Genomic DNA, 72089 nt, shown 5'->3' on the forward strand with positions numbered 1-72089 from the left:
AATGTACCTTGACCCTGCTTTGACATGGTGAAGAAGGTAATGATGTCATATAAACAAAATGGGTGCCTGAGATTACTTGGATGAGACATGCCCTTGGGTCTGCGTATGACTCATTTCAGAGCAGAACAGACCAGACCAGACCAAGGCCAAACCAGGTTTAAAAATATCTTCCTCACGTACAACAAGATAAATCACCTCTTCTCTGTTCAGATGTTTGTCAGTGGATGGACCACAGATGATGCGTCACACAACTCGACAAATTAACATCGATATTAATTTGGTTCATTTGAAATTCTATTTTTAGATGTGGCAAATAAGCAAACAACTGAAAATCAATTCATCAAATAAATACATAGTATATATGCCAGAAATGTCCTTTAACTAAAAAAAAGGTTTGTCATGTGAACAACCTGCACCATGTTTAACTGTCATGCGCACCCAAAAGAAATGCGCAACCAGAGTCTTTTTACGCACAGTTCCCCTGAGCATAGGACACACCTTGCAGCGTATTTACCCCCTCTGATGGGAGATAAGGACATTCATCACATTCCTATAATAACAATGCTGTTTTTTCTGTACCTGAACGAAATGAATCAGCTGGTCCTTCTCGCTTGATGAGCCCCAACAGCTGCAAACAAGTTTCTTTTATTCCCTGCAAGTTTGAGGATTTTCCCACGGTTCTCTAGTGTGGAGCTGAGGAGGGGTCCAAAAGTAGGATCCAGAGAGGAAGAAGAAATGCGCACTCAATATCTGCAAAGGAGAGAGGGAGAGAGATAGAGGGAGGAAGAGAGAGAGAGAGTGAGACACAGACAGACAGACACAGACAGACAAACTGCTAGAGGTGACATATGTGGTCGGTTCATTTTCTTCTCGGTCTTCGTGGCACCATGAAAGGACGATTCAGTCTCTTCTCAAATAAACTGAGCTGAATTAAATTATCTGTTTAGCTGTTTATCATTTTCAACGTATCTTCGACGGATTTTTGATCTGAGAGGTTTCTTGCGCTCTTGGTGCAAATGTCTCTTCATCACCATCATGCGGTTCAGCCGTTGTTGAATGTGAAAGGATCCAAACTTGAGGTAAGACGATTGAGAAACGAATTTGTTTTGTCTTGTTAGTGTTTAAGTATAGCTACGATGAATGTATATCATTTTTTACATTTTACCCACAACCTCATCTTAAATCATAAATGGATGTGCACACGAAGGTGTGAAGTACATACACGCGTAACGTTTGGATTTGTAATAAGATTCAGAATGTGTTAAATGATAAAGATATAAATGTTCAGGGAGCGAATTAGTCAACCACACAGCGTTTATTTATAACTACATGCGCCACCTCTCTCTACTCAGAATTGTCACAAATGGATCTGGTTAAAACACGCTTCTACCATCAAAATGATCACTGAATTACGTTTATTTTTTCATCACTCAGAGGACTTTATAGTGACATTAAACCTCACATCCCCTTCATCTGCGCGCACACGACGCGCCCTGTGCGTCCAACTGAACCTCCCTCACAAAAATCAACATCATTACGCAAATCGTTTCTCCTCCAAACCACGAAGAGCTTCACCTCATATATGAAGACATCCTCTTCGTTTCATGATAAATACTTTTATCTGAATTTCTGAAGTAGTACACATTTATATTTTTCAGGTGGAAATGGATTCTCCGAAACGAGTTCCTGTCATGGAGAGAAACATGAGCTCCATCACATGATGGACGACGTGCGTCTGTGGCTGAAAGACACTCATCGTTCCGTCTGGGAGTATAGGTGAGAACCTCAATTCTTTGTTTCTCAGTAATCTGCATTTCAAACGACTGCAATGCACATTTTCCTGTTTCGGTTCCCTTAACTCTGAGCTGTGAGTCAAACCTGTTCAGCTGGAAAACGATGCATGAGGGCCATACCAGAGGTATTAACCAGGGCCATGTGCCCATTCTACTTCACCTGCGGTAAATCATTTCCCTCTCTTTTGAAACTATAAATAATTTAGATTGCGTTCGCACAGGTCATGTAGCATATCTTAGAAGGAAGTATAGGCTTTATTATCTCGTCAGTTTGGAGGCGCAGATGTGATGCTTCATTCCCGTTGGCCCTCAGGGAGTTCAGTGAAAACAGGTGTAACGATGAAGCAAGTGAAGTACTCATGCCCTCTTGCGTACAAATCAGTAAATTGCACCTTTTACATTCCCTCTTAGCTCACAGGCCTCCTATGCACCATCTATGGACATGTTGTAAAATTCACATTTGATACCCATAAAAAGCTCTCATTTTACAAAGATGCCAAATAGGCACAATTCTGGGCAAATAAGACGATTCAAGTCTCTTAAACTATTACAATTAGTTGGAATGATGCGGTCATACAAAACAATAAGTCTTTTTTAATCTGTTACTCTGTAATCAATTAAAAATACGTGTTGGAACAAGTAGGAACTAAATACATTTGAAGCTGTCAAACTGTGGGGAAAAAGCTACTTGCTTTATTGCTCATTCTAGATTAAGATGCTTCCAAAAATATCCAAATAATTCAACAACAATCATTGATAGTGAATGAAAATAGTTTAAAACCCAAAAATTACATAAAAAAACAAAACCTGCCATAAAAGTGAACAAATATTTTCTCTATTTACATTTAACTATTTTAGTTTTGTCTTGTTTTTCCTCAGTGCATGAGTGCGATTCAACATTAGCGGCTGTTTGGCAGTAGAGTGGTCGATTGTTTGACTGTGTGTACATGTCAGTTAGAAAGCAAATATCAAATCTTTCATTCTTCGTTCTTATTTTGTACACAGCAGTAAAAATATATTCATAACATGGTATATATATATATATATGTTCTACTCGTACTGTTTTGTGCTTTAATGGTGTTTTCAAGATTATTCACTCGAAATGTTGTATAGCTAAATACACTATATGGCTAAAAGTACTGTATTTAGACACCCAAACAAATTACTTTTAGGAATATTATCCTCTTGATGTTGGAGCTTGGTTGCAGGGGTTTGCTCCCCTTCAGCCACCAGAGGTCAGACACTGAAGACTGGCTCCCAGGTGGTGTTCCAGATGTGATGGGTGTTTACTTCAGGTCTCTGTGCAGGCCGGTCAAACTCTTAAATAATTGACGACTCCAAATCAGTTTTATTCACTCAACGTTTATTTAACAAAAGAGGCAACATATTCACATATATGGCATTTCACATAAAGCCTTTAAGAGGTTCATCTAACGTTCCTCTATACATCGACAGCATCTTGACAGCATGTTTATGTCGCGTATACCGAATCTGTTGTAACAATAAGAGATATGATACAATGCCTCAGAACCACAAAGCAGCTTAGAACAGAGTTGTGTTGAAAGGATGACAGTAAAACGGGCTAGACATATATGTGAAATATGAAAAAAATACATAGAAACTGATAGATTTGAAAGCCATTAATGACAATCAGATAGTGTTTAGTGGTCACATGTTTGGTTGACTGTTCTAATAGTCTAATAGACTGGTCTAACAACTCTGCTGACTGAGCGGTCCTGGTGCAGCGATCTAAACCCACCTGGTACTATCGACGCCCCCGGTTTACTAAAACAAGCAAAGAAGACGCATTTACAAAGAATATTTCAACCACGAGTTTGAAATCTGTAGTTTAAAGACCATTCAAAACACAATCCATTCAACAATCATAGTTAAATGATTAAGACAAAAACCCTTAAAATAATAATACAAAAATAATACAAAACTATTGGCACATTTAGGCACTGTTGGTCAGACGAGTGAGCGTATGAGAAGAGCCAAAACTTTAACCTCAATGCTCCGGCTTAACTGTAATAAAACAAAACTGTAATAATGGATATTAAATGTTTTCAAGGCTCTTAATAGCCTTACCCCAAAGAAACCCATTGATAGTTGTATCTATATCTATCTATATCTATATATATATAACAAACATAGTTGGTGCACCTCCTGCACATGTAATAGAAAATAAAGTGAAGAGTGGAAGAATTCAACCAGTGACATTATAACTTCCTCTAATGCATTTAGAAAGTCAAATACCTCTGTTTTGAACAAACATCAAACAATTGTGGGAAGTGAAAATATCTCAATTAGTTCAAATATCCTTCTGTGGTGATGTAGTTTTTAAACAAATCAGATTGTATGCGTGCTGTCAGTGTTTAGAATTCACCACAAATGTTCACTAAAAGTAAAGAACAATAAAGAACTCTGTACAGCAGCATCAGAAATTTGTGTAAAATGACATAATGTTTCGTGCTCGACAGCAACAAGTATGCATAGTGTTTCATGAACGCCAAGCACAACAAACATACAATAGATGTGACACATATTTTGGTAATTTGCACCTGGCGGTGTGATAATTATATGATTTTACGTCTTATAGTTACATTCATAGCTAAATCTGGGATGTCTGTTCCTTCTTTTGGTTTGCTTATTTATATTATATATTAGTTATAACTTAACTCCCTCTGTTGGCAAACAAAGTGTCTTATAGTAGTTATTATGTCGAGCCTTTTCCAATTCTACGGACTGAATATGAGGCCCTCTAGTGGAGACATAGTGCGACAGCATCGGCTTGTTTCTTGTTCCTCGTTAAAGTCCGGTTGCTTCTCAAACTGTAGCATTCAGAGAGGACTTGTGATTAATTGTAATGATTCCACGGCTGATTTATCTCTAAATGTTCGGTGTCAATTGAAACCACTGCGACTTCTCCAGGTTCATCACATTACTCGAAGAATGTATCTGTATATTTGAGCCAATTGTGGTGCAAATCAAATATTGTGACTTATTATTTAGTTTTCTTTACCTCAAAGGAAAATAATGACACACGTTGCTCATTATTATTATCACTGAGCATTCAAGCAGTGACTGTAGATGTTTACAAGGAGAGAAAAAGCCAAGAGGGAGCAGTTGCAGAGGGAATGTGGACATGTGAGTCCTGACTATGAAGGAAAAGCAGCAGAGGAGAAAGAACGCTCTTCTTCTTTTTCCTCTTCTTCATTTGCACCTGGAAAGGGCCTCCTGCATCTTCTCTTGCACGTGCTCCATCTTCTCGGACCACTCCTCGCTCAGACCCTCCTCGTCGTCTCCGATGACGGCGGCGTATCCCATGAGGGCGATGAGGCCGATGCAGAATAGGTAGGTGAGGCGCGTGCAGAGGAGCTCCATGGTGCGGCGGTCGCCTTGCGAGTGTTTCAGGTACACCTCCAGGATCGGTCTGCTGAAGAGCTTGGGCTTGCCCACCACGCCGTCGTAGAGCGTGTGCAGGTTCTGGTCTCCCAAGTCATTGGCAAAGCTCTCCTCGAAGTCGTCCTTCTTGCGTTCGCGGTGCTCCGGCCGCGCCTCCACCATCTCCATGAACTTTCTGAACTGGTTCTTCAGGTTCTCCTCCACGCGGCAGTACTGCCCGTCCAGCGTTTCCTTCTTGATCTGCACCAGCGTGTTGCGATTCATCTGAGAGAGCTTGTCCAGCGCCCGGTGGACCGAGCCGAACTCGCGCTTCAGTTTGCGGATGTCCTCGTCGTCAACGTGGTGCAACACCACCCGGATCAGGGAGCCGGCCACGCCAAAAATGGGGTTAACCACGGCTGCTGCCGAGGAGATGGTGGCCACACACTGGAGGACTTTCACCAGGCCCTGCTTCAGCTTGGCATGGTCCTCAAGGATCTCCTCTTCCATCATATTGTTCATGCTGGTGCAGATGTTGAGGTCACTGAGTGCAGATGTTGACGTCTGTGAAAGACAAGGATCATAGTTTATTGTAGTTGATGGTCTTTAGGATGCTGCAGCCACATTCATCACAATGAGGCACTCCGTTTGTTCATGGGACAGTTTCCAGTGTAGTATTAAAGCGGCATTGCACCAGTTGTACACTGAGTTCAGCTGACTCATCTAAAGGAGCACTACTCAAGCCTGGGGAGGTTTTACAATGGGTTCTGTGGCTGTGCTTTAATTACGATTTGTTACACTTATAATGAATGAATTCAGATTATTTGCCGGGGTAACTTAGAAAGTGTTTGCCATCAAGGATGAACTACATGATATCAAAGCCATGTTAGACTGCATGCAAAACTGATCCCACAGAAACAATAACATTTGGACGGACACTCTTTACACAGAGCAACTTGTATCCAGTTGCGCTCCACAGAAGCGTATCACTGATTAGTTCCTCTCAGCCTGATGTGTCTTCTGACAGACACATTTTCATGGCGGCTTCACAGAAGAATCTGAACATGGCAGACAACAGACGGTGAAATAAGTCTGCCGTTAAACCGTTGAAGAAGACTTGTGGCTTCTTACATCGAATCTCTTCTGTTCTTCAGGAACCTCGTCCTGGAGTTGTCGTAGTGAGAAAGGAACTCTGGTCCTGATCAGGATGATTCCTGAAACACAAGACGAACGGGGATTCAAACACAATTCAAAAATATCCAACACAGGATGCATAGTATAGTACAGATTTTGATTCATTCTCTCTTTGAACCAGGAAGTGAACAGACTCTTGTCCCTTGCTGGTTGCAGTTTTTAGCAGTGAAGGAGTTAACAGCCTCTCTGCTTCTGTCTGACGGTGCATCATTCAGCACTCGAGCCTTTCAGCACCAGGCTGCTCTGTGTGTGTTTCTATGGACAGAGCTGATAGCTCCTCACAGCTAAATAGGGACGGCATGCTAAGACGCTAGCAGCAGCTAATGGGAGGGACGGGGGAAAGACAAATACGCCACGGCTGACTGAGCCGCAAGACTTGTTTATTACATAACAGAGGCTGCTTTTCAATACATGACATGATTTCACGATACTTTAGAGGCAGAATTAAGAGGTTTAAAGTAAAATGTGTGTCAGCTGCAAGGCTACAAGAGGGCGCAGTAAAAGCTCTGTTCACACCTGATACTTGTGTTTGTTAAAACAGGATTAAACAGGAGTCTTCCCTTAAATACACACATAATAAAGGACAGTTTGACATCAGGGCTGTTTCAAGGACTCATGTTCCCAACAGTATCCTGTTATCTTCTTCTTCTACACCTCAGTAAGTCAGTTATGGCTCGGCATGCGTGCTATGGTACTACAGACGCATACCAGTCTGAGATTACAACATAGCCACAAAGATAATCACAAATGTGTTGTGCTGACACTGGGGACCCACACAGCTGATGACCACAAGGCTGTTCACGTTCAAACAGGCCGTGAGACACACTGTGAGGAACAGTCCGGTGTGTCTTTCTGTTTTGTTTTCGTCCCTTTTGTTTTTAAATACCCGTGTCCACCAGAGGAGGGCAGTAACTTAACCTGTAAAGACACCCATAATATCCACCATCTGATTTCAGCACCATCACTGTGGACTAAAAGCAGTGACGCTCTGGAGCAGGATTTAACCCTTTAGCTTCAGATTGTAGACTGCCTGTAGATGATGTGCTTAAATGCATAAATTCAACACAAAAAAAGAGTAAATGTTGAACTTTATTTAAATACTAGTGAAACCTACACATATAAAATCCTGTAAAATGAGATGAAATCTATATAAGATGCTTCTGAAATGTCACTTTTGCTAAATGCTGTCTTTTTTTGTTGTTGCATGACATCACCTTTGCATTTGTGCTGAAAGCCATAAATGCCTTTTGTTTAATTTCCCTATTGTGAAGAATAATGACTGCTGATAAAAATAGTTATTTGCTTCACAGTTGGTACTTTGCAGCTGCAAAATAATCCTCAAATGAAATGCATGTGTGTTATATTTTAATTATTGTGTCCCTGTTTTCACAGAGGATGTTCTACAACAGAAATGCTCCGTGACTCAACACAGTACATCAAACTGCAAGAGGAGAGGAAGGTAATGAAAGGGTTAATTACAGTTTATTTTACACAAGTTACCTCTCTGGCACAGTAACACCAGACAATTGAAGATATGTTATTAATACTAGATGATCTGCGCTATATTTAATAACAAATTGGATGGTTTTGGTGAATCATACATCTTACTGCAGCTGCATTTTAATCTGCAACAGACAATTCAACCTTTGTGCAAATTAAACTATATAATTAAATTGATTCTTTACCTACAAATGTCTTAATACATGTTATAATCAATCTGAAGACAATTAAGGATTGATGTGTAATCATATTGGTTTTACATGTAAATAAAAAGATTGATTAAAAGATGATAAATACCACCAAATACAGCTGTTTGTGGGTTAACCAATCACTGCTCTCTAGCAGCATGGCCTTTTAAAGAAAGCACAGAACCTCCACATCTCAGTGAGAAAGTCTCGGCCTAAAGTTGCGGCCTGGGTGACTCAGCTTCCGCAATATTGTGCTTCTATACAGACAGAAGCTACAAGAACATCTGAAGTTTGAGTCTCTCCAAGAAACGTTTGACTCTTGTGTTGGTTGTAAACACAGCAGCTCGGTGTGTCTAATCAGGAAGTGTAATGCTGCTCTTACCTGTGTCCCTGCAGTGGAGCGGCCATCTTTAATGTTTTCTATGACAGCAACAATGCTAGGCTAACCCACATTTACACGTTATATTCTATTAAAAGTATCCGTACAGGACATAGTTCACATTTTCATGACTTATTTGACTGATTTCCTGTCACTTCCTTGTGTTTAATGACCGTTTGCTCTCTCTCTACAGATCACAGCCTGTGTGGCAGTTGGGACACTTTTCTACGGAAGTGTACAGCCTGGAGGCTGCTGCAGTTCAAACAATACGTTCATTAATGAAAGCTAACATACAACAATGAAGTATCTTCCGGAGTTCTTCTGATTAGGAGTACTAAAACAAGCAAAACACCCCCTCTGCCAACAGCTCAGGGCCAGACAGCCGCCTCCCGGCCCAGCTATGGCTCCCCCTAGCCGTGCCTCCATATTTCCTTGTTAATGCACCAAAGTGCCCTGGCCCTCCCTGCTCTATCACACTGCAAAGACACCATAAATATACCTGATAACTTCACTTTCTCTTTATAAATGTGGAGTATATAGTCTCCATCTGCGTCTCAGACAACTTTGGGCACCATTGGCCACAGCAAAAGAGAGGATTTCTTACCTTTTTGAGAGTGGCTGTTGGCTATACCTCCCTCTCTAAAGTCTCAACCTCGGTAGCCTCCGTCTTCTTCCCAGCAATCCCTGCAAAAAAGGACACTTCCATGTTTGATGAATGTGTAGGGGTGAACAAATTGGACTAAATTAATTCTAAAGAGCCCATAGAGCCCCCAAAACCCAGAAATTGCCTTTATAGCTCCAAAAACCAATAAGCTTCAAATTGCCATTTTAAAATGACGTGCTAATAACATTAAACAGTAAAACCCACTCCTCAAATACACCATGTCCCACCCCTATTGTTTCAACTTATTCTGGCCCATCTAGTACTCATACGGTTGATAGTACAGAGCAATAGTCAGTCAATGCGCAGCTGCGTATTCCTGCGCGTTCTGCTACCCTTTGTGCGTTTGTCAAGCCTTGGAGCATCTTTGGGAGGCTACAAATAGCCCATTGGTGGTATTTATGAGTCAAAGAGACCCTTATCATGTGGACTGGACCAAAAAAACGGGAAGGAAAATACTTTAATGAGCGAAGAATCCAACCAGGAAAAGAGAGAGCTATGGAACCAAATGGACCTCTCCAAAAGTGCACAGGTGCACCCAAAGGCGCAGAGAACTATCTTAAGGCTCCTGGAGGCTAAAAAGGGAAGTTTATCCGACTTAAAAAGTAATGATGATAATAATTCCGTTTACATTTTGCCAATTGCGCTCAAAAATTAAAGGCTACACTCAATAATTGTCGAATTTAAAGTGTATTCATAAGCAAATCGGAGTCTGAAAAATACACCAAGTGGCAAAGATAGTGCTTTGGACCATTACGTAAATTGCTTCACGTATTTAAATATATATTAATTATTTAGATATAGTTTTGTTAATATTGACAGCACTGTAGCGAAGCTCACAAATTGAAATCGTCTATTCTTACCAACCAAGCAGGCAAACACCTGAACTGTAAACGCACCAATTCAGTGCGCCAAAGTAGCCATTTGTCTGGTCCTGTATCCAGACATGAATGACCAATAATTTAGACCTGTAGCACAAAATATAAATATATATGCTTTATATACGAAAATCCATCCAGGTAAATCTACTGGATTAATAAATGTGGAGCGACTGCGCCGGCAGTTGAAGCTGTTTTCCCCCAAACAAACCTCTATGCAAATTCTGATGGCAGCTGCCAGCAGAGCGTTAAAGAACAACCCTGTTCCCTTCAACGCCTGACTGATGTCTGTGATGTTTACGTCGTGTATTACAACAGCAGATAGTCACAAATACGATGGGCGTTTGCCTCCTTTGCGTGTCCAGACCTGAGCCTCCAACAAGTTAAAGACCCCGCATCCCCTCTCTGAGACACCAAGCCTCAAGCGACAGCGGCACAAGAGAGTCACTGTCCTCCCTGCGGTTTGTAGTGGAACAAAAAATAGAAATAAAAACACGAGTGTCCGTTAGAAACAATAAAGCCTCCGTTGTCTGCTCAGAAACGACTTTCCACATCGACCGTATTGTCGATAAAAGCAGGCGCATGTAATGTGTAGGCTCTTTATTCAGCAGCACCACAGCCGGAGCTTGAGCCGGACGCACGCCTGTCCCCATTGTGCATTTGCCGCAGCAGCTGTCAGACAGATCACATTTCAGACTGAAGTCACTGTGCGATGAATACTCACAGGTCCTATATAATACTGTAATAACCTCTCTTGTGCAAGATCAGCTGTGCGTCGGTCGGCGGTCAACATGCGTAATATTTAGGCTGAAGGATGACAAACCACTTCTGTTGCAAGATTGTCTTGTTTTTTTTTTAGCTGGGGGACAGGAGGAGCTCTCTGTTGACGGTTTGAAAGCCGCGTTAATGATGTCTAGAGGCAGTGAGTAGATAAACAGCACGAGGCATAAGTGTGACAATCACGCGATACAGACTTCGGATAAAGCCCTTTATTTCACAATATACTGTAAGCATACATTATATTGTCTGATTTCATTCAATGTGTATATATTTTAAAATAAAAAATAAAACAAATGGAAATCTTGGTTGTTGTTTTTTTACTGTGCAGTTTCCAGAATAAAATAAGAATCACAAATAGGAGAGACAAAGATTAGACATGCTCTTTGATTACAATACAAAAAACAATACCAGAATTATGTTTTACATTATTTTTGTTATTTAACATGTTTCAAAAAAGATCAAAAATGTAAAGTCTTACAAGTAAAGATTTAATGCTATATTCAGAGCTGATATATCATATAACTATTATCTAAAGATATAGTCCAGTATTATCTACCTGAGCAGAGAATGAAGTTGCTGTTCCTGTGAGTGTGTGTGTGTGTGTGTGTGTGTGTGTGTGTGTGTGTGTGTGTGTGTGTGTGTGTGTGTGTGTGTGTGTGTGTGTGTGTTGTTATCAGAGCATCACTGTGCTTTGTTTATGAAATTAATTTCATACTTTTAAACTCTAAAACAGTTTGTGATGTTATAAATCTGTAAATAAGTTAAGTTGAAAAAGGCAGAAATGAACAAATATTGGTTTCTGTTCACGATCTGAGCTCCTGTTGCGTTAAGATTACGATGTAGATGAGATACAAATGTAAATGTAAGTCTGATATTAAGGTGTAACAAATGGAGCAGTTTCTGTGCCAAATTTAGTCAACGTGTACTCAGATGTGCAATGGACATGCAGTGCAATTTATTAGAAATGTGCATAAGCCATTTTATAGTTTATTTTAAAAAATTCACTGTAAGTAGTTTCTATCAACTATCATGATTTTCAGAACAGAAAACACAGATCTGACTGAAATGTGTAATTTATGGGTATGTTTACGTGCATTTCTGACTTTGAATGACGAGGGTTGCTTTGGCAAAGTCTCCAAGTGCTTGAAGTCAGCCACGAAGGAGCGGGTGGCTGTGAAGATCATGAAGAGCAGCCAGTACACAGATGAGGTTAAGAACGAGGTAAAAGAGAAGTGCCAAAGGTTTCATTTGTACGATGCTTTAAATGCACTTAAACCATTCATCTTAAATCTAACATTTCACATGTCAAGATCAAAATGATCGACTTTGGCCTGGCTTGTCCCGTTTCTCAGATGAGCCAGGGCTCAATGATGCAGCCACTGTTTTACAGGGAAGTCATTTGTAACACTGCACCAATAAAGCAGCCGAAGAAAAAAAAGAAAAAAAAAAGCCAAAACAATGCATGCATCTTTTCGTTCTCTAAGGTCTCCAGAGGTCATCTTGGGACTTCCCACTGACACAGCCGTTGACATGTGGTCTTTGGGCTGCATTGTTGCACAGCTGTTCCTGGGCCATGTGCTGTACCCGGGCTGCAGTGAGTTCCACGTGGTAAGTGTTACGCGTGAAACAGTCATGAACATTTGTAATCGCTTTCTTTACAAAAGTTACGAGAGGATCAATAACCGCTCTCAAGTCTGTGAGTTAATCATGGAGCTAGAGCCAGGATTCAATTAGCTTAGCTTAGTGCAAAGACGGAAAGCAGTGGGAAAAGGCATGGCTCTCTCACCAAGAGACAGTTTTTTAAAAATGCTTAATTAATGCATGACCTGTATCTCAAACAGAAATGTAAAGACTACAGTTGTTGCTAGCTATTTACTCATGCTTTCAGTCTTCATGCTAATCTAAAATAATCACCTCTTGGCTCCAGCTCCAAACGTAATGCACAGACATCAGAGTGGCATCAACAGTTTCTTTGATTTTGTCAGCAACAGCATAAAACGTGTGTATTGTTTGTCATATGTATCGAGCGTAACTGACTTTGTGGTTTTGTGTTGTACCAATAGCTACAACATATGGATCAAGTCCAGGGTCAGATGCCCCAAAAACTCTTAAAAAAAGGTCTCAGAACCAAGTGCTTTTTTAATAGAATCAGGTACCATAGACGTTGGTGGAGATTAAAGGTACCATTACTCAGTGGCTTTCACCTGTCTGTCTTTACATCATATGCCACTCTGTGTTTGAGACAGATTAGCTAACCGAATATTATTTATTTTCCAGACGACTCGTGACTACGGAGAGTTCACAAAGTGCGAGAGCTTGTTCAACTCTCTTAATGATTTGAAGAAGGTAAAAAATCCCATTTGGATAATCAGGGTTTTAGTTCTCAAACGTGAGAACATTCAACAACAGTCTCATGGCAGTTTGTGAAATAGGCATGAAATGCAATTCATTGTTTTGTGTGCAGGGACGCAAATTGTCTGTTTTTTCCATGTCGCTCTGACGAATGTCCCTACGCAGATGCGTTTAATTTGTGTGTCCACCACAAAAGATCCTAAATGACTTTTCATTGGAATTGTTTTCGTCCTGAGCGACACAAACATGTACACGAAACCGATAGTTTGCATTTTGTGACTATTTCATGACCTGCCATGATACGGTTGAAACATTTGCTAAAAATCCATTTCCACGAGCCACTAAGATAAATATCAACAGATTTGACTGACCTTTGTGATTTACTCTGATTCAGATTAGACCACCCTGCCATCTATCAGATGACGACATCATGGCAGAGATCAAAGACCAAGAGGACTTTGTGGACTTGCTCAAGCAGATGCTTCGACTTACATTGGTAAGCGGATAATGCCCGGCCTGCTTCTAGAGGATCCATTCATCTCAATGATCAACCTCTCCCACAGCTTCCCCGACAGCTTCTAGTGAGTCCACGTAAAAATGCAATGTGTAGAATCTCTGTGCTGGTTCCGATTGATGGATTAATGCTGATTTAATGATTGATTTTCTTTCAGCATGAAATCAGGCTGTGAGAAAAAAAAATTTGAGGGTATGTTACAGGACACAATGTGAACATATGCTACAGATTTCGTGATGATAAGCCACATGGTTTTGAAGTTATATATATTGCTGTAGAAGGCCAACTCCTCATGAAATTCATTGGTCCATATATTCTTAATGCAATAAGATATCAAGAAACGTTTCATAACTTTTGATGATATATATCCAATAATGATTCACAGCAAATTTAGTACCAATCAGACCCAGGGTCTAGGAGAAGTGATTTTTTTTTTATTTTTACAAAATTCAAAATGGTGGATAATTTTGGTAGGCGGAGCTTAGGGTCCCAAGAGGATTTTTTGTAGAGCTCATTCAGTTGCTCATGTCTGTAAAATCTTAAGTAATTTGGACATACGGGCTGTCGGGGCTTGCCTTTCCATTATCTAGGTGGCGCTAGCGAGTAATTTTGTATGCTCGAGCATTGGACCCATAAAATATAAAAATTTCCCGCAGTCCTGATATGCTCGCCAAATATGGGGAGGTTGGGGACATGTCAGATACCCTTAAACGGTTTTTCATCATAGGGTATAATAATAATTCCTACAGATACAATAGGGACCTCGCGGACCCGACGTTGTCGGTGCTCGGGCCCTAAAAATAAAGTAACTTAAGTAAAGTTATGACTTTTCGACATGGTACACTGACTTTTTCATGACTTTTTTCAGCATCCTATACTATGCTGTTTATAACTCCGCAGCAACTCCCTTCATCAACATCGATTGTCTTCCTTCAGGATGGAGTCCAATCGCCAAAGACGTTGCACTATTCACATTTGTACAATGTGTAATAAATTATTGTGAAATTCTAATGAAGTCTCTCCTGATTGAATGACTTTTTTGACTGTTTTTCGACTTTAACCCCAGTAGAACAAACTGAAAAAACACAATTGGGTTTCATCATTAAATTCTTTTCTTTACTGCATTTGCACATAATTCACTGAACACACGGAAGTCCAGAAGCATCCAATACATAAACTGACCGATGAAAACAAGGTAAAAACAATACGTCTGTAATAAAATACACTTTCATGTTCTTATATGCATAATATAAAAACAATAAAGGAAAATATTTAAATTGCAGTAATTACTATTTACAAAAGGCATTTTCTTTTAAAAGGAACTTTTACAACTTCAGTACCTATAAATAAATCAAACTATATGCAGGTCAGGTGCAGTAGTACAAAAAGGCTTTGATATCAGGAGAGTAAGGTGACAGTTTTACAGCAGGACAGAAAGGCGGGATAAGGCCTGATGAACATTAGGTAGCCTGGAGGAGTTCACCAATGAGGAGCGTGTGCTTTTCCTCCGTTTCGTCTCTGGCCGGTCCAGGTTGCCTTCCAACCCAGCTGATATCACGCAGAAGTTCCAAATCATCAAGGTTGATAGGGTGAGGTCATCGCTAACGGAAATAACGAGCCTGTTGACGAGGGCATCTCCCATGCCATGCACATTATGCACTGAACACAGACTTCTATTCGCCAAACCTGTAAGGCAGTGAACTGTACTGTTTATATGTTGGTTGAAATTAAAGATATGTGTAGTTTTGGTTTTCCAAATGTGCAAGGTGTTGTAATTAATGCAGTGCTTACTCTGAATCAACACTACAGGGATACGGAATAAAAGTTTTTCAAATAAAAATAAAGTAACTAAAAAAGTAACTTTAAAAGTAAAGTAACTTTAAAAGTAAAGTAACTAAAAAAGTAACTTTAAAAGTAAAGTAACTAAAGAAGTAACTCTAAAAGTAAAGTAACTAAAAAAGTAACTTTAAAAGTAAAGTAACTAAAAAAGTAACTAAAAAAGTAAAGTAACTTTAAAAGTAACTAAAAAAGTAAAGTAACTAAAAAAGTAACTTTAAAAGTAAAGTAACTAAAAAAGTAACTTTAAAAGTAAAGTAACTAAAAAAGTAAAGTAACTAAAAAAGTAACTTTAAAAGTAAAGTAACTAAAAAAGTAACTTTAAAAGTAAAGTAACTTTAAAAGTAACTAAAAAAGTAAAGTAACTAAAAAAGTAACTTTAAAAGTAAAGTAACTAAAAAAGTAACTTTAAAAGTAAAGTAACTTTAAAAGTAACTAAAAAAGTAAAGTAACTAAAAAAGTAACTTTAAAAGTAAAGTAACTAAAAAAGCAACTTTAAAAATAAAGTAACTTAAGTAAAGTTATGACTTTTCGACATGGTACACTGACTTTTTCATGACTTTTTTCAACATCCTATACTATGCTGTTTATAACTCCGCAGCAACTCCCTTCATCAACATCGATTGTCTTCCTTCAGGATGGAGTCCAATCGCCAAAGACGTTGCACTATTCACATTTGTACAATGTGTAATAAATTATTGTGAAATTCTAATGAAGTCTCTCCTGATTGAATGACTTTTTTGACTGTTTTTCGACTTTAACCCCAGTAGAACAAACTGAAAAAACACAATTGGGTTTCATCATTAAATTCTTTTCTTTACTGCATTTGCACATAATTCACTGAACACACGGAAGTCCAGAAGCATCCAATACATAAACTGACCGATGAAAACAAGGTAAAAACAATACGTCTGTAATAAAATACACTTTCATGTTCTTATATGCATAATATAAAAACAATAAAGGAAAATATTTAAATTGCAGTAATTACTATTTACAAAAGGCATTTTCTTTTAAAAGGAACTTTTACAACTTCAGTACCTATAAATAAATCAAACTATATGCAGGTCAGGTGCAGTAGTACAAAAAGGCTTTGATATCAGGAGAGTAAGGTGACAGTTTTACAGCAGGACAGAAAGGCGGGATAAGGCCTGATGAACATTAGGTAGCCTGGAGGAGTTCACCAATGAGGAGCGTGTGCTTTTCCTCCGTTTCGTCTCTGGCCGGTCCAGGTTGCCTTCCAACCCAGTTGATATCACGCAGAAGTTCCAAATCATCAAGGTTGATAGGGTGAGGTCATCGCTAACGGAAATAACGAGCCTGTTGACGAGGGCATCTCCCATGCCATGCACATTATGCACTGAACACAGACTTCTATTCGCCAAACCTGTAAGGCAGTGTACTGTACTGTTTATATGTTGGTTGAAATTAAAGATATGTGTAGTTTTGGTTTTCCAAATGTGCAAGGTGTTGTAATTAATGCAGTGCTTACTCTGAATCAACACTACAGGGATACGGAATAAAAGTTTTTCAAATAAAAATAAAGTAACTAAAAAAGTAACTTTAAAAGTAAAGTAACTTTAAAAGAAAAGTAACTAAAAAAGTAACTTTAAAAGTAAAGTAACTAAAGAAGTAACTCTAAAAGTAAAGTAACTAAAAAAGTAACTTTAAAAGTAAAGTAACTAAAAAAGTAACTAAAAAAGTAAAGTAACTTTAAAAGTAACTAAAAAAGTAAAGTAACTAAAAAAGTAACTTTAAAAGTAAAGTAACTAAAAAAGTAACTTTAAAAGTAAAGTAACTAAAAAAGTAAAGTAACTAAAAAAGTAACTTTAAAAGTAAAGTAACTAAAAAAGTAACTTTAAAAGTAAAGTAACTTTAAAAGTAACTAAAAAAGTAAAGTAACTAAAGAAGTAACTTTAAAAGTAAAGTAACTAAAAAAGTAACTAAAAAAGTAACTTTAAAAGTAAAGTAACTAAAAAAGTAACTTTAAAAGTAAAGTAACTAAAAAAGTAACTAAAAAAGTAAAGTAACTTTAAAAGTAACTAAAAAAGTAAAGTAACTAAAAAAGTAACTTTAAAAGTAAAGTAACTAAAAAAGTATCTAAAAAAGTAAAGTAACTAAAAAAGTAACTTTAAAAGTAAAGTAACTAAAAAAGTAACTTTAAAAGTAAAGTAACTTTAAAAGTAACTAAAAAAGTAAAGTAACTAAAAAAGTAACTTTAAAAGTAAAGTAACTAAAAAAGCAACTTTAAAAGTAAAGTAACTTAAGTAAAGTTATGACTTTTCGACATGGTACACTGACTTTTTCATGACTTTTTTCAACATCCTATACTTTGCTGTTTATAACTCCGCAGCAACTCCCTTCATCAACATCGATTGTCTTCCTTCAGGATGGAGTCCAATCGCCAAAGACGTTGCACTATTCACATTTGTACAATGTGTAATAAATTATTGTGAAATTCTAATGAAGTCTCTCCTGATTGAATGACGTTTTTGACTGTTTTTCGACTTTAACCCCAGTAGAACAAACTGAAAAAACACAATTGGGTTTCATCATTAAATTCTTTTCTTTACTGCATTTGCACATAATTCACTGAACACACGGAAGTCCAGAAGCATCCAATACATAAACTGACCGATGAAAACAAGGTAAAAACAATACGTCTGTAATAAAATACACTTTCATGTTCTTATATGCATAATATAAAAACAATAAAGGAAAATATTTAAATTGCAGTAATTACTATTTACAAAAGGCATTTTCTTTTAAAAGGAACTTTTACAACTTCAGTACCTATAAATAAATCAAACTATATGCAGGTCAGGTGCAGTAGTACAAAAAGGCTTTGATATCAGGAGAGTAAGGTGACAGTTTTACAGCAGGACAGAAAGGCGGGATAAGGCCTGATGAACATTAGGTAGCCTGGAGGAGTTCACCAATGAGGAGCGTGTGCTTTTCCTCCGTTTCGTCTCTGGCCGGTCCAGGTTGCCTTCCAACCCAGCTGATATCACGCAGAAGTTCCAAATCATCAAGGTTGATAGGGTGAGGTCATCGCTAACGGAAATAACGAGCCTGTTGACGAGGGCATCTCCCATGCCATGCACATTATGCACTGAACACAGACTTCTATTCGCCAAACCTGTAAGGCAGTGTACTGTACTGTTTATATGTTGGTTGAAATTAAAGATATGTGTAGTTTTGGTTTTCCAAATGTGCAAGGTGTTGTAATTAATGCAGTGCTTACTCTGAATCAACACTACAGGGATACGGAATAAAAGTTTTTCAAATAAAAATAAAGTAACTAAAAAAGTAACTTTAAAAGTAAAGTAACTTTAAAAGTAAAGTAACTAAAAAAGTAACTTTAAAAGTAAAGTAACTAAAAAAGTAACTCTAAAAGTAAAGTAACTAAAAAAGTAACTTTAAAAGTAAAGTAACTAAAAAAGTAACTTTAAAAGTAAAGTAACTAAAAAAGTAACTAAAAAAGTAAAGTAACTTTAAAAGTAACTAAAAAAGTAAAGTAATTAAAAAAGTAACTTTAAAAGTAAAGTAACTAAAAAAGTAACTAAAAAAGTAAAGTAACTAAAAAAGTAACTTTAAAAGTAAAGTAACTAAAAAAGTAACTTTAAAAGTAAAGTAACTAAAAAAGTAACTTTAAAAGTAAAGTAACTTTAAAAGTAACTAAAAAAGTAAAGTAACTAAAAAAGTAACTTTAAAAGTAAAGTAACTAAAAAAGCAACTTTAAAAATAAAGTAACTTAAGTAAAGTTATGACTTTTCGACATGGTACACTGACTTTTTCATGACTTTTTTCGACATCCTATACTATGCTGTTTATAACTCCGCAGCAACTCCCTTCATCAACATCGATTGTCTTCCTTCAGGATGGAGTCCAATCGCCAAAGACGTTGCACTATTCACATTTGTACAATGTGTAATAAATTATTGTGAAATTCTAATGAAGTCTCTCCTGATTGAATGACTTTTTTGACTGTTTTTCGACTTTAACCCCAGTAGAACAAACTGAAAAAACACAATTGGGTTTCATCATTAAATTCTTTTCTTTACTGCATTTGCACATAATTCACTGAACACACGGAAGTCCAGAAGCATCCAATACATAAACTGACCGATGAAAACAAGGTAAAAACAATACGTCTGTAATAAAATACACTTTCATGTTCTTATATGCATAATATAAAAACAATAAAGGAAAATATTTAAATTGCAGTAATTACTATTTACAAAAGGCATTTTCTTTTAAAAGGAACTTTTACAACTTCAGTACCTAAAATAAATCAAACTATATGCAGGTCAGGTGCAGTAGTACAAAAAGGCTTTGATATCAGGAGAGTAAGGTGACAGTTTTACAGCAGGACAGAAAGGCGGGATAAGGCCTGATGAACATTAGGTAGCCTGGAGGAGTTCACCAATGAGGAGCGAGTGCTTTTCCTCCGTTTCGTCTCTGGCCGGTCCAGGTTGCCTTCCAACCCAGCTGATATCACGCAGAAGTTCCAAATCATCAAGGTTGATAGGGTGAGGTCATCGCTAACGGAAATAACGAGCCTGTTGACGAGGGCATCTCCCATGCCATGCACATTATGCACTGAACACAGACTTCTATTCGCCAAACCTGTAAGGCAGTGTACTGTACTGTTTATATGTTGGTTGAAATTAAAGATATGTGTAGTTTTGGTTTTCCAAATGTGCAAGGTGTTGTAATTAATGCAGTGCTTACTCTGAATCAACACTACAGGGATACGGAATAAAAGTTTTTCAAATAAAAATAAAGTAACTAAAAAAGTAACTTTAAAAGTAAAGTAACTTTAAAAGTAAAGTAACTAAAAAAGTAACTTTAAAAGTAAAGTAACTAAAGAAGTAACTCTAAAAGTAAAGTAACTAAAAAAGTAACTTTAAAAGTAAAGTAACTAAAAAAGTATCTAAAAAAGTAAAGTAACTAAAAAAGTAACTTTAAAAGTAAAGTAACTAAAAAAGTAACTTTAAAAGTAAAGTAACTAAAAAAGTAAAGTAACTAAAAAAGTAACTTTAAAAGTAAAGTAACTAAAAAAGTATCTAAAAAAGTAAAGTAACTAAAAAAGTAACTTTAAAAGTAAAGTAACTAAAAAAGTAACTTTAAAAGTAAAGTAACTTTAAAAGTAACTAAAAAAGTAAAGTAACTAAAAAAGTAACTTTAAAAGTAAAGTAACTAAAAAAGCAACTTTAAAAATAAAGTAACTTAAGTAAAGTTATGACTTTTCGACATGGTACACTGACTTTTTCATGACTTTTTTCAACATCCTATACTATGCTGTTTATAACTCCGCAGCAACTCCCTTCATCAACATCGATTGTCTTCCTTCAGGATGGAGTCCAATCGCCAAAGACGTTGCACTATTCACATTTGTACAATGTGTAATAAATTATTGTGAAATTCTAATGAAGTCTCTCCTGATTGAATGACTTTTTTGACTGTTTTTCGACTTTAACCCCAGTAGAACAAACTGAAAAAACACAATTGGGTTTCATCATTAAATTCTTTTCTTTACTGCATTTGCACATAAATCACTGAACACACGGAAGTCCAGAAGCATCCAATACATAAACTGACCGATGAAAACAAGGTAAAAACAATACGTCTGTAATAAAATACACTTTCATGTTCTTATATGCATAATATAAAAACAATAAAGGAAAATATTTAAATTGCAGTAATTACTATTTACAAAAGGCATTTTCTTTTAAAAGGAACTTTTACAACTTCAGTACCTATAAATAAATCAAACTATATGCAGGTCAGGTGCAGTAGTACAAAAAGGCTTTGATATCAGGAGAGTAAGGTGACAGTTTTACAGCAGGACAGAAAGGCGGGATAAGGCCTGATGAACATTAGGTAGCCTGGAGGAGTTCACCAATGAGGAGCGTGTGCTTTTCCTCCGTTTCATTTCTGGCCGGTCCAGGTTGCCTTCCAACCCAGCTGATATCACGCAGAAGTTCCAAATCATCAAGGTTGATAGGGTGAGGTCATCGCTAACGGAAATAACGAGCCTGTTGACGAGGGCATCTCCCATGCCATGCACATTATGCACTGAACACAGACTTCTATTCGCCAAACCTGTAAGGCAGTGTACTGTACTGTTTATATGTTGGTTGAAATTAAAGATATGTGTAGTTTTGGTTTTCCAAATGTGCAAGGTGTTGTAATTAATGCAGTGCTTACTCTGAATCAACACTACAGGGATACGGAATAAAAGTTTTTCAAATAAAAATAAAGTAACTAAAAAAGTAACTTTAAAAGTAAAGTAACTTTAAAAGTAAAGTAACTAAAAAAGTAACTTTAAAAGTAAAGTAACTAAAGAAGTAACTCTAAAAGTAAAGTAACTAAAAAAGTAACTTTAAAAGTAAAGTAACTAAAAAAGTAACTAAAAAAGTAAAGTAACTTTAAAAGTAACTAAAAAAGTAAAGTAACTAAAAAAGTAACTTTAAAAGTAAAGTAACTAAAAAAGTAACTAAAAAAGTAAAGTAACTAAAAAAGTAACTTTAAAAGTAAAGTAACTAAAAAAGTAACTAAAAAAGTAAAGTAACTAAAACAGTAACTTTAAAAGTAAAGTAACTAAAAAAGTAAAGTAACTAAAAAAGTAACTTTAAAAGTAAAGTAACTAAAAAAGTAACTTTAAAAGTAAAGTAACTAAAAAAGCAACTTTAAAAATAAAGTAACTTAAGTAAAGTTATGACTTTTCGACATGGTACACTGACTTTTTCATGACTTTTTTCGACATCCTATACTATGCTGTTTATAACTCCGCAGCAACTCCCTTCATCAACATCGATTGTCTTCCTTCAGGATGGAGTCCAATCGCCAAAGACGTTGCACTATTCACATTTGTACAATGTGTAATAAATTATTGTGAAATTCTAATGAAGTCTCTCCTGATTGAATGACTTTTTTGACTGTTTTTCGACTTTAACCCCAGTAGAACAAACTGAAAAAACACAATTGGGTTTCAATCTCTCCTGATACCTTACCATATTTGAGAGTGATCTGGGCAACTTCCTAGTCGAAGTACATCAAAGTATAAAACTTTTCATTTCCTTGTGCCAGTAGGTGGCGCTATGACTTTGTGAAAATGTCTTGTTGAAAACACGGCATTCGTCATCAACTTTTCTTTTTTTAGCGTGAGCGGACATCTCGGGGGTAACCGGGCATCACTTGTCGCTGTGCACCTTCACTCACAGGTTACGCACGGACATACGTCCATAAATAACACTTTTCAAAATAAAAGCAGCACAGTTGTATTGCACGCACGACATAGATGTTTTTTAAAATTTATTTTGTAATTTGTGATTGCCGCTGTTCACCTTCACTCACAATCACGCACGCGCATACGTCCACACGGAAGTAATACAAATAATGCTTTTCAAAACAAAAGCAGCACCGTTGTATTGCACACTCGACATAGATATTTTTTAAATTTATTTTGTAATTTATGATTGGCCTCACGCGGGCCGGACAGGGACGCACAAAGGGCCGGATGTGGCCCGCGGGCCGCAAGATGCCCAGGTCTGTTCTAGAGGATCCATTCATCTCAATGATCAACCTCTCCCACAGCTTCCCCGACAGCTTCTAGTGAGTCCACGTGAAAATGCAATGTGTAGAATCTCTGTGGTGGTTCCGATTGATGGATTAATGCTGATTTAATGATTGATTTTCTTTCAGCATGAAATCAGGCTGTGAGATGATGGAAGTCTGTCTGGATCAGGCCTCAACCAGCACCGCCAGCCAGGTCGTTCCTGCTTGGCACAATCGCCAAGAGCATCCCCTTGTGCTGGAGATTGCAAAGGCGGTCTCCAGCAGGCTCTCCATCCATGATGACCCGAGACCATCACAGCCACAGCAACTCAGCTGGAATGTTCACAAGGAAAAGACACCGCCAGAGCTGCAGTATTCCAGCACCTCTGAGGCTCAATCCTACAGAGGCAAAAAAAGGCAAAAGAAGAGGGACACGTTTGGAGCCATACAGGGAGATGAAAGGTAAGTGTTGTATATCATTCCTGTACTGATTATACAGTAGATTATATTTTTCTGTTAACATTTGAAGCGATTCAAACAGTATTTAGTCTATGCAGCAGTCCGGAGAGCGTCGTACAAGAGGATCAAGACGGATTTCATCGAGACTCACGCAGGAAGGCTTAATTAAAGCAGCACACACTTGAGAAAGTATGTCGAAAAAATGTGGAAAAAAAAGTCATGAAAAGTCATAGTATTGAATGTTAAAAAAGTCATAGCATAGTATGTAAAGCAAATGATAAAAAATTATTTCTATAGTATTTCGAAAAAAGTAATTGTCATAGTGTAGCATTTGAATTATCTTTTATTATCTAACATGTTCCAAAAAAAGAACCAAATGTACATTTTAAGTCTTGCCAGTAGAAGTTGAACAACAATTCTTCATCTGTCATTTCCACAGAAATGTTGAACTCATAATTTGACCATTATAGATGCCTCGATTGTAGTTACAGACGTTGGACTCCAGCGGTGCTGTATTGATACAGTGGCTGTTACATAAGAACTACTGTACAATAGCTTTATCGCCTTAGAATACATTTGCAGTTAGCGTTTTCTACTGGCATGCGATGCAGTATACTACATGAAGAATAATAATACAACGATGTGAAATTAGAACCAAAGTGATAAAAATGCAGTGTTTTTCTCAGTGTTAGTTGTATATTTCAACAAAGAAGAAACACAAATGACTCATTTAAAAACAGAATTTCAATATGCAGACCATATCAGAAGACCTGAAACAAATCTCAACTTCATCACTACAAATTAACCAAAAGATAGTAACAAACATCCACGTAGCCCTGTGTTTTACAGAATATAACATAATTAAATATACCATTGAATATGTGGAATATAAAAATCTCGTCCATCAGCTGCACATTATTCCTCCACTGTTGGTGTGGGATCCTGCTCTGTTAGATTCCAGTGTGTCTCCAGACGGCTCTATGTTCTGCAGCAGGTGTGCGTAATGTATGGGTTCGGTTTGGTGGCGAGCGTTTTTTCGAGCGTAGTACTTCTTGGACGCGGCTCTCCACGCCTCCCTCTGCAGCGACTGAGAAGTTTCAGGTAACTCGGATATCAGCGTCCTCCTTCTCTTGTCCACAAAAGAGATGGGTTGTGTATACCTGGAGTCTGTCATGTGGGGGAAGGGGCCGGAGCGTGACTGGAAGGGGCCTGAGCGTGAGGGGAAAGGGAAGGGGCCGGAGCGGGGGGGGAAGGGCCCGGAGCGTGAGGGGAAGGGTCCGGAGCGCGGGGGGGACGGGGAAGGGGCCTGAGCGAGAAGGGTTTCCCTGTTGGCGGGCTACTTTTCGGGCATAGTAGCGCCTGGAAGCTGCTCTCCAGGCTGCCCTCTTCAGTCTCTGAGCCTCCTCCGTCAGCTCAGACGTGGGCACGCCCTTCTTCTTGTTCCTGATGAGGTCAAGAGAAGATGAAACAGAGGAGTAGGTATGCAGTTCACTAAGCAATTACTAATTCTGTCTGGTGTTTATGGGCTACGGGGAACCTCGGATAACAACACACACAGAAAGAGTGCGACTTCATTCTCTGCCCAAGTTGACATTACTCCATTGTATCTTTGCATAGCAAATACTTGTGTTCTGCTATATTAATGCTCTGCATTTCAAAATGGAAGGATTTGTTTCTGTAATGTTTATGTACTGAGGTGGGTCACACAGATACTGGTATTGAAAAAATACAGTTTTGTAGTAGGATTTCTAAATAAAAAGAGACTTCAGATTCATCCGACTGCTTGTAATAGTTCTTGAAAAAGTATCCATATGCAGTGATGAGGAAAATTGAGGATGTAATATATTGAGATGCAACGAGAATCATTGTGCATTCAAATCAGTGAATCATAATCAAATCAAATTGTGAGGCCAGTGAAGATCCAAACCTCCAGTTTTGCATGAAGCTTCCAAATATTTGGCGCAACCCTAGACTTATACTCATGAGTTTCATATTCTGTTTACTGGTTAAGAGGGCACTGTCCATTGACAGGGTGCTGAATTAATGTTAGTGTAGGGAGGGAGGTTACAGGTGTGTGTGTGGTCCGTCTGCCTCCAAAATCATCTGTCCAATCAACAACTCCATTTGGCTGTATATGAGCAAATGTACGGATAATCTATTTCACCAAGGAGGAAAGCGCTGTTGTGCATTATTGTGTGTGCAACATATATCTACATATAAATATACGTGTGTATATATATATATATACACATAAATATACGTGTGTGTATATATGCCATCCTTCAACATGCTGACTGTACATAAAAAGAGAAACCCTTGATTATAAAGAGTTGATGCCATCAATTGATGTTTTTTTATACAGTTGAAACATGTTCACATTGTCTACATTGGGTTAATTATCCAAAGAACACAAACAAGTAGGGATTTGGGGGTGGATTCTCTCTGAAAGAGGTAGAAACCCTAATAAAATAACTGTAGGCATCATGATTTATTTGGCTCTTTGTATCTGAAATCGCTCACCTCAGGTGTTCTTCACGAGGGTCGTAATAACTGCCTGGATCTGCATGAGGTTCCTCCTCTACAGTTCTTCTCTCTATGTTCTCTAGGTTATCTGAAGGGATCAGAAGGAGTGAACATTGTCTTAGTTACACAACCCCACTGCCACACTAATTCATTTTTACAGCGACTGCACTTAGCCATGGCTTTTCTCTTTCTGAGGCCGTTATACAAGGCTGGGCATCGTTTCCAAATATTTGATACTGTTGCCAAGCCTGCATCCAAAACAATACATTTTTTGATACGCCATTTGGTTGATTATAAACATTTTTTTATACCTGATTGGTTTTGAGGTTCAATACCCAGGACTAGTGTCACAAAACACGGCATTTTTGCAACACAGAACAATGAGATGATCTTAGTCCCTGTGACAAAAGAAAAAAGGTACGGTGCATTACTTTTTACACTGAAGCTCTCTTTGTCCTGGCATAGACTGCCTGTGCTCTCCTGATGCTCCGCGAATCTCTCTTCACTCATTTCCCACTTGATTAAAACCGTGTCGATATCACACGGCTCTTCTTTGATGACGAGGCTGCTGGGAGACGTAGGCAGATTCACGGCTGCCTCCGATACACCTGAGGAATCGGAGGAGTGGGAGATGCAGGACTGGTCCAGACCCATTTGGCTAGGAGATGACGGAAAGGCCGACTCGTGGCTTTGGGAGGAGACATGTGAGGGGGGTCTTGCAAAAAGGCCCACTGTGGAGAGAAGAGACAAAATAATGTCAGGGGTGGAAGTAACCGATTACATTCCTACCTTTTACTAATTATCAAAAAAAGTTGTTTGTGTATTAGTACATTTTGAGTGTGTATAAACACATGCACTTAAATAAATGGATGATCCAATGTCTGCCAATCAATACAAATTACTACTTCCTGTTTACACAAGTATGTGCATGCAGTGTACATGAATAGGTATGTGTTTCAGGCGCTTGAGTGTTGATCAACACTTGGAAATATGATAGTTTTCACACATACAGCTGCAGTGTCTGTGGGAACCCAACCAGTGAGGAAACAAAGCAAGGGATGAAGTGACAATTCATTGAAGTTACATGAACACAACTTATTGCTGTACTCCTCCTACCCTTTGCCATTATTGTCTAACCGGTGAAAGCTACAGTAAAGAGGATGTATTCTTGCTCTAAAGTCCTATGTACTCATATGTACGTACGGGAGATGGTCATTTCACACTCCTGCTGCTCTGCTGTCATCTCAGTGTCGATGCAGCTTGGTTCAAACCCGCACTGCTCTGTCGTCTGTGGGTCACCGGAGGTCTGTGATCCAACGAGGCTGTGCTCTTTCCCAAACAGCTCGCAGGTGCATCCCTGTCGGCGTAGCACCTTTAACTCGTGCTGTATCTCTGTAAGACTGCCCTCCAGCCGCTGGATCTCTTTGTCCCTGTCGGCCACCATCCGCTGGTGTTCATGAGTCCTGGCACTGTTGACACCGTACAGCACGTTTATTATCGAGTCTATCGCCAACCGGATGGCGTTTTCCACCACGAGGGCTTCCTCGTCGCGCAGGTGTGGGTGCAAAGTTTGGGGTTTAACCAAATTCATCGTCACAATCGAACCAGGTCTGATGTTGGAAAGCTATGTGGAGAGCGTCAGCCTAAGCTAGCTACGACAATGCTAGGCTATCAGACGCTGCGGCTCACTGGAACACCAGCCGCGAACGCACTGTACATATAATAAACCCAATAAAGTCACATTTAACACACGGATCCAAGGCTGTTCCGTGATGTCAACCAGGTGCAAACAAACCGGAGAAAGGCAGACTTGTCTTGAGCTAATGTTGAAACTACTACACCAGAAATACAGATTTGCTTCCTGCATCCGTCCACACTTTCTTCGGCGACAGCGCTTGTCCGTGGATGTTGGTCTGGCGGCCACAGCGCCACCTGGTGGCTCGTATAACTGCTCACACCGACATTACAGGTCCTATTAGTGAGTGCGTGGCCATAAAAAAGTGGGACAATGGTCTATATACGTTGCTCAAACTTGCATGCAAACTGAAATTCAACCGTGGTGTTCTTTTCTGTCAGGAGAAGCAGTGAGTTAAACCAAGTAAGAGCGGAAGAGCTGTAAGTGGGGAGAAGTCTGCTAAATTCATGGGGCCCATAGTCCACAAGTGTTTCCTTTAACCCCGCCTGACATAATGAACAGCAGGACACATAACTCTGGATTATAAGTGAATTTTACAACTTTTAGGACCTAATGATTAAAAAAAAAAAAAGGGAATTTAAGTGTTGATTTACCTAGAAAATGTATAAACACTGATTTACAGACGTCTCTTTCCCAAAGTAAGGCTGTGGGCCCAAAAATCTCATGCGTTTGCACTGATTAACTATTGTGATGAATAATATTTTTTTTCAAGCTCACTTTCAGTACATATGGTGATGAATATGTACCATATATGGTTATATATGTTGACACAGGGATGTGCTGGAAGCTTAAACCTTGGTGGTTCATTGCTTCTTTAATGACTTCACTGCCTACAAAATCAACAAGCCTGAATAAAACGAAAATAAAAAATTAGCCAGGACTCCATATTTACAACACATGTTAATCTTTATTACAAATGAAATTGGGTCAGTATCAAAAGTGCAGCGTGAACATTTCTTAACGGACAATAAATCTCGTTTACTGTGTATAGCAGGTAGAATTCTTAAACAAATCGGAACTTGGAGGTCTAACAAGACATCAACTTACTTTTGGTGTTTGTGAGACCTGAAACTATGGAAACCTTCAGAAACTTTGGGGGACAGGATGACAGTTGCCTTCTGTCTGGATCTCTTGCAGAGGAACGCTGCTCCCATGGACATTATGCTCCTGAACATATATTTGTCGAAGTTAGAGATGCATTTGTCTTATATATACAGTATATATATATATATATATATAATATGGTATTGGGTAATGGAGATAAGGAGAACAGACAGTTTAGCAGAAAGACTTAGAATATGTATAAGACAAAACATCAGTGCTTTATTCAGTGCAAAGTGACCATAAGCAACTTACCCATTAAGCACTCCACCCAAAGTCCGAAATGCGGGTTATGAGGGTCAGGACCTTCGGGTTCACCACATTGCTCCTCTTGTTTTCCTGACGCTCTACTTTGGAGCCCTTGTCGGGATTGATCTTGAAGATGCACCTTAGTTTAACAAAACACAAACACTGTTAGATGTCAACGAATCAACAATCTTATGAATAAGATAGACAAGGGATGGCGGAGGAGACGGGTAAGGGCACGTATACTGGTGGCTAGTTTATATATCGACCACCCTGATGTCGTACCGCAACAATACCCACATGAAGTGTGTGGATAATTGTTGTCACAAGAAGGCAGCACAGGGCTCACTTTCCTTCTATACTACTCGTTTGTAGTCTTGCTGGGCTGTTTCTACGGCTTTGATGAAAAATAAAATATGATATTCCAGTAAAGTCATGCACTTGCATCAGCCTGGTTTAGAGGAATCAGGGAGGCGTTCCGGGAGAGGGCTGAGATAGAGGTGGTGGATTTTTCTGGTTGTATCATTTTAAATCTAGTTCACTGTATCCAAAAATAACCTTCGTGAGTAGCAGATGAGCAAGACACTCCTTTGATTGGAAACTTACTTTATATTTACCAATACTGACAAAAAGCCTGCATCTTGCCTTTACAGGTTGGTCCTAGCCAGAGGAACTTTCATCCATGAAATTAGCAATGTGGGACCGTCCTGGGGCTAGATCTTTAGAGCTGTCAATTCGATTATATATTCGAATAGTCGTCTGCCTCGAGCACTAAATACATCACATGACGGAAGTCACACAACTTCACCTTTATTAATTGAAGAATAAATGTAGTGTCATGTCGAGCTAAACGAGGAAAAATTCAACAACGACCGTAACGATGGCGGAGAACTCGGCCACAGAGAGAGTGACGCGGCGTCCTTCCAGCAAACGTTACGTCATTTAAACAAACAATAAGATCGGACTGATGTGACCACTTTAAAGATGGGTGAGTAGTACTTGCTATCTTCTGACATATGTACTTTTTAAAAACAGATGACACACATTTTATATTGTGATTTTTACTGGATATGTACGTGTATATCAACATCTATATGACAAAGATCCTATTTAACGATTTATGCTGATTGTACATGTTCTCTTAAATGATTATGTGGCCTTTAAAAAAAAATAGGTTGTATACTTTGATGAACAATCATTTGTCTAAATGAATAAGAAGATTTCCCTTTATAATCAGCAACGCCAGCTGTGCTGGGTGTCTAGAGAGCAGCTTGTACAACAACACTAATAGTTTCAATATGAGGAGCAATTTACACCTTTAAACGTACAGAGGAGTTATTATAATGAATAAAGGTGAATGTGTTTAAAGAAAATCCACTTCTCCCACAGACAACATGGTCCAGTGGTCTTTCTAATGTTTCACATTATGATATAATCTCCTCTCTTCCTATTCATAGTGTAAGTTTGATGCATTAAGTCTAAGTTAAATAGCATAGCATTTCAGCTTAAAATGAAGAATATTACAAAAGCCTGAGACAATTACCGGAAAATACTCTCAACGACCAAAAACATCCCCAATCAGACGCAGCTTAATGCACATTCACCTTTGAAGAAACTCCATCGTGGCCCCGAGTTCCGCTGGGTACTGCAGGTCGAAGATGTAGTAACAGACGAACATGCCCACCAGTGCGTCGGTGAAGCTCCCCAAGTCTTCTATTATCACCTCCTGTTCCACCGCCACCATGAAAGCTGCTGCAGACATTGCACTCGCTCCTGTTAATAAAAAAAAAAAGAGGAAAATCTATCAGTTCAAATGCATCTATATGCAGGCAGGGCACACGCACATCCCGGTGCTCCTCACTTACCACATGCAACAATGCAGGGTGTGGGCGGCAGGCGTTCCGTCCGAACCTCATCTGCGATGCAGGTTTCGCCCGACATGTGGAACATTCTTCCAAAATCCTCTTTGAAGTGCGACAGTAGCATTAGCACCGCCCCGCAGGGTCCACCACCAGCACCAGCTTGGGTTTCTGCCCTCGGTCTTGCAGCGCCGCTTGACTGAAAATAATCAAGAACTCTGGCAAATTTCGTGGCCATGGCCTCCTCAAATCCCTCGTCGATGTCGACGCCGGTTAAAATCTTGAAGTGTGCCTTCATGCCGACCAGCGAGAACAGGTAGGGCCATTCCTCCTTCAGGGCATGTGTGTCCTTACCAGACCGTATGTCATTTCTCTGAGATACAAACGTGTCTGACATCAACTGTTCTATTCTTTTTGCATTCCTCTCATTCTCCAGGAACATTTTTTGCATGCCTCTTTTCTTCTTCATCTGTGCTTCCACATTCACAGGCCCAGATTCCCACTGAATGCAGCCGTAGGACTCCCTTCGTCGCTTCCTATATTTTTCCACAGTGCTGCTGTCCCTTGGAGTGCTTTTCTGCGTTCCCAACGTCGTCTTTCGGTTGCAGTTGTCAACTCTGCACTGAAGTTGTTTTGTTAAGGAATCATATCCACTTCCAACGACTTCATCTTCCATTATGTCTCTGAAAGACGTTGGATACGCTAGGACCATCTTCCGTGCAACTTGTTCAAGGTGCCGCTTTAACGGGTTTTTGCAAATGTGAAGGATTTCAGCAGCAATGATGCGAATCGTTTCCCTCCTTTCCTTGGCGGTTGGCCGCTCCTGATTGTCTAATTTCTTCCTCAAAATAGTTGGCAGCATGTTCCAAGGGACTTGAAAATGGTAGTGCCAGCCATTGCTCAGTTGTCTACAGGAACTGGAGCGCTCACGATTAGATGAAGAGGAGACGAGGCTACCAAGTGAGCTTCGAGAAGAAGAGGGCCTGCTTCGTCTTGTAGTGACCCGGGGTGTTTCCACAGGAGTTTGGGGTGAGCTGGGGAAATCCTCCTCCATGCTTGAGTGGCTTGCATCGCTCTGAGCTGAAAATAACCACAGAGACACATTTACTTAAAAGGAACAATGCCATCCTTTAGCAGGGATCAATTATTGCAAGTGTACATAAACTACTTTGATGAAATGCATTGCTATCACTTCAATATTTGCAAACAATGCAATCAAACATACATTCAAAAGTTCAAATCATAGGTCTTTATGAAGCTGGTGACTAGCGGACACATTCTGTCGATCGTTACCAAGATATGTTTTCATTTCAATGACATAACAGCCCAACAATGTCACTGATGGCCACATGCTCGTACTATCTTTTGGGCCTTGACTTACCTTTTACGTGCGTTTGAATGGGTTCGAGTACGCCTGCGAGGTCGTCCATCTGGATAGGCTTCGTACTGTCAACCGCTTCCACCCCAACGTTGTGGAAGGCATCCACGATTGGTTGCAGTGTAGCTGGTGTGGTTCTTGATAGCGCTTCTTTGATAAGACTGGCTATGTCATCCTCCATGGCTACAAAAAAAGGGGAAATAAATGACCAGTGAAAGGGGTGTTATAAAAGTTGCAAAAAGCTCAATGTCCACAAGCGAATGATTTCGAGATGTTCTTGAATGTCAACTTGGAGGAAACCGACGTAATGTGTGAGCAGGGTCTTTGAGAGGGATGTGCTGTACATAGCGGTCTCTTCTGTTCTCATCTGTCCCTGGTTGAACATGTTGTGGGTGCACATATGACAAAGTTCTACGCAACGTGTATAAAGAGAGCCATCAATGCCTTCGACGGTCATCTGTACGGTGGATAAAGGAATGAGCTGTGACAGCAAATGGACAGTTTACCAACTCACTTTTGGAACGACTTTGAGCAACTGTTACACTAATAACTGAGCTATAAAAACACTTAAATGATATATTAGAGACTTGCAGACTGCAGAGTTTAAGGCTCTACAACCTACGTAAAGCTTTTTAGAAACAAGGAGAGCCCTGGTAGCCACATGCCATACAACCACAACATGCCAGGTTGCAGGCCCTTGAGAGCTCACCCGTGTCTCCGATAAAAACCGAGAGGTCACATTTACAAACCACACAGCTCAAACCTGTAGCTGTGTGGGAGGGAGGATATACCACCTGTTATTTCTCAGCATTTTGTGTACATTCATTTCAGAATAAACTGACGCTCGGGACGAAGATCAGAAGGCTGATAAGTCAGCAGACCACGTTCATCACGTTTTTTTTATTTTTCTTTCCATCTTCTATCTTTCTATCATCTGTGTTTTGCTGATTGTGCTTTGCAGACACACCAGAGAGGTTGAAGTTATTCATCACTGTTGTTTAGATGACGGGCAGTGTCTGAGTTTACCTTCTTTTGCAGGTTTTTCCTTGTGCAGATATTCAGCTCCATGTTGACCCTCCTGCTGATCCAGCAAACTCCCCTCGCACGCCTCCCATTTAATGTCCGTCTCCAAGTCAGAAGATTCCTCTTTAACCAGGGAGGCGGTGCAGCCAAAGGGCTGGTCTCCAGCTGCTCCTCCGCCCTCCCATGAAGGTTTCTCCGTCTGGTTATGTTGGTGGGGAAATGCCTCCACTGTGTCATGGCACTTTGGGGGAATTTGCATGGGTGCTGCTGCACCTACGCCCGATGAACAGATAAATGAACAGAACAATGAGTGGGTGGACTTCCTGAGCCACATGTCTCTCTTCAGGGGCGCCCGCAGCGGTGGAAGAAGTACTCAGATCTTTTACTTCAGTAAAAGTAGCAATACCACAAGGTAGAAATACTAGTCAGTTCACAAGAATACATGTGAAAATATAGCAACACTGAAGTGCCAAAAGTAAAAAATAGTCATACAGAATTGCACTTTTCAGAATCGTATTATAACTAATGATGCATAAATGTACATTAGAAAGTACAATATTTCATAAAAAAGTACAATATTTCCTTTTGAAATGCAGTGGGGTAGAAGTATGTATGTGTAAGTGGCATTTAAACTAAAATAAAGTGCAAGCGTGTCAACATTGTACATTACTTGAGTAAATGTATTTACTCTCCATCTCTGCGCATAGTGACTCATGCAGACTGATGTTACTCACTGTCGTCATTAGAGCCGTTGACGTGCTCGCCATGGTGTATCTCCCTCGCATTGGACGTGGTCGGACCGGAGAGTTCATCCTCAGTATGCCTCCAGTCCAGCTCCAGACTCAACAACCTCACCTCGCTTTCACTTTCCTCCAACTTCTCCTCCAGTCTCCCGATCTCTCTGTCCCTGTCGGCCACCATACTCTGGTACTCGCGCACTCTGCGACTGCACGCGCTGCAGATCACGTTCATCGCAGTGTTTATAGCCGCCCTGATGGCGCTTTCTACGGCCACAGCCTCGTCATCGTTGTGCAAACTTGGGGGCCACTCGGACAGGTCATCATCTAAACTCATGGTCGCTCACTCATGCAGCCCTTAACTGTGCATATGACAGCACTGCTCTCACGGTTTCGCACACTTGAAAATAGCGACGCGCAATTATTCTGGAGGACTTTTCCGCAGCCACAGTTTTGTTTCGAGATGTTTTTAAACGTCAGTATTAGTTTCTTACTCCCAGTTCAGGCCAAATAAAACACACAGGAGATTAAAACTTATCTCAAGGTATCGCGGTCGGGGGTTGTGTGTATGCTCCGTCTCTCGTTGTCCTTCTTCTTCTTCTTCTTCTTTTTTATATACAAACAATGAATTAGTGCATTACCGCCACCAACTGGTGTGGATTGTGGATCAGGATGTCTATTATTCAATAAAAATAAGACATTTTTTTTATTTATTCAATAAAAAAAAACAATATTGGTTTGTCTAACATACTGAAATAGTACATGATAATACTTTTGCAGAATGTCTATTTAAACATTTTTTTATTTAATCCTGCTGAGGTTAAAATGTTCTGCCTTCTTTCTGACAGTGATAACATGTTCTACTGTTTCATCTTGCCCAGTAGTCGCATTTAATGTTTTCTACTTTTAGTCGTGTTGTGTTTCGCTCAATGTGTCCAAATGTAAGTCTTGATATCACTGAGTCATCTCTGCGGTTCCTTCCTGCACATCTCATTTCTCTCCCTTTCGTCTGAACTCGGTAAAAGTCTACCGTCTATGGTAAAACCACCGTCCCTTTGTGCCTTCCTTCCGTTGCTGCTGCCACCTTTCTTTCCACCCATGCTGCCTTCTACCTCTTTGAGGTTTAAACGGGTCCCGGGTCTTCTTTCTCTGCTGTGTTTTTATGGGGTCAGCAGCCTAAAAAAGCCGCACTACCGCCACCTACTGGATTGTTGCAGAACTGCAGGTTTTGGTGCAGTTCATTTTTCTAAGAGGCGAATTTAATAATAACAATACTTAGCAGAGCCATCTTATAAAACATAAAATAGCAATTTCACATTAGAGAAAAGTACCTTGAATAAAGAAACAGTAGAAAATATTACAATTAATTTAAATGGGAAACTTACCTTAACTGTTGTTTTTCTAAGAAGCAGAGAGGATAATAAGCAGAGTCATCACATCAGACAAAATATAATAATACTACAACTAATAATAATAATAACATTAACAATACTACTACTGATAATAATAATAATAATAATAATAATAATAATAATAATAATAATAATAATAATAATAATAATAATAATAATACAATAAATAAAATAAAAAATACTATAGATAAAATAAAAGTAAAAACAAAAAATTAATTAAAAAAGAAAATATCCTCAAATACCTTTTACTTGCAGTGGTGGAAGAAGTAACCAGATCCTTCACTTATGTAAAAGTAGTAATATCACAATGTAATAATAGTTCATTACAGGTAAAAGTACTCATTGACTCAGTGACTGACATATTATCACATATGTCATTATTAGATTTGTTAATACCGGTGAATCAATGCAGAGACAGCATTTTACTGTTACTCTAGTTTTAACTTCTTTATTCACAGTTACGTAGTCTTTTCCAATTTGGGGGTCAGGCCTCATCCAGAGGGTCACAAGATAAATCTTGTTTATGTGAAATCATACTCGAAGAGAGGAAACTCTTATTAAACTCATTCACACCTGAAGGGACTCCAACAGACATTTATTTAAGGGGTCACAACTCAAAAAGGTTGTGAACCAATGGTTTAATCTTCAATAAGGTATTGTACTTTCAAAGTTTTTTTTAATGTAACTACACGCAACTAACTAACTACCCATTGCTAAATAAATGTAGTGGAGTAAAATGTAGCCTATAATATTTCCCTCTGAATTCTATTGGGGTAGAAGTATAAAGTATATAAATGTACCTAAAAGATGTAACTACAGTTGACTTACCTTCCATCTATAAGAACGATGCAGTCAGCAGCCTTCAGAATGAACATACAGTTGAATCAAGACCTTTCTAAAACAGTTTTGACAAAACCTGAACATAATAATCTTCATGAAGCAAAGACTTATTGCAGGACTGTGTGTATACTGGCAACTGAGTGTGTTGATGTTTGATTATTTTAAAACAGCCCAGTCTAACACACTGAGCCTTATAGACATTTATACACATTATCAAAGATGTATTCTTTCCAGAGCCGTTCATTTATTTTGAGATGAATCTTTATTGATCCCCTTGGGGAAATACTGTACATTGTAAGCATTTGACTTATTAGTTTAGGCCTCATTCAGGCAATGTGTGTGTAGTTTATCTTCATCAAAAAGTAAAGGCAAAGTAGAAACACGGCAAATAGAAAATGTTCAGTTATGCATAAAAAAAAAAAATCATAGAAAGGTGATGGGAAAATCACACACATCCACATAACATATGGCAAGTTATCCAATGCTGAAGCCGTGTTTATGTTTGCTTGATGGAAAGAGACATAGTTAGGTACATTGGAATGGTTCATTGCAGGGAAATCAAGCCATAAAAACACACAAAACCTGCATTGACTAAATAAAAAGTGGAACACATAACGTACAGTACGTGAGAATGCATGCCGGCTTAGGACCATTCCCTGCAATGCAATATACATTCATTGTGATTAGTACATTTAAATTCCTCCAAACCAACTGACGGGAACATTTCTTATTCCTCTTGCAGGGAATCAGATGGGACATTTAGGCTGCTTCCTTTGGACACAACAACAGGAACAAATCCTCCTGCTGTTTTGTTGAGAATGCAGTAATCACTACAGAAACATGGTGGTGGAGTGTCATCAACAGGACTGTTTGGTAAACTACACTCTGGGCTTTGGTTTGGATCCAAAAAGCTGCAGCCAGAATCTACACTGCTGATGTTGAAGAAATCTTCAGGTAGAGTGGAGTCAAGTGCTACCTCTTCAATGCCAACACCCCAGACAGAGCAAGGGAGCCGTGTGTAAGAGGTTTCCCCTGGATAAACCATAGCTAAAGGCGGGGAGGCCTCATGTATCGCGGGTAAGCCCACATAGGAGGTTTGACATTGATTTAAGGCCAGTTGTACTGTCGGGTTGTAGAAGACCTGGTTCTCCTCTGGGTCCTTTGTAACGGGTCTCGGCACAACAATCACAGCATCGGTTGTCAAGATCTCCTCAGTTTTGAATGTTAGCACAAATTTACCTTGAGGTGAAAGCCATTCCTGCAAATTCAGAAGCATTGAAATACATTACATTCTCTGTAGCACATGTTACACACAACATACGCCGATATGCTAAAAGTAATTACTGCTGTGTGTTATTCACCTTTGATAAATTGGATCATTTCAGCACAGAGGATGAGTCCTAATGATCCCCGGCTGACTTTTCATCCTGGTCAAATTTTAATTTTGTTGAAAACTTTTGCCCACTTTTAGTGTTTTGAACGGTGTGTTTGGCTAACCGCTAAAGAAACTACTAGTACACACACCGCTGTACCTCCCCACAAATCAGCTGCTGCTAATCGGGCAGAACAGCTTGGTGAGTTTAAATTTGTTTTTAGCAACATTGTGTGAAATGCATTATACAATGCCTTTGAGACGATTGCTTGCATACTGTACATCTCAGCTTGTTTTTGAGTTAGAATGAAGTGTGTTTGACGATGCTTTACAGCGCTGGTTGGAGTCTTTTAATCAAACTTTACAGCGGTGGTCGTTGCGGACACTGGCAGAGATCCACACTCTACTGAGTGCACCTTTCTAGTTACTTATGTGTTGTGCTTTCCTTTTGCACTTTGCATCAAATAAATAACACAACAAGACAGAGAGAGCACAAGAGGACATCGCCACCTCACCTGGAGATTGCCTCCATGTTGTTGAAACAGAGGTTGGAAGAAAGGGGCTGGCGTCGGTGTGTGGGACAGAGTTTTTATCTTCATTCTGTAGTACAAATCAAATAACATTTTACTCGTCATACTTTTGCTCATTCAGAGCAGATCATGTTGATTATGATTATCTTAAATGTACCTTTTGAAACAACATTTCCAAAATACAGATGAATTACCTTACAGCAGGCCTGTAGAGTAAAAACAGCATGACTCCAACAGCCGCACACACTGGGCCCAGAGATTTCATCAAAATGACTAACGTGTTATCTTCTTCTTCTTCTTCTTCTTCTTCTTCTTCTTCTGAGAAAGTGTAGTGAAATAAGACAGAATTTGTGAGTCATACTGCAGAGATGACAGTAATTATATTAGGTGGCTGATGAATTATTAGTATTATTCTACGAAGGTGGTGATTAATAAATAAAAAAAAGAGTGGAGGGGGGGGGGTTGTTTGATCTTTGAGCCTCTGACTCAAGTCATTCATACAATATGCAACACTTGTTCTTTATGACACTGAGACACAAAGGTACAACAATAACTCACACTGCACAACAGCAGACTTTACATATGTATATCGTTATTGTCAGTCAGTGCCATGAAGCCTCGTACTAAAGAAGAAACAGTGGCATTTACCTTCTCCTGCTTTATTTTTCCAGCATGTCGATGAACTCCATTTACTCCAAGTTCCATTAAAATCTTCTCGATTTGGTTTAGATCTCACTTTAATGCAATAAGGAGTATGTGGTTTAAGTTCTGACCTTGGAATCCATTCAGACCTCTCGAGTGATTGGAGAGTCTGAGGAAAAGTTGAAACAATCAAAGAAACGATTATTGTTCGATCTTATTATGGCAAAACGTGTTGATTCAAAGTATGGATCTTTATTCAAAAGAGTGGATCTTACTTTGCTCTCAGTGCTTTGAGATGTTTGAAGTAAGAGTTCGTAGTGAGGGACACCTTTGAGGTACTTGTGGTCTTCATACCCACTTTTCCAAGTGACGTTGACGGTCACTGGTGTTTCTTCAATCTGAGGTTGATGCGGTGGTTTCAGCTGAACTGATCACAAACATTTATCAAAGCATGTCAACATATGTGAAAATCCTTTCCAACACAAACAGCACATTTTGCAAAAGCATAACCTAATGTTTGCTATTTAGTATCTCTCCTGATTAATAAATGTACTGTACTTTGGAAATATCCTAGTTTCTTCAAACGTGTGATTTTATAGATACAGAATGATGCACACACGTCTGCAGACATGCATGCAAACCAACACACATCTAAGCCACTCAGACACACTCAGTTATTGATGACAATGAATGCATGCTTACTGTTATGTCGTGGTATGAAATCATTTGCTACATCATGACAGGCAGATTTATGACAAAGCTTTATGTCATAAAAAACATCGCCTGAAATCCATTGTTTCGTCAAATTGCAGACACAGCTGTAACTGTGATTCATCACCACGAGTGGACAGGAAAAGACCTCCCTAAATTAAAAACACAACAACAGAAAATTACCGTTTGTTTGTGTGGCACAGACACAAACATTCATTTCTAAAAGAAGAAATGGACATTTTCATTTATTCATATAATGCAAGAAATAAAATTACCCTTCGAATTCAGTGAATTTCAGGCTGTAGGTGGTGTTGGACTGTCCTGCGGGATTACCAATGATATTCAAGACGCAGGTAATCGTGTCCCAATAGGCAGTCACACATGAAAAGCCATCAACTACAGTATGGAAGTGGGAGGAAAAGATTATTGTCATGTACATGTTGACACAATTTATGATCTTTACATAACAACGGCAATACAACATATTCAAATTGATTTACTCAAAGAAAGAATGATCCAGGGGTGGAAGAAGTATTTAGATCCTTAACTAAAGCAGAAATAAGTTATATTATTAGATATTTACAGATATTTAAGTATCATTTTACTGCTGTAGCTGGTTAAGGTGGAGCTAGTTTTAACTACTTCTGGTGGTTCCCAAGATAGGGATCTGGCACCGTCTGCAAGATCACAAGAACAATCTGAGGGGCAGTGAAATGATTGAAGGGATGGGACAAAACAAAAAGCATATTTGTGCTACACATAAAAAAAAGACTGAATGATTTTACCTCTTTGGGCCCTGAGCAGTTATTTGTTAAGTTATTAAATGAAACAACTCACAGTGATCTGAAATTTGACAGGGTGCCCCATCGACACACTGCTTTTCAAAGCTGTCACAAGCCAAACAGGTCGGAGCCTCTGGTTTGATCTCTAACAATGTGAAGCATTTTATAAACTCATATGCTTTTTAAAGTAAAATCGGCAAAGTAACCAGCAACTTCAGCTGTCAGATCAGTGAAGTGGAGTAAAAAGTACAACATTTCTCTTATTGTAATATAGATATTATGTTAAATAACTTAGCTCAGGCAAAGTACCTCAAAGTTGTTCTGTAAATGTACTTTTGTTACTTTCCACCACTGGCGTAATCAAAACTTTACTCAAATGTTAATCACAGACAGATGAGATAACATGCATTTCGACTTGACATTTCCATAGTTTGACATTTCCCTTGAACCTCCTACGGTGGGCACACTTATTCATACAAAGGAAGTAATTTGACCACATGAACACTGGCAACAAGATGAGATAAGTCGGAAGGTGCCTTATTAAAGAATTTCCCACAGAAGAAGTTCAGAGCAAAACGTGTGTGTGTGTGTGTGTGAGCTGTACCTCTGATGCAGCTGGTCACTGCCAGGATGCTGGAGCAACAGCACACGAACAGCAGCCGCAGACCCTTCATGACTCCATGGATACGAGTATCACACTGTGGAGAAAACATTTGTATTATATCTACCTTGCTTCTGTAATACTGGACATTTATCATTCCAGTCCAACATGAATTCTCTTTCTGTAATATACTATTATGATATGCATACAACACAATCAGAAATAAAGCTGTATACCTCAAGTTTACATTATTTGAAAAAAGACCAAAAATATCATTAGTTGCCATGTTTGCTATAATGTGTAGTGAATGGGAAAGTGCTATTACCTCAGGGGCTCTCCTGGTGCTGTTGATGTCTCAGACAGTGAATGAGCGATGGAACTGAGGTTTAACTTATCACTGGTTACATCACAGGAAGTCAGACCTTATACGTCACAGTCTTTTTTTCTTATACCTGTTTGATTTGGTTTCTGGCACCAGCTCTTTCTCTCATAGTGCCAGCAAAACTATTTAGGACTGAAGATAATTCTGTTTCTTTTCCATTTGATGCTGTGCTGTTTGTAATCATGTTTAAGTTGTAATTGTAAGGATTTGAAGAATCAACTTTGTCAAAAACATGTATTCTTGAGATCATGGATATGAGTAGTGGCTGAAGAGGAAGCCTGGCTCTTTTGGCCAGGCTTCCTCTTCTTCACTGGAGGGATAAACATCGTACTTCCAAAAGGCATTTCCTCATTTTAGGGTTTTGATGATGGTGGTGAAGAGCGGTGTCTAATACATTTCCTCAGAATCTCCCATTGTGTAGGTGTTCAGCTGGGTCGAGATCCGGTGACTGAAGTGCATAACACATGATTCACATCATTGTATACTCGTCATCAAACCACACAGTGACCCCTTACGCCTTGTATGGAAACAAATCAGTTTATTGCTTTAGTGTGTCATCTGTCCCCAAATACTGACCACACAGACAGAAGGAAGAAAAAGTAAACATCACGATCAACATGAAAACCCAACGAAACATTTACACTTTAAAAAGGAAATAAACGAAAAGTCATGTTCTCTCCGAAATAACCACTGGACTAATACTACTGTGCAAAGAAGGCAAGCGCATTTCATACCCAAAGGCAACCCAACGTGCTTTACAGATTACACAAGAAACCATTATTAGCATTATTAGTAGACACAATATACAGTTTCAGTTTTCCACAGATGATGCACAACTGTAACTTCCTGTCAATCCTACTGATTCGTGTAGTTTGATCGTCCTCAAAGCTTTGATGACATCAAGTGTTGGATGTCTTGTATCTTTCTCCAGCTGAAAAAGGACGAGGCTGCGATAATTATATTTGCTCCATCGAACCCGACAGTTGAAATGAATGGAAAAGTTGGCTCCGTGCCACAGTAACCTTTGACAGCACAAGGTGTTATTCAATCCTGTTATTATCAGTTGACAAGCAAAATCAACCCCTTTCTGTCGGCCTGGAGAATAATATTAATACCGTCATTTCATCCCATCTGTATTACCAGAAATCAATATTTGTCATTCAGCAAAAAAGCTCTAAATTGTCTACAATTAGTCCAAAATGCTGCTCGAGAATATCTCATGTCAAGCATCTCTTCGCTGGCTTGCCATTGAGTCCAAAATACATTTAAAAATTCTAGTAATCACTTACAACAATAAATGGATTTGCCCAAAGCTATGTTTCTGATCTGCTCAGCCCATGTGTACAAAGGTGTGCACTCAGTTCAGCAGAAAAGGCTCTTCTCACAGTTCCTACAGTAAGTCTAGACTCGCAACCAAAAGTGCGGTTATCTATATGAAAAGAGTAGGCTGGTCTCCACCTGCAACAAGAAGGGATCGCTGTCATTTGTGTCCACAAATGTCTTCTATTCACATCTTCTCAACTTGAAAACCGGACCAGATCTCAGGCCTGTTCCAATTACCTCTCGGACAAATACTTGGGAAGACTCTCATCCCATCGGGTGAATTGAAACTTGTAATTTGGACCCTCTCAGAGCGACCTGTAACTGTTACTGATGCGGTTTGTATGTGATTATGTGTGAGTGGCTGTGCTTTGTCTATTCTTATCTCTCCTGCAGTACTCAGATCTCTCTCAAAAGAGATCTTCATCTCAAGGTGACTACCTTAAATAAAGGTTACAATAATGTTGTTCTGTATGTCGGGTTTGTATATAATATATATAACATGTCTTAAAAGGTTAGACACCAACATGCGGACATGTGTGGTTCCATCAAATAGCAACATATCCTTTGGGTCAAGGACAAAACAAGAGGACCTCTGGAGCTCATTATCTGGAGTTCGCTCAGGGCAACATGAACAGGTCGAGGAATGATTTGGTGGGAACCTTACAAGCTGCAATTTCTTCATTGTCGATGTGCTAAAACAACAAAATAACAAAAACGTAGCAGCTACAGCTGTTTTAAGTCAAAGTCACGTCACAAGTCTCGCAAATAAAATGTCTTTCAAGTTTCTGAGTGCTGACTATTACATTTAAATAGTTTTTTCCACAGTACTGTCATTTTTTTTTTACACAACCGCTTAAGTTACGTCACTTGGATGTCTGACCTTCACTGTGCAGAATGCTATATGTGCAGATTTTGGCACCAGAAGGCTATTTCCTGGTTACTTAAGCTCTATGTTACCTTAGATTTTATTCAAAGGGTCAAAAACTAATAGTTTTTATTCATTAACTACTGATTGGTGTAGGCTAATAGAAGTAATTGTTTTCTTAATAAATTAAAATTGTATTGTACAGATGATAACAATTTCCTCCAACTATGCTCTTTTTACTGATGATGAAGTTGCAACAGGATGGACGGTTACAGTGGTTACTGAGAAAAAGCATGTGCTAGGAAAACATTATCTGACATCTTGATAAGGTAGCATGCATGCCGGTGCTGCAGTACAAGCCAATGCCGCGTGCATGACCATGAGAATAGGAAGCTGTACATACAGCGACAAAAAGAAAATAAAGAAATCATCCTCCAGCAGTACGAATCAAGGCCATATTTTCTTGCCTTGGTGCATGTCTAGAGAGCGCGACGACCCCTCCCTTCCACTTGGGGTCTGAGTCCTGTTTGTCTTTCGACACCTCAGCCTGGTGGAGTTCCAGCTACAAAGTCTCTCCACCTGAACATGTATGCCTCCTCTTCCTTGGCTGACACGGTTGCTGTTTAGTTTAGTTTGTTTCAGGCTTTGTTTGTTTCGTTTAGTTAAATGTTATCCTTTAAATAAATGTGTTTATTTATTACTTTTACACTCGTCTGGTCTCCCATTTACGTTGCAGCCTCTGAGCCGGGTCGTAATAAGAGTCTGCAGCGTCCCAATAACAATGATGGACTTCCCAGTGCTTTATTATGATCTACTAATGAATTGATTCTTTTTTCCTGTCTTTAAATTGTCAATTAATGATGGTCTGATCTGTAAGTAAGTCAACAACAACAAATATAATTGTTATTTTTGCACAATCCAGTCTCAATAAATGTCATCGCTGTCTCTCTCTCTCCAATCAAATCTCTGTCTCCCATCCTTTTAAACTGTCTTTAAAGCAAACAAACATAATAACAAATGTTTTTAAAAACAAGGAAACCTGATTATTTACAAATTACAAAGTGCACAACTAAAACATTTCAAGATTAACAGAATATACAGGATTACTGATCGCGTCAGCGAATCAGCGGCGATAATCACGGCGTTTCATGGAGTTCGGTCTCTGAGTTGCTGAAGTCGTCTTCGTTAGTGCTACATATCATCCACTGCTTGACGTAGTTAGAATTCAAGCTTTTGTGCTCGTGGAATAAATCAGAGTGCATCTGCTCTGCTGCGTTTGAGTCTGAGGCTCGAGGGCTGCCGCACTCTCCAAAACCACTGTCAATAGTGTCCAAGTCCACGTGAGGGTAGCCGTCTTCTGACTGCTCGTTTGAGGAGAACGAGTCGAGTGACACCCTCTCCGGTTCATTGAGCTGGGCATGTGGCTGAAAGTTTATATTTTCCATTGACAAGTTATTCAATATTTGGTTTTCATGTTGTGGTAATACCCCACTTTGCCTATGAGGTCCCTCTAAATCATAACCAGCATGTTCTCTGTTGTCTTCCTCAAATGAACCAAAGCGTTCTCCAGCTTGGTAACTTCTGAGGGTGTTTACAGAGCTCTGTGACACGACTTCCTCCTCAAACTCCTCTTCTCCAGAGAGAGTCACAGTGTGGATGGAGACGTGTCCGGTGGAGTGTCCGGTGCCCTGTGAGCTGCCACCGTCCTGGAAGAACAGCAGCGAGTTGCTGTGAGGCTGCAGCGGGTGGAGGAATTGACCGCCCTGTTTCACCTCGTTGACCTCGCCGTAGCATTGTTTCTCGTTGTTCCATTGAAGGACGTCGTGCTGCTTCTCGCTCATCGTCTGAGCGTGTGAGTTGATCTTCAGGTAATCGTACTCGCTGAATACGGGCTTCACCCACTCCTGCAACAGAACAAGTGGAAAACATGAATCTGGAATATTAGCTTACATAAATGGCAACACAGGCCAATACATATTTAGAGCAACAGTTCTCGCTGAGGGTTTGATATACGGTTAAAACCACTCTCACATCTGTACGGTGAATATGGAAGCCGGAGCCGGCAGGGTTACTTTAGCATGGAGTCAGGAGGCAGGGAGGAACTGTTAGCCTGGCTCTTGGGCTGATCATGCATTAGTTCTAGCACGCAACTCACACTTTGGCCATTATTATACACCTCATCAAAGGAGAGAACCTACTCTTTATCTAATCTTCTTTTCAGTATGTTTTACTCACTAATACTGCTTGTTTGAAGTGTGAAACATTATTACTTGGGGATTTTCAGCAGGATCCATCAGAACATTAATCTACGATTGTACGATATACATCTAATAATTAGCCCAGTGCAGACACAACATGACACTGAAGTAAAGGAAAATAATCCATGGGGTGCCTGACGTCAGTTCAAATGAATATCTTGTATATATTTTTGGAATAACAATAAAAGGCTCTAACCTTGGATTGAATACATTGCTATTTTAGGCATGAAACAAGATGATTTTCAGAGTTTAGCTGTCAAATAAAACGCGAGCAGACTGCAAGGATTCAGCCCCTTTTTATGTTTTGTGCTCAATTAAGAAGTAATATTGTACAAATCTCCCCACAAATCTGCATGGCAGCATGCTACTGAAATGTGAACCGTCTGCAGCCGCATAAAGCCTCCATTCAGCAAGGTGATGGCCAGATAAGCCTAAATCTTTTTCTTCATGCAAAGGCCACCACATCCTGAGGTACGGAGCTCAGCATCACCCAATTGTCTCTGATCCGCTGAGAAAGCCTAAGCAGTCTGCGCCGCAAGAGTGAGATAGCGCAGTCAAAACTAGAACAATGCTTTCAAAAAGAACTGGTACAGTCTGCTGCAGTGATCCCGAAGATGTGATATGAAGTACAAAAAAACAGCGTCGAGAGTAACAAGGATTATACTTTGCCTGTCACAAAGCACAAAGCACTGCAGCCATGTTGTTTCACTCTATCACCTATTTTCGCACCAGATTTAGAATGATGTAAATTCTACGTTTACAAATGACATACATGCTGCAAACTAAAAGAATTAAGTAAATTAAAATCCAGTTTGATGAATTTGAGAGTGCATTATCAGCACTCTATCACTATCTTTGGAGGACTGGTGGAAAATTGCCTAAACACAGAGGACTAAATCTCATATCTGTCATAAATACATGAAAATAGTTTGATGACAGATGGAGATTAGTTCAAATTCTGACAAAGGTTGAGCAGCATCGGCACCGTCTACCTAAAGTAAACTCCTTTGGAGCAGATTGCAGTCTAAAGTCCACTAATTAAGTCTTCAAAAAGGCATACGTGGTTATCAATGACCTGACAAACGTCCTCAATAAACTAATGTCATCACATATATGTTTTTATCGTTTGCATTGAAAACTAGTAGAAACAAGTTACATTTTCTTCCAGAAGTCACAAGACTTGTGAACAGAGGAGGTAAAACTCTGTGCATATATTAGATAAAACATGCACTTTCTGACATTTGTGCCACAGACATTATCTCATTAAATCATATTTTAAAAGAATTGCGCATTCACATTTTATTTCTGTCTTCTTATGTTCGCAAACAAGCTCGCAAAGACCCATGAGGGACATAGTATTTTGAATTGAATCTAATTAGTGCACAAAATGTTCCTCATTTAGCCCAGTTTAGCACATTATGCAGAGCGATAAAGGAAAGCAGTGCTAAATAAAGCACAACTGTTTCCTTTTCTCTCTAGTACTTCCTGATCTCCGTGTTGTTTGCAGCAGCAGCGCCCTCTGCACGACCAACATTTGTAACTGCACACAGATCTCAAGCTGCTGGGTTTTTTGAGCTTGAAATGGTTCACGCAGAACTAACAATATCCCCATATTTGTTGACAGAATACAGATGATTTAGAGGGACCTCATAGGCAAAGCTGGTCTCATAAGACCAGGAGAAGATTACCTCAAAAAGCAATATGATACCAGACAACATCTACAGTACATCCCTCACTATACTGACATTATTGTGATACACTATATAAAACAGCAACACTCAAATCTGCAGCTGCAAGTTGGTGAAAAGTCTTTTTAGTTTGTTTGAAACCTTGAAAACCTGATTTTGTCTCCTGGGTTTCGACTGCTTAACAGCTGTTCTTTATTGACTGTAACTAACTGTATTAACTGTACAGCATTTGTGTATCTATCTTTCTTCAACTTTTTAACTTTTACCATTCTTGGTTTTACCGCGCTGCATCAGTCAAATCCCAGTGAACATTGCACATTTGGTGAATAAAGCCATTCTGATTTATTGGACACTTCTGCCGAGTAGATGCTCAGTCACTTTAATCATGTTTGTTCATTTTAGAATAATTGTATACCAAACATATTTCGAGGTACTGTTAGATAAGACATTTTGGACATTGTTTTGGGTTTCTTATGCCACGCAAGAGGGAAATTCTACTAGTTCTAGTCCCTTTTGGCTACATAGTCCGACAGAAATCAAAGCTGTGTTCAAATCGCATTATTTTCTTATTTTTACTTTTAATACATTCTGCAGCTGCCCTTAGAAAGAATGCACTGTTGCATGCGCTTTGCATTCAATTGAGACGTACTGTACTACGCCATACCATGGCACCTTAAACTACTTGCTCATATATCTGCTGCTCAAAGGATTGTGGGTCAGAATTGCCAGAAAAGCATGTTGGCTTGCATACTGCTAAATATAAGCTGAGTTAGGACACAGAAATTATTTTTCTGGCATACTAAATCGTATGTTAGTTTGGGTGTTGGAACACACACATGGTCTGCTCTCCATCAGCCTTAACATTAAATTAGCACACATGAATAAAGTGAGTGTGTTTCATTGAAAACAACAATCAGTCTGTTTGTCAAACGGAAGAAGAATTTAAATTAGGGGAATATGGAAAAAAGGTGATGGAAAAGATAATCATAAAAACATTAGCATGTCGAACAAAAACAAGCTTTTCTTTTTCAAGCCAGACACAAAGACAGAGATCTGTACCAGGGGTATTTTCCACTGGGGTGGAAGAGGTCGGGCTGTCATACACACATATCTACCCACAGCATGTCAGACAGATAAAAAACGAAAAACCTCTTGAAGCCCCTGCACACTGAGTCATTCACATCATAAAGGCCCTTAAATGTGAAGTCACGGGAAAGTCCCATCAAGCGGGGTCCAGATGTGCTGAAAGTCCCCACTTGGGCAACACCTGCTGGGTACTTTGGAAATTACACACAAAGCCCAAAAGTTTGTTTTGCTTTCCCTTACCTTAAAGTTCCCTCCGTAGATGAGATCGAGGGGCTTGAAAAACTCCTCCGCCTTGGGGATGAATAGAACCCGTTGGAGTTTTTGCTGCCACCACCTGAAACGCACAGCAAAGAAACAACACAACATCTGTCATTCACTTTTGATGAGGTGATTGTTCCACAGTACAAAGCTGAAGTCGACTAAACTTTGGGATAAAGTTTTTAGTTTATTCAGGTCAAAACTGTCCACATATGTCATTCCCCATTGTTGCAATTAGGTGCTAATTTGCAGTGTTAGTTTTCACCCATTTGGCTCCACTGGCAAGAAAAAGAGTATCTATAAGTCAGAAATAAACACTCAGTTGCCAATAGTGGTGTCCCCGATTGGGAATTTACATAGTCAAATCCGATTGGTCAAGTCTCACCTATCATCGACTGATCTTCAAATCTTTTATTTGTGCTTTCTTATTCAACCTTTGTGTATCTATAAAAAAAATAAGGATGCTAATTTTAGTTCCCCCCCCCCCCCTGAAAATAGCATGCTCTCGTTAAACGATAAGATGACTTAAGGGCGGCTGTGGGTGAAGTGCTAACAAGCCGCCCAGCTGCAACCATAAACAATACATAAACAGGTTCAATCAATCATTCAGCGCCAGCTGCAGTGTATGCGCAACACAGGCAACTGTCCCCAGTTCACCCGTCTGAGGAGAGTCAGCAGCCACGACGCGTGCATGTCTGGGATTCAACTCCACGGTTCATTTTGGAGGCTGCAGTTTGTGGTGAAGTTGAACTGAGGCGTTTCTAGTTCTTTGTCTACACTCGTTGATATAACAGCAGTTGACAAAATATTGAGAAACGTCTGGAAGCATAACACAATACAATCAAGCAGCACCACAAAACAAACAGACAACAGTGTCGGCGCCTGAGTTGCGCTTGTGCTCTTTCTTGTCACTGTGTGCTGTTAATAAGTGAGGTGTCAGCTCTCACACTGATGCTCTGCATGACTTCCTATGTCTGCTAGCCATTTCAGTGCAAAGTGCCGCTGCACGTACAGCAGCGGTGGTTTCTGTATATGTGGGAGGTAATGCCAGGAAAGCGTAGATCGAAGCAGTGAGAAGCTTTTGCTAATCATTTACTGGAAGACAAAGCGTTGCTGACCTTAGGACCCTGCTTGCTTTCTTTCAAGCTTTGCCAAGTTCTTTTTCTGTGCAATGAATGTAGATTCAATTAATTGAAAATTAAAAAGGAAATGTAACCTTTAAATATGATTTGCTTTTATTTTTATAATGATAATAGTTGGTTCAGTCCAAAAAATCCATTTCTACAAGCTTCTCCAAAAAACTAGAACTAATCACTGAACATGGAGACCCACCAGTTTCACAACCGATGAATACGGCTTTTGAGTCGGCGTGGTAAACGCCATTAAGTTGCAAACCCGACTGTATTTTGAGAATTATGGAAAAGTGGACCGCTTAGAATTGTTAATCAAGAGAAATGTTGACAAGTTATCAAGGCTCTGCTGGTAGCTCAGCACCAACAGCCCAAGACTCAAGGCTCAGAAAAGGAACAGGGTCAGATCTGCATACTTGAAGGAAAAGAAAGTGTTTTCAGTACTCACGGTTTTTTATAATAACCCAGCAACAGAACGAGGACAAGAATGACGGACAGGGTGACGTACCACCAAAGTCCATTAATTCCTGTAAAGGAGACATAACGTATCAATTATGTACCGACAGAAACGATATGGTTCCTGTTTCTGAAATGTTGATATGAAGGATCGATGCAGAAACACATACTAAAAATAACATCTGTGACTATGAGACCAAAGTTGATTATTTCATGGCTCCAGGCCAGAAGGTGCACTGATCTTCTACCTTCATGCTCTAATCCTCTAATCCGCCATTGAGCAGTGGAACTCCACTCGCTCCATGGACCGAGATACGGGTTCTCAGGACACATTTTGGCCTGAACATCCACGGTGTAGATGACGTGCGGCTGCAGATTCGTTTGGTCTAACAGAGCCTTCTTCTCTGTCACAAAAAGGGAAAGAGCTGGATCCTGCAAGAAAGGAAATAAAAGCAAAACAAAATCTTTGGATGGGTGTCGTGAGCAGAGGCAACTGACAATAATAAGCTGCGACAGCCTCTTGATTTTGTGTTGGTGTTTTTGCTCACATATTACCTTCGAAAACTCTTTGTTGTCTCTCACGCGCACCCTGTATGTGAGACAATCATCTTGGTTGCTGTGGTCCCAGGTGATGTTGTAGAATATGTCGGTCTTTGTCACACGAACATTGACAGGAGGCGAAGGTTTCACTGTGAAAGTGAAGTCCCAAAGGGACCAGGGGGGACATTATGAAAGTGAAAATGTATGCCAACAATACTCTACACCACTACAGGCAGTTGAACCTTATTTTTAGCTATTGTCTTAGTCTGGAGGGTAAAGCAGGTGGTTGGAAGTTTGCTGCCAAACGACAATTTAGGTATGCAGGGGAAGTTTGTCAGTACGATTCTTGTCATCTCTGAATTCTCTGAACTTTCAAACCAAACAGAAAATGGTTTGCTGTACAGTGTATGTGATGGCTGTACTCAACAAGAGGGAAAGTGTTTTACAATTGTTTAAGCTGTGTAAAATATGCACACTGGAAGACTTAAAAGAACTTAACATGTAACTTCTTACTCATCATTTTTACACACATCTTCATGTTACTAGAATTAAAGGGATGTGATTGCTCCCTGACCTCTTTTCATTTCTGTGTTATCCTCGGATTGCTATCTGTTCAGCAGAAATGACGAATACAGAAATGTCAAACTTCTCAGTGATTATCAGTTTAACTTACCCACATCAGCCAGAGCCCATTCGGGTGACACACTGGCATTCACTTGATCGCCCTGTTGACTGGCTGTCGCGGTACACATGGTTTCAAGGAATGCAACTTCTTCAAGCATCTCCGGATACATTACGCACCAGGATTGAGGGGGTTTGACTTCACAGCTTCCAGAAACCGCGAGTTCTTCATAACTACAACAGATAAACAGCAGTGTGATATTATCAATAATATCCTGTGACCTCAGACGACATCTCAGCACCCGAGGTTGGAGTTTCCATGCGATTGTTTTAGAGCAGCACTAACGCAAGTCAGTTCTATGAAAAGCTCCATTTCACATTACGAATGTCTATTTAGAGCAAAAATACAGCAGAGAGACAAAATCAAATTCATGGCATACTTTCATGTTTTAATAAATAACAATCAGTAGCATGTCGATTGTTATTGCATTTTTTTAAACTCTCAAACATCAATATCAATTGGGTCTACTCCTTCCACCAACGACCATAAAATATGAGATACATTTCCCATCATGGCCTCAGTGAAGGATGTTTGTATTGAAATCATTCTGATGGGCAACGCTGTGAGGAAAGTGCTATAAAGACAACCAATGAAATCTCTTCATTACATCAAAGCAACTGTTCTGAAGCAACTCCATTGTCAAAAGATGGCCGAAAGTTGCCCACAAGGCAATAACAACTGACGAAGGATTAAGAAAAGAAAAGAAAAACTAATTCAATCAAAATGTTACCAATATTATTAAGAGCAAAATATTCAAATTTACCAAACTCGGGAATCAGAATAAACAGCTAGCTCACTAACATTTGAGTAAAAGTTAGCGGGGCTATGATGAAGCCGCTTCCTGTAATGCGTCAACATAAAGCGTATTCATTAACAGCGACGCTACAGACGGCTCGTACCTGCACATCACCGTGAGGAGGCCGGAATATGTCGGCACAGAGCCTGAGCAGGAACAGTTCACAGAAACCGTGTAGTCCGTTGTGCAGGTGACATTGCAAGACGTGACTGCAGCAGAAAAAAAGAAGTGCAGTCAGTTATAATTGTATTTACCACATTTAACATTAATGCTGTACGACCGTCTAATCCATTAACTGTATTTGTTTACCAAACCAATCTCACTCAAGAGAAGTAATTTAATTTAAAAGGGAAACTTGGCCGAGGCCACAAGCATCAAGACAATCACACAACAATGTACAAGAGTAAAAATATCTTAAAATCAGTACATTATTGTGGAGAATTACCTTTAGAAATACATACAAGACCACAAAAGATGGTGAATAGATAAGCACACTTACCACCGTGAACATACAAAGCGAGGTCCCACAGCAACAATAGGAGCCCCGGTTTGAGAGCCATGGGGACGACCCACTGTTATCAGCTGCTGGTTAGAAGGAAATACAGCAGCTGAAACTAAATATAGACACAACTGTTAGAGATGTTTCTTCTAGTAAGAGAATAAAAAATGAAACACTGAGAGAAAACGAAAAGATTCAGCCTTTCTATGGGAATTTGCTGCTAAACGGCTCGTTTGATATCAACTTCACAACAGCTCCAAAATCTAAAATAAACTTCATTAGTATTAAAATCGATAATTAAATACATTCATATAAGAGCATTCGTGTTTCTTAATCAGAATTATAAGGTAATGAAATCAATTACAAATGATCTCTCAACCCAGCTCAACATCTTAAAAAGAACATTTTCCCCTCGACGTTCTTCTGTTCTCATATTTAACACATTTAAAGAATCGACCATCTTACCTTCTTTCAATCTAAAACGCTGCCACTTAATCAGCCAACGCGCCGACAGAGTCACTGATGCACTGACGTCTGTGTGAGAGCGTTTAGTGGAACAATGTTTCGGTTTGTGACTGCGAAGGCATCATCGGCATCAGTGGTGTGACTAAGGATGTGGTTTCAGACCCTTTGAACAGTGTCTGTGCTGGTGGTGGTGCCTTCCCACCACATCCACGCTGCTCCTATGAATATGCAACAGTTAACCAGAGAACCAAAGAAAGTCAACAGGAAACTCACATCTTCTAAAAAAATTATGAAGTCATCCTATTTGCGTCTAAACTAAATAAAGAAAGACAAATAAAAGAGAAGTGATAAATCAATTTTCAGTTCAGTTCTTCTTTCCCAAATAGTTCATGTTCTACAGAAACATATCACAACATGTATTAACTATCACGACGCAAGTCCTTGCTCATATCATTTATAACATTCATCAGAACGCAACTAATACATGTTTCATTACTGAGATGATTCTGTACGCTGTTCACCAGAGATGCTTTTTGACACCTTTCAAAGACCCTTTTCATAAACCACCTACGTGTCTATAATTCAGTAGTTTACACCAGAGTGCAAACCTGCTAAATGAGTCATACTCCTGCTGTGGAGCCCCTCAGAGCAGACTTTTAATCATTAAATTAGCTCTAAATGTCATTAACTCAGCGCTTGTTTAGCTGTATATACATGTTCTCCACCAGGAGTTTAACATAAGAATCATCATTCATGTCCATATTACATGCCATTTAAACTATTTTACAGTGCAGTGCTGTTTTTGTTTTGTACAATGGGTGGGCCCGTGTGGTATTCAAACCACCAAGTATAGGCGTGCAGACGCATCTTGTACCAATATTAGTCAAAGCCAAATGCCATTCTATCACACACAAATGCCACAAAGCACACTGTGTGAAGCTGTTCCTGCCATTGCACTTGAGCAGTGCAGTGGTCTTAAAACTAGGGTTGATCTCCAGGTGCTGCGCCGTGGAGCTGCAACAATGTGCCGCTTAATCGATTAGTTGATCGACAAAAAAAAAAGTAACATGCAATTATTTTTAACAAGTCATTTTCCAAGCAAAAGTGTGAAACATCTCACAACCACAGCTCATCAAAAGAAGAATTGGCTGCTTTTTCCAGATCTTACACTATAGTTAGTTACATATTTGTGGGTTTAGCCCCGTTGTATACTGTGACTGCTGGTTAGGCTGGGTTAAATGGAGAGGATCAATTCAGGATTAAACATGTTTGCTCTTACCTGTGCTGCTTCTTTTGGTGTGGGTTGCCTAGTTTGGGAGACATCAACTGTCGGCTCATGACTTCTGGAAAGAGACATCGCTGTGTGAGTTTTTCAAATGTATTGTTTTGGCGCTTTGAGCACCACAATCCGAGTGCCATACAGTCTTATATTCTATTATATTATACTATTAAATTCGAGAGGAGGCAGACATTCTTATGACCAATATCTCCAAAACTAAGCAACACACAACAAAACAATCTAGATTTATAAATAGCACTACAGCACTTTTCTTTGTTTGGGGGCGAACTGTCCCTTTAATATAGTTTAACTTAGTAATGCATCACCTAATACGATGCTGATGGGGTAGTGTTTGTTTGACTACTGCTGCTCCGTTATACTGTAAGCTTCGGTGCAAAGTCAAGTCCAGTGGTCTCAAACCCAATCGGTGAATGCAGCCAAAAGCCTAAATGTTGCACCACCACTAGAGGTCATTATAAGGGAGGTTTATTTGCAGTTAACAGGCATTATGAATTCATTTGATGCATATCTGCTAAGAATAGACTGCAAATGCACTCACATAACTGAATGCTTTCTGGTTCTTTCCATACAGTTATTTTTACTTTTAACACACCTACAACATGGAGTATAAAAGGATGGTTTGCACGACATTTAACACAAGTGCAGATTTGACCTGACAGTCATCTGCTCACAGTATTCTCAGACTGTTGTGCTGGCTCATTCTCTGAGGCCATAATCAGTATATAGTCATAAGTAAAGGGATACATCATGTTGGTTACCTGAAGTTTGAAACAATGGAAGCAGAAAAAGCAGAAAATGCAGCTGTGATGTGGATGAAAATGACGTGAAAATGAAGATATGGTGGAGTAAACAGGCTGCCTAAAATATTCTAGTTTCTGTTGTGTTGAGTTCCACTGAATTACTGTAGATGTGAACTTATGATTCATTCTGTGTTGACAAAGGATGTTGTTTGTCTCTAAGGAGACACCAGTATGTAATATGGGAGATTGTGTTTGGAGCATGTTTTTACTGTTTTGCAAACTATAAAAACAGTTTTGGTGTGTGTGTTGCCTGTTTTTAAAGCTGGAACTTGTGTTTCTAACTGGAACTGAGGTTTAAGACCACAGTGTGTACTATATCTCTACCAGAGGGGACATTTTGACCAGGTCACAACAACCATTATTATAGATATCTCTCACATTATGCATACACAAAATGTAATATAGTAAAATCATACATCTGCCCATTTTAATGCCAGAGACAATGCATAATACAGAGATATGTTTATTATTATAAAAGGGCCTGATCAGAGAACCTTATTAGGTTATTTTATTGCTTTTTGGTGAATTTTTTGGTGAATTTTGGTAAAATCTCATCACATACAAGGCTGTGTTTACATCGATATATAATGTCACATGTTTTCAAAAAGTCACCTCCTTGTCATTTAGTGTCAATCATGTGCAAAGATGTCAAATGCAGAATAAAATCAATACCAAAGCACAATGGTAATACATGACGACAGACACCTTGTTAACTACAAATTAGGACTTTTTAGAATTGTTTTGTGTGGGTGATGATCTACCTTTGTTCTTCAGATTGCCATCCTCCTCTTCTCCCACGTCCCATTGGTAGGTTACTGCTGGTTCACCACGGGGCTGGTGACACTACTGGCATGTGAAGTCCAGAGTGTTCACTGAGGATTGGGGGATGTATGCTGGTGAAGCGCCACATGAATTGAAGGCCGTTGCAGAAATGCCATCTTTGCACTCTGCAGAGACGGATGGAGGCGTTGCTGTTACAAGGCGCAGAGAGAGACAACGGTGTTTCTGAACAAAGAGAGAAGTCTTCATGCGAGGGGGAAGTAGGCCATCAGCCTCTCTGCGAAAAAACTGGATGTCATACAGAGAATAACTCCACCTCTGATAAGGAGGCGATATATTACTCACTATATTCAACAGGTTCAAGGGTCGTGACACCCCGGCAATGAAACCTTATAAATCGGCTTAACGCATACAAATTATAATAAGTTATAATAAAAAAACATTAAATTAAATAAAACAGTCAGCAATGCCAGTAGCCTTCAAAATAAATATAAAGTTAGTTGAGGCTTATAACTGATACTCAGATCTAATTTTAGTAACAGGAATAAACAGGAGAAGCATAAACTTATCCGGGCATGTACCCAATGGGGAACTCCGTCATGAAGTCTTGTTTCGTTTTCACATCGTGGCCTCTAGTTATCTGAGTCAGTTGGGACTCGATTTAGGTCTTTATGGTTCTCTAATGCAAACGGGTCACATGATCCTGTGAGATTATAAAACCCATAACTTCCCTTTTTAGTTTGCTGCAATCTGAACTCTGGAGAAAGTCTTTGTCTCTCTCTCTCGGTTACCTTTCGTGACACTCATGTAACATAACATGACCTTTGGAGTCCAAAACAATACCCTCCTCTCGTGAAGATACAGTATGTGACTTAAACGTTCATAAAATAGCTTACAGTGGCTAGTTTAAAGTCTGTTAACAGCTTAATAACTGCTAGCGTGCTAAGTGTCACCCTTTTTCTAAAAACAAAGGAAAATATGGGAGCAATTAAATGTACATTTGAACAATTTGCTTTCATTACTAGCTAAGAGACATCAAAATATGCTCAATGTTTTTACTAACGGCTTGGCTCCTGCACGAGTATGTATTTAATTCATAGACGTTTTTAACCCACAGCGCCAACGTGTGGTGCAATTATAGTAGTGTAATTTATTCAGAGACGTGCCAGTGAAATTTGACAGATCTTATACAAAAATCTCATAAAATAGGATTTGAAATTTTCCCACGGTATATGGAGTGGTCAGTCTTGCAACATCATCACAATGCTTACGGTTCAAGGCCGATCACACGGGAAGCAGTATGTTTTCCCGACTGAAGCTCTCCTCACTTAGAACGAGGAACTGATCCAATAAAGAGGATGTACAAGTTAACCTTTGTTTCTGTTTAAAACAAACAAACCTCTTGTGTTGCAGAATAATAAGGGTGTGAAGAAGCAGCCCAGAAATGCATAATCAAAACACATAGCTGATGGTTTAAAAGCAAGGAGTGCAATGAGTTAACAACTGAGAAAACCTGCATCATTCATAGAAATAACACTGTGAAATTACCATAATATTTACAAGCAGCAATTTGACTTACTTCATTTGCATTTTAGCGTGATTTCTTCAGTATTTCTCTCTTTCGTGCATGTACTAAAATTTCAATTTGGGACTTTTACATTTAGGCTGCTGCAGTAAATAGCATACTTCTTTCTATTCAAACCAGAAGCTGACACACACATTTTGGCTTTTCCTATATAATGGAAACAAGAGTTTGCCTTTGAGCAAGGCAATAAACCCAGCTCATTCCAGAGGTGTGGCTTGAAATGGCACTATTAGAAGAATGTGTGAATTCTTTAAGAAGAAACATTTATCTGTATAAATGAAAAGTAATATCCACTCGCAAATTACTCTTTATTATTTCCAAAGGCATCTCTTGCCCTTGAAAAGGAAAAGGTGTGTTCCACTTTAAGGTAGGCTACAGTATATACAGTATATATCTTACACTCACTATTGAAAGTCATTTTACTGAAGGGCAACACATGTCTTTGAGTCATCAGTGCATGTCAGTCATCTGAGATGACTTCTCCCCCTGAAACTAATAAAACAAAAACTTCCAATTTCAGATTTGAAATACTACCTTTAACATCTTTTAGTTAACTTCCAATGCACCTGCATGTACAGGTCGTTATAAACATGTCGTTACATTTTAAAAGTGGTACAATATAGATATATATTATCGAGTTTTAAAGGAATTTTGTAAGACAAAATACTGAAAAGAATTTCAATACTATGCATCCTATTTACTCCAGTAATCATCCCAGCTAACCTGTGAGCTTTCTGGTTAGTTATCTGTAGTAATTCCCCAAACGACTGAATTTAAAAAATCCTGGAGAAAACATCTTTTAATTTCTGATCCTTGATCCTTGAAAGTTATCTGCAATAAAGCAAAAATACAGAATAAAATACAAAAGTTTCAATTTCAGTTGTGTGAGGCTGCAGAGCTGCAGAGCATCTCAGTGTGGAACAGCACTTTCTCCACTGGAGGGCAGTATAGATTCTGTTGCTTCACTTAAAGCAAAACCATACAATACACATAAGGTCTGCTTATATTTAGACTGGAGTTACTAGTCTCTTTGTTCTCTCTGCAGTGAATTGCATTTAGGTTTTTTTTGCACTGTGCATCAGTACCTTTGACCCCGTACCAGTGACTCAATATTTAACATCTCACTTACTTACAGTCCTGTTATCTGTTTGTTGTGCACTTTATTTTATATTCTATTGTACATTTTATATATGGTTCTATTTCTTGCACTGTGTTGATTGTTTCATTTTATTGTTAAATGTTATGCACCACCCGCCATGACAAATTCCTTGTAGGTGCAAACGTCCTTGGCAATAAACGGTTCTGGTTCTGATTCTGGTTCTGATGTATCTATGTCGGTGAATGACCTGTAGTTGGCTGACAAACAATGTCAAAACTACTTTCTCACAGTCTCAGTGTGTCTGTGTTAACTTCTCATTTTACTGTATTCATGAGCCCCACATGTTTCTGCTGCAATGTCTACGAACAAAAACACTGATAACAAAGAGTGCAAAAACAGTTACAACTTGTATGCTTGTGACCTTTTGCCATTTGTTGCCATATCGCACAGGGCGTTCCTGGAGGCTCGGTGTTGGTGGTGTGTTGTGGAGGGGCTTTGCTCTTTTTAGTAGCGGCGGCTGAAACAGCTCTCCTTAGGTTGAGTAGGGGGCTTTATCCCTCTCGAGGGCTGCAGGCTCTCGTCGAGTTGTTCTGTGAAGTGACCCGCACACTGAAGCAAAGTGGTGGAGGTGTCTTTACCGTGAGGGTGGCGAGGGCGGTGCAGCGCTCACATGTTCAGAGGTGGTGGTGATGGTGGGGGTGAAGAAGTTGACTCTCTCTGTGTGTGTGTGTGTGTGTGTGTGTGTGTGTGTGTGTGTGTGTGTGTGTGTGTGTGTGTGTGTGTGTGTGTGTGTGTGCTGGGGGGAGGTATTTGGGTTGTAGTGGGTAGATATGCTGTCTTGCAGCTGTGCGTGTGCTTGTCCATGTCTGAGTGAATAAGGGGAGGAAGGGGCAGCGAGGGATGTTTGGGCGGGGGGGGGGGGGGGGGGGGGGGGGGAATTCAGGTTCAGAAGTGTTGAAGCATAAAATCTCTCTCTCACTCTTTCTCTCTGTCTATCTCCCCCCTCTGTTGCTGGGCCAGACGCAAAGCAACAGCAATTTGTGCGATTTCACAGCTCACCGGATCCCTAAAACTCTGACAGCCTTGCGCTGAGGTGGGGGGTAATGAGGGAGGGGAGGGAGAGATGTAAGGAATGAGGAAGGAGCGGCGAAAGGACGATGAATGCAGGAGCGAGGGTGGAAATCGAAGATGGACAGATTGGAAGGTGAGCGGGAGAGATGAGGAGCTGATGTGGAGCAGATGTTTCAAAGAACAGCGTCTCCAAAACATGCAGGCATCATCTACATCCTGGCACTTTGTTCTGATGACCACAAGAAACAAACATACTGCTTCATTTGCTGCCGACACCATCTGCTCACTCAGAGATGATGTGACTTAATGACGTCTGTCTCTGACCAAGGAATTGAAGCATTTACAGGCTTTTATACAATGGCAATGGACTTGAGTCTGATTAGCCGACAGGTGTTATTAAAAATCGTGCAACAGGCCCCGTAAAGCACAATACCGGTCAACAGTTATCAAACATTACAGGTATCAATAGTGCCTACACCTGGTTTTATGCACATTTTCAATTTGTGCATTAAAAAACCCTGAAATATTGATATATTGCAAAAAGGTACACGTGGGAAAGTGTATCAATAAAAGTAAACTGCGCCAAAGTGCAATGGATACAGATTTAGTGAATTAATGATAACGTACATGAAGCATGTGACTTCAACATCTCTGCTGAAGAGACAAAAAACACCGTCGGAGTAAAACAGTCTCCTCTTCGCTCTGCACAGATCTGATGTACTTTGTTTTTCACTTGTTGAAGTTAGACTGCCGCTTTCTGGTCATCTTGTTGCACCCTCTTGTTCTGTTTTGGTATGTTTTTTTCCGACTGGAGAATTGGCGCCACCTACTGATTATCTCGATGAACCAACTCCTAATAATTACATAATAGTAATTGAAAAAATAAATAATTTGCAATTACTTTTGCCGATTCTGTCAAAATCGGTTAAACCATTTGGCTCAACCAAATGAAGGATTACAATGACGAAAAAAAAAACTGTAACAAGCAGATAATGATTTGAACACAGCTTCTCTTTTGCCTGAGGCACGCCTAGGAGGCCACAGTATAAGCTGCCCCCAGTTTGTGACACTCATGTATTTACATTACATTCGAATCACAGAGCTGAGCATTCGTCTTTTTCCAAAATAAATAAACACAAATGTTTTAAAAATTCAGAAGGTTGTTTAAAAGCTAGACAGCACTTAGAATCTTCTAACCATCAGCATGAAACAGTAATTGTAAAAAATGTATTGGCACAATATTAAAGAAGATATTTTGCATCTTAAAATAACTTAAATTTAGTTGGATGTGGTTCTAATTCAGTGAAGACAAATGTAATTTCTGCCGACCGTCATCATTTGGATGAGAAAGTGGTCAACCTGAGGAATGTTTGTGCAGTAGATCAAATATTTTCTCTGAGAGTTTTTAAGGACTAATAAGTATTGTTAAACGAGATCAACAGGTATCAATTTATTTTAAATTATTTTTAAATCTGATGTTTAGAATTTAAAAATAACAGATTTTCAGAGGAAATGTCATTCTTCTTTGCGTTGTCGGGGTTTTTTTCCTTGGCTTCATCCATGATCTTGTATTTGGAGACACCTCATTATGTAACATCGCTCAGTCGACTCAAAATTGCAGAAAGATTTGTCGGCAAATTAGGCAATCATTTATGAGAAACGGGTTGGAACTTGATAGCCTCATATTGATCGGACTGAATTGTTCATTTTGCATTTACTTCATTAATATTTTCATTATTTGAATCCAGAGGTCTGGAACCAGGCTAAGATACTGTCTTTTTTTTAAACCTTGTAAACCAATAATTGTTTTCAATGCTCATCAACAACTTCATGTGTCGTCCCTAATGTGGAAATTTCTCTTATCTGATCTTCTTGGGAAAAGCCCACCAAAGAAGGCGCTAATACAGAAAAGAATTATCTAAACACCTAATCTCACATTTGGATTATTCTCAGAAGATCTGTGAGGGTCTTTACTGATTGAAGGTAATCTTGGATTGTGCCCCCTAGTGATTTAATCCATTCATTGTCCATCGTGCCCTTCTTAGCCTTAAATGAAGCTCCAATTGGGTGGCCATTACTTTGACCAAGACATGATTTATAGTCCTAAAACAGGGTCAAAACCTTAAAGGACCACCGCCGACCTCAGAGGACCTCTTAGCAATCTCCATATAAAGTGTTTATTTCCTATTTTGATTTAGTCGTGTCATTCAAAATCTCACGCTCATTGTCGTTGCCGGTGCCTCTTGACCTTGGTTTCCTATTTGAAAACCTGCTGCAACCAAAGGGCGGCAGAGTATTGAGAGTGACAGGGTAATTTCCATGCTAAGGTCATTGGGAAATCTGACCGTGCTCGGTGTCAAACGATAGCCGATACCGGGAGGGAGCCCTCTCAGGACAAGAGGGAAGACACAGAGACCAAGAAAGAGACCAAGATGTACTGCAGAGGAGATGAGATACCACAGATACCAATTCAAAGAGAGGGTGAGTGCTCTTGTGATAAGAAATGTCACCTGAGTGCTTTGTTTTGGTCGTGGGGTCAAGAGAGGGTTGGAGGTGAGAGGGGGTTATTTGAGTGTGTGTTGGTGATCGGTGGGTGTGTGGAGGGGGGATCAGGACATCTGCGCAGGCTTTGAAGAGGTCAGCCACGGGACAGGAACCGTTCTTAATCCCCCCAGCTGGGCCTGCAAGAGAGGATTTGGACCTCTGCTCGCTCTCCGCCCCCACCCACAACAGTAGCTAATTGAGCTCCAGTGCTCTGATCGCAGCACTTCCATGCAAAGCTCCGCATGCTTTCACAGGGCTTTGGAGGCTGACTAGGAAATCCCTTTGACTGTCTACCTGCTATCGTTGACAATACCTAGAGGATGCTAACATGCATGCATGTGTATGCCGATGGCTAAATGTACTATTGATAATGTACTACTACTATACTATTTAGGTACCTGTACTTTACTTGAGTATTTGCATTTTATGGTACTTCTACTCCACTAGATTTCAGGGGGAGAGATGTATTGTTCTTTTTACTCCATTGCATACATTTTAAGGCTTTAGTAGTTAATTTGCAGATTCAGATTATTATTATCAAAAAATAGATATCTGTATAAATACAGATTAAACCACCTGTCAGTATATAAAGTGGTTCAAGTTAGTCCCACTCTTATTTTGAAATGGGCCAGTCTCCATAATAGGTACTTTTACTTTTGGTGCTTTAAGTACAGTATATTTGGATGAAAATACATTCATACTTTTACACAAGGAAACAATTTATGAATTACTTTTACTTGCAACAGAGTATTTCTGCCCGAGTTTTACTTAGATGTGAGTAGCCTTCTTCCACTACAGTGAATACAAAAACAGCACAAGGAATCATTAGAGTTACTCATATCAGCGCCGATGTTAAAGTGTGTTTTACGTTTATGCTTTGGCAGAACTGGTCCATGACCATCTTAGTTTTGCATGTTAGCATATTGTTTGCTAATTAGCTCTAATTACAAAGTACAGCTGAGGTTGATGGCAAGTATTGGACAAATAAGAATGTTAATGTTATGATGAAAAGTCAAGGGACCTCCAAAGTTGTTCCTCCAGAGAGGAACATGAATGTTTGCACCAATTTTCATGCCAATCCATCCAATAGCTGTCCAGACATTTCACTCAAAACCACAAATGTCAACCTCATGGTGGCACTAAAGGAAAAGTCATTGAATAAAATGTTTGGCAAAGCTAACTCCTAATGTTAGCGATCCAACTTTTTTATAGGCTTATTGTGACATTCTCATGTCTCATCATAATCATTGTAATTCTAACTGACGCTTGTACAAGAGAAGCTATTTTGCATTATCCTTATTGATAGTAAAGTTTGTTAATTCGTGGGGAAATAGAACGCTCTGTTTCTTCAAACAACAGCACTTAAGAGTAGCGCGTCAGATTGGATTTTAGAACACACCCTAAATTGAGTGTTTTTTTTTGTTTTTTTACTGATGCAAAAGTATTTTTGAAATTATATGCAGTAAAATTTATGTTTGCTAGCTTTTTTTCATGGACATGAGTTATATTTTTGACATGAAACATTGCATCGTCCCACTCGCACATTTTTTCCCCTGATCAGTGCCCCTCCCCCTGGTAAATGACATTACCATACAGGCTGAGGGGGGTCAAGTGAAGGTTCTCGCCCTGATCAGCCAACTGGAAAACTCACAGTTTCAGAGGTCATGGATAAGCCGCCCTATTGGGTGATTGGTCAGACAAATCAAATTAGCATCCCCTGGTGATCCCCTCTTAAACTGCCACCCATGAAGAATTAGATGAGGTGGCTGCACATTTCATTTGATTCATCCTTGTGGTATTTGATCTGTGAATAGTATGTTGAGAAACTAACAATTAAACATACATCGCTGTTCAGATATCACACAGGTGTAAATGTTGTGGGGTGTCCACCTGAACACTAATGTTTCCACTCTGGGGAAGTCGGATTAAAAAGATGTGCAGTCTATGGCTATAACTTATCTATGAAATCATCTCTTACACGCTTCAAAATTTGCAAATACACCTACAGATGTAGGCAAAAAAAAAAGAGCACGTCAACTTCAGCAACTGAACCTAACATGCCGGTCAATTTAACATTATTCAGCCGTTTGAAACAAGTTGAAAAGAAAGCAACGTTAAGTCATCCAACCTGCATGTGCTACCATGTGACGTGACTTGAGGGTATTCACTTTGTTTCCAAAACATAACCGAGACCAACCTGTTCAAAATACGCTCGTCCGTAAACTACTATCTGAACATTGATATGATCCTGAACATAATTTAGCCCTTTCAGATGGAAATGTTATCAGTTTTGGTGAGCTATATGATAAATTTAGCTCACACGTTACAAGTTAATAACCGTGGATGTCCACCTGTATTTCTACTCTAGAAGGCCACATACTTTTCTTGCTGTCAGGAAAGGGCCTTTCTATGTGGAGGTTTTTCGTGTGTTGGCTCTAGTTTCCTCGCTCAGTCTAAAGACATGCAAGCGTGGGCAAAATTGCATGTTGGAGTAATTAAGTCGGTTGTAACGTGTCGGCCCTGTGACAGACTAGATTTCTGTCCAAATAAAGTGTACGTTTTAAGTTTCATCACTGCTGCTAATATGAGGAGTTATAGTCCTTATTGTCTTGAGTGTGAACAGGCCTAGTAGTGTTCACGTCAATAAACATGTTAGTTCTGTGCGACAGCAGCTCCAATTACTGCCCACTAGAGACTGGAATACGAGAGAACTGGTCAAACATGGCAGGAGAGATTTTTATTCAAATGACCAACATCTGTTGAGCTATTTTCTCATTTAGATAAACACATGCAAACAATAGTTGTCTCAAATCTCTATTCATATTGTAAGTAAGCAGCTCGACCCACTATCTCTGTGATTTCATTTTCATCCCCTTCCACAACTTTGACCTTGCACCACCACCACCGGCATTTGGTAAGCAATGATTTATCTGGCAAATAAATGTGTTGGCTCCATTGGAATGTGTTTAAGGTGTGGGGTCACTCACTAGGTCAGAAATGGCAGCTCATAAATTGAAGCTGATGCGAGACTTAAAAAGGCGAAGGGAGGAAATGGGGGTTTTAAGGGGAAAAGGTTTCGGAAATGAAAAATTAAATGACTTAAAATAAATAAATAAATAAAAACAATCTAGAGAAGAATATGGTGCAATTTTGAGATGCATAAAAGCAAGACACATAAGGTGCCATCATTGGACACCTTACCTTGAGTGAGATCCAGCGCTAAGATGGTATATCAGTCATTTTGACAGCGTGAGGTTAGAGGGCTCATTTAAGAAGTGAAGGCCAGTGTCCCTCTCAGGGATGTGAGATCATGAAGCTTTAGTTGCAGCTCACCTGCCTGGAAAATCTACTTACCATGCCTCTCCTTCAACCTTATAAGTCTTGTTGAGGCTAGTGTGTGTGCCGTCTTTTGTGACATTGAGTGTCAATGAGTGGAGTGATGAGTGACTGCCATCTCTGAACAGACAAACTTTGCAAAACGGTGTTTGAGGAACTTTGTTTGGAACTAAAATAATAATTTCAGCCCAGTCTTGAATAAAATGTTTCACAGAGCAGGCTGCTGTTGGTTGAACTGGTACTTTAAGTTGTAATAAAAACTTTTTTTATTGATAATTTACTGCAAAATGATTGGTGTTTTTGGTAAGTAGCCATCTACAAATCAAGCCCCCGGGAAGAGAGCGGCAGGCTTTGAAGGAAATTTGACATAATGGTCAAACGGTGTAATTACAATTTCCGGGTTCGTCACGAGATGCCTTGGGTCCCAAAAAGACTTCCCCATTGACTTACATTGGGAAGGAGACACCTGTAACTCAGCAGATCCTTTTTGTCCTAATACGAACACTTGAATAACCCTCATTTAATTAATTAGGTCCTAACAGTTTGAATTTACTGATCTATTATTATTATTAAATAATAGATCATATAATATAATATAACATATAATAGATTTGTATTACTTAAACTGGGCTTTCTGGATCATATTTCCGATCTCACCGGTACTTATAGACACGAACACACCACCACCATCATCGCAGCCCCTTGTGTTGTTTTAACCTGTGGCTGATTTTGGTCTTCGGGCCTGACCCAGGTCTTGATTCGTCCCGTCAGATATCCGTTTTTTCGAGGATTTAATAACAAGTTGATGCTCGGTCTACATGACATGCAACACCTAGACTCTTGTTAGTGGTCACCGCCTGCTGAGCTATTACAAAAATGACAAGATTGCTACTTTTACAATTAAGGGGATCGATACATTATTTGATGATGCTCTGAGCTTGCATTTCACTCATTTTCAATTTTGCATGCGTTGCAGATAACAATTACTTGCAAACCTTCAGACACCAAGGAGCTGCTTTACCAAGGTAAGCACATAACTGCATAAGGTAAGAGCGGACACATGAAGACCGCATGGATAGATATTACTTTATATGTAAATTTCACAGATACTTCCCATTAATCTGAAGCGTTGTATTTTAATTCATAAAGATGGTTAAGAGATCCTGAGATGATAAAAAACATAAATAATTTTGGTATTTTTCAACCTGGATCCGATCTTTCCATGTTTTTGTGTGTAAGTGACTAACGGGGACAACAGGTTTTGGAAATTGGTCGTGTATTGAGGGATAACGCTTTAACCACTGCCAAAAACAAGCTGTGAGGGCAAGTGAGCAGCGTCAATGTAACGTGACGTTCACTAAAAGTGCTTGTTTTTGCCTCTGACAGGCACAGATTGTTATGCAACGAACCCTACAGAGAAATAAAACCTTCTTCTTCACCTTCCGCTTGATCCAATTAGTTTGTTATTGTGACCAAGTCCCGCTAAAGGAGAAGTCTTGCTGTGAAATCTGAATATCGGGAAGCAACAGGTCCCATTCTTTGCAGCATTCTTCCTCTGTGGACCTAATAGGGCCGCAGCACCCACAGGAACAACACCAGTCTCCCGAGTTTCAGGGCCTTGCAGCAGCTGGTTCTCCCTCCTCTGCCTCCTCTCTCTCTCTCCTTGTTCACTCCGTTTACTCTGGCTCAAATAAATATGGGCAGCCATCGAATTGAAAGACGTCATCCATATTGACAAAATCCTCTAAATATTCAGCCACGACATTGAAAAACTTTTAGAAAACACTAAGCTACGCTTTCTGTGCTCCAACACAACAAAGTGGCCGGTCGGCACCCACGTTTCCGGAATTGTCTTCCGCAAACACGTCACCTCACTAGATTTCCGATTGAAACTTCACCTTGGGCACGACTCTTGCCAGAATGTCAGACATTTATAATTACAATCAGAGCCTGTAGGTGGCTAAAACAAACACTTTTAGTGGATGTAAATGACGGTGCCAGCCTGTCCCATGAGTGTATGCCGTCCACAGCGCTCTCCTTCAACATTAGACCAATTTCCGACATTGTTGCCTCTATTAGACACAAAAACATGGTAAAATAGAGAAGTTACCCTTTTAAGCATTGATTTTTGTTTCGCCAATCATAGCGGATAAATATGTTCCAGATCTCAGTATCTCAACAACTAGCGGAAGGTCATTTATAAAATGGGGAATTTTAAATGTTCATGTTCCCCTCATTAAGAACTTTGGTGATCCCTGAACTTTTCCTGCGGCGTGATCATCAGTGAAGCTGTTTGAACCTCGGATGTGACATAAAAGACAAAGCTTTTACCGTTGATGAGGCTTGTTGGCGAGAGCTCAGCCTCAGTCTGCCTGCAATCGGCCCCTTTGTTTGGTCTAATTTGCCACCTGCAGTCAGGCCACGACCGAGGTGGTTAATACCAGGGCCAGGGGTCTATTCACAGGAGATCTGAGAGAGTGCAAGTGGCCAGTCCTCGGAGCAGATGTTGGGAGCCCGACATCAACAACGCCTAATCACTAATTAGGGAGGAGCTCTGATGAGGCCCTGCTAACAACAGCCCCAGTGGAGGTTTGACTCTGGTGGACTGTAAAACAACCGTAATCATGTAAAAATAATTGGGGGAATTCATGACCGCAATTGTGCATAAATACTTACATACACTTGCCTTATGCTAATCTAACAAAGCATTATACACTGAGGCTCTAATAAATGGACGGTAGCCCAAGGAAAGAAAACAAAGCTAATGCTTCCCTTTATTTACTTTGAGGTTGAGTCATTGGTGCAGTGACTAGTGGGGATTTGAACTGTACACGACCCGGGGGTCAATCTCTCTGTTTGTTTGTGTTGGAATATGACTGACTTTGGTCTGATGATGCATTTGCCCTGTGGACCGTTCGCAATGAGGAAATCAAAAGCGCGAGAGCGCGAGAGAAAGAGAGGACCAGATGGGAGACTGAGATGGATTGGCCGGGCTAACAGGCAGATGTTTATGGGCCATTATTTACAAGCTCTTTAATCTGGGCTATTTCCTCGCCCTTGGCAATGGATAGGTCTATGGGTCATGCTGCCTGAACCCCTCCACCAGTGGTCATCCATCTCCCTCTCTAAAAGACAGGGAAGGGGGGGGAGGGAGAGAGGGGAGAACGGGCAGATGTGAAAAATTCAAAGATTGCTCTTTTATCACGAGATGTTTGTATGTAGAAATGTAAAACTAAAGATGATGTTTTTATTCACTGATAATCACATCGAACGCCTTTTTCTTTGTTTTTCACTATGACTGCTGCCGTTCAGCGATATCGCAAATTACTGATGTGTGTATGTATATTGTCATTTTCAGACCGGATACTAAGAATCATTTGGATATGTCACAGCAAAAGGAATACTCCTTCAAGAAAGATGACATTCAGAAAAGGAAGGAAAGGAATAAATAGGGAAAGAGAAAGGTGAGGGAGTGATGAGAGAGAAAGTGATATGCATGATGAAAAGAGGAAGGGTACCACAGGAGAAAGAGCCGCAGCCCGACGAGATGTTGCTTCATTAAAAAGCTTCTCACAGCTATTTCGCTGTCGTCCTTTCCCTACTATTTAGAGCTTTTCCTTTGCTGTGAATACATTCAATTAGAGGAGTCTGAGTGATGCTTTGACCGTTGGCCCGACGGCGTGTCTCTCCTCTATCTCCAGCAGGCAGACTTGCGCCTAATTTTCCCATCTGCTCGATGAATATTAGCCCAATTGCCGTCTATATCGATTTGTCCTAAGGTTAAAAGCTTGAGAGACCTTGGCTTGAATATGGGTTGCCTGGCAACTGTTCAGTCCGACCCCCTAAACCCCACCGTGTTCCAGCGTGCACGGACAGCTTCATGTGGGATGTGGATAAGGCTTTGAGGTGGGCGGGTCCGGCCTAGCCAGATAGCAGAAGCCCGGGCCTTGATTTCCAGCCCCATCAGTGATTAAAAGCTCCCCCTTCTGCCTGACACTGTGACCTTAACCCCCGGACCTCGGTGCTCCAGGGTCACTTAACCTTGAACCCAATTACAAGATAAGGTTACTTAAGTGTGACCCGCACCGCGCTCCTCACTCAGTTAATAGGACAGGCTCTAGGAGAAAAGGGCCAGCGTGGCTGATACGCCTCTCGGTTAATTCGCTGGGTTGACAAAGGTCGCGGGCAGCGGCCATAAAGAACGGGATTGCACTTCGATTTCTCATGCAAAGTGAGACTCAGCAATACGATATCGCGGCGGGAGCCAAAGAGCAGAGGCAGCAGAGCTTGTGTTCTGATAAGATGGTTTCATCGTCATCGCCAGGTGCCATTGCTGAGCCCATAGTTTGGTCCCAACTATGCAAAAAGCTGCCTCTGCATAGAGTCACTCATTCTAAGAACTTCCTATACATCCCTATGGATACACTACTTTTTTAATGTTTTTGTATGAGTTTGCTGTTTGAAAAGTTTACCCGAAAAAAAAAAAAGAAAGCTATATATTTAAATAAATTTACATTTTTTATTTTATCTACCCACAACCCCTTCGTCTTTACTCCACACTAACTTTCCCATTGTTTAAAAAGTATTTTTTTATTTTAATGAATTCCATGATTTTAAATGGTGAATGTTAATTGTGAACAAGCTAATTACGCAGAATTAGTTAATAATAAAAAACACTAAATCAAACCATTATCAGCTGAAAAATAAATAAAGATTTTTTTACGTTAACTACCATCAACTAGTGTATGTATAGAAGACGTATTATTCATGGTCAATATCAGGTTTTTAATATACAGTAAAGCTGCGTACATATTGTATAATCTCTTCATATACGTACCAACTAGTCAGGCAGAGCAACATATTGACAGTCAAGGCGTCTCTGCTTAACTAAGCCAATAACGTGTGACTGGTTTGTTTTGTGTGTCATGTCCTGGCTGTATCATGTGGTAAACTGTTAGCCTGCCTCTAACCCCTTCAATCTGGCATTATCCCTCTTGGATGAAAGCCAATAGGCTGGCTTAACAAGCTGGGCCACATCCGAGCAGACAGGCATGGGGATTGAAAGGTTCAGGGGTGAGCAAGGCAGGCAAACATGCACTGTATATCATGGCAAAGCCTGCTGCGGCATTGGCTGCGATTTGGTGAAGCTAAAACAACAACAACGACAGTTCACTTTGGCGCTTACTGTAGCAGTTGCTTATTGAGTCGTTCTTCCACTAGGGGGGGGGGGTTCATCTTCAACCACGATGTTGGTGATAAAATTCACCCCGAGAGTAACCTAGCGGAGGGTCATTCTCTCTAAAAAGAAAAAAAAAGGGTTGTAAAACATCAGGAAATTGATAGTTAATCTTCAAAAGATATACATTCAAATGAAGTTAATTAATTTCTCTGATATACAGGCTAAAACATCTGGTCAATTAAAGTGATTCAACCATTTATTTTAGATATTTTAGAACCAAATCCTTAATAAACCTTACCTTCATTCTGCTTTTTTATTGGCTAGTAGCATTTGGCCGAACTGTCAGGTCAGGACAGGAAACAGCTGCTTAGAAATAATAAAGCTGGTCATTGTACAAAAAAGCAATTAGTTACACAGTGCATTTGCCAGACCGACTGTATTAACATTAACAGAATAACTTAATATTTGTTAAATGGATGACTGAAAACAGGAAAAGTTGGGCTATTCAGTGTAACAACTTCTACTATTACAGTTTTAATTCAAAGTAAAGTGAAATGAAGAAGAATAGAATCAGTGTGTTCGGCAGCATGCAACTCAATGGAATATAATGTGATTTGATGTATTTTTTTTTCATCTTGTCAGTCAGGTCAGATCGGCCACTTTGCGCGGCACTGCCCACAAATAAGGCTCACCGATCGAGCCCCGACACTCTCGCCACCACTTTGTTGAGGTCAGCTGCTGAAATAGGTCATCGTTTCCCTGTAATGAGAGACAAAGGAGGTTTTTGATTACATTTTTGCAGCCATAACGGTCATCAGGCTCACGGCAGACGCTAGTCAAGCAGAAACGGACTGTATGTCCTCATCAAAATTCCAATCATAAAACCAAAACAAAAGCTTTCAGGTTCATTTATATGATGCAGATAAATGACCTGCAAAAAAAAAAAGGATTAACGTTGAGTCAATTCAAGGCAACAAATCAAAAACCTTTGCCTTATGTGCTGAAGAAAGGGCAAATCAGAGGAAAACCATAT

At 39.7% G+C, this 72089-nt stretch overlaps 5 protein-coding genes across 5 annotated transcripts; all 5 read right to left on the reverse strand.

Annotated features, from left to right (window-relative positions):
- Positions 1–3145: 3145 nt before the first annotated feature.
- Positions 3146–9095, reverse strand: rpz (rapunzel). The gene is made up of 3 exons (XM_079165553.1): positions 9043–9095; positions 6309–6391; positions 3146–5741 (listed from the first exon to the last, which is right to left on the reverse strand). Exon 3 carries the CDS (start codon positions 5697–5699, stop codon positions 5007–5009), a length of 693 nt encoding a protein of 230 aa, XP_079021679.1. The 5' UTR covers positions 5700–5741; positions 6309–6391; positions 9043–9095; the 3' UTR covers positions 3146–5006.
- Positions 9096–23827: 14732 nt separating this feature from the next.
- On the reverse strand, positions 23828–27857 carry LOC306699519 (uncharacterized protein). The gene is made up of 4 exons (XM_079164153.1): positions 27208–27857; positions 26436–26735; positions 26002–26092; positions 23828–24924 (listed from the first exon to the last, which is right to left on the reverse strand). Exons 1-4 carry the CDS (start codon positions 27593–27595, stop codon positions 24579–24581), a joined length of 1125 nt encoding a protein of 374 aa, XP_079020279.1. The 5' UTR covers positions 27596–27857; the 3' UTR covers positions 23828–24578.
- Positions 27858–28637: 780 nt separating this feature from the next.
- Positions 28638–34501, reverse strand: LOC306699454 (uncharacterized protein). Its single transcript, XM_079164070.1, has 7 exons — positions 34042–34501; positions 33311–33580; positions 32288–32467; positions 30913–31986; positions 30652–30820; positions 29057–29189; positions 28638–28867 (listed from the first exon to the last, which is right to left on the reverse strand). Exons 1-6 carry the CDS (start codon positions 34379–34381, stop codon positions 29060–29062), a joined length of 2163 nt encoding a protein of 720 aa, XP_079020196.1. The 5' UTR covers positions 34382–34501; the 3' UTR covers positions 28638–28867; positions 29057–29059.
- Positions 34502–36791: 2290 nt separating this feature from the next.
- Positions 36792–41007, reverse strand: LOC306699721 (uncharacterized protein; the record flags this gene model as incomplete). Its single annotated transcript, XM_079164442.1, has 5 exons — positions 36792–37554; positions 38184–38268; positions 38972–39009; positions 39116–39267; positions 40938–41007. 5 exons carry the CDS (start codon positions 41005–41007, stop codon positions 37024–37026), a joined length of 876 nt encoding a protein of 291 aa, XP_079020568.1. The 3' UTR covers positions 36792–37023.
- Positions 41008–44149: 3142 nt separating this feature from the next.
- il21r.1 (interleukin 21 receptor, tandem duplicate 1) lies at positions 44150–52575 on the reverse strand. Its single transcript, XM_079164443.1, has 7 exons — positions 52502–52575; positions 51594–51775; positions 50936–51069; positions 50629–50812; positions 50373–50451; positions 48777–48870; positions 44150–45408 (listed from the first exon to the last, which is right to left on the reverse strand). Exons 1-7 carry the CDS (start codon positions 52507–52509, stop codon positions 44641–44643), a joined length of 1449 nt encoding a protein of 482 aa, XP_079020569.1. The 5' UTR covers positions 52510–52575; the 3' UTR covers positions 44150–44640.
- Positions 52576–72089: the final 19514 nt, after the last annotated feature.

This window comes from Pholis gunnellus, assembly GCF_910591455.1.
Source record: "Pholis gunnellus genome assembly, chromosome: 8".
Classification (NCBI taxonomy): Eukaryota; Metazoa; Chordata; class Actinopteri; order Perciformes; family Pholidae; genus Pholis; species Pholis gunnellus.

Bases quoted from the DNA above. Each gene is read 5' to 3' on its own strand.
- rpz (XM_079165553.1), bottom strand. From the start codon at position 5,699: ATGAACAATATGATGGAAGAGGAGATCCTTGAGGACCATGCCAAGCTG.
- LOC306699519 (XM_079164153.1), bottom strand. From the start codon at position 27,595: ATGAATTTGGTTAAACCCCAAACTTTGCACCCACACCTGCGCGACGAG. The intron at 26,093-26,435 runs GTAATGCACCGT...TGATCCCTTCAG, and splicing joins AGAGAGCTTCAGTGTAAAAA to ATAACCTAGAGAACATAGAG. The intron at 24,925-26,001 runs GTGAGCGATTTC...TGACCTCATCAG, and splicing joins CCTCGTGAAGAACACCTGAG to GAACAAGAAGAAGGGCGTGC.
- LOC306699454 (XM_079164070.1), bottom strand. From the start codon at position 34,381: ATGAGTTTAGATGATGACCTGTCCGAGTGGCCCCCAAGTTTGCACAAC. The intron at 31,987-32,287 runs GTAAGTCAAGGC...GGTTATTTTCAG, and splicing joins CATTCAAACGCACGTAAAAG to CTCAGAGCGATGCAAGCCAC. The intron at 30,821-30,912 runs GTAAGTGAGGAG...TTTTATTAACAG, and splicing joins ACCCTGCATTGTTGCATGTG to GAGCGAGTGCAATGTCTGCA.
- il21r.1 (XM_079164443.1), bottom strand. The intron at 51,070-51,593 runs GTAAGTTAAACT...TCACTTTCACAG, and splicing joins ATGGGCTCTGGCTGATGTGG to TGAAACCTTCGCCTCCTGTC. The intron at 48,871-50,372 runs GTGAGTACTGAA...TGTGCGTTTCAG, and splicing joins CTGGGTTATTATAAAAAACC to GTGGTGGCAGCAAAAACTCC.